Raw genomic sequence first — 72,089 nt, 5'->3', positions numbered from 1 at the left:
ATGTTGTGGGATGTGTTTACATTGTGTCTCCGTGCCCATGTTGGGGTTTAGCTTGCTGTCAGAGTTTCTGTGATTTTTATCACAGAAACAGAGAATTTATTGTGATTTCAGTTGTATTTTAAAATCCCTATTTTCCCGCAGTACAGTCTTATACGTTCATCCTCGAGATGGAGATTTTGACACCCGATCACTACGAAACAGGTCTCTGCTGTGATCGCTGTAATACAGACCAGGGGGCTCAGAAAGGTTGTGGTGCAACAGTGAGGCAACACATGAGGACATGCTGAGGCCAGAAGAGCAAGACTTTAAGTCATGGCAGAGACATATTTCTACGCTTCAGTTTGATATAACTTAGTACAGGGTGAAGAAAGAAAGACAATAAAGTATCAAACTAAATAAAGTGTTGGTTGTAATTCATTGAAACTAAGTGCTGCTTTTAGCAGTGGAGAGGTTCAGAAGTCAGCTTTGTCCTTAAAATTAAAAAAAAGTATAAAGAAAGGCAACATGCAATTTCACCGACAAAATAAACAACTTAAGTTGCGCAGTGGTGTTCTACTGTGATGCGAGAAACTGAAATACGTATTCAATCAGTTAAACTTTTTGATCAATGGTTAATTCACAAATCATGAGGCCTTCTCCGATCAAACAGTGGCGAGGACTCCCTGACAGGAGCCGCCCACTGGGGAGCTCTTCGACACTAACGTGCCTTCCAGGGCTCGGTTCTGCATTCACACACAGCCAATGGGAACGCTGCAGTGACGTACATCTCTCCAGGGAGAGAGAGTGTCACGGGATACTCGGAGGCCCAAATGCAGTAACGTAAGAAAGAAAATGAACAATTCCGTTACATGCCATACTCGTATCATAAGAACACAAGCACAATAGCCATCACGAAAGTACCTTTTGTGATTCCCAGTTTCCACGGCCTCGTCGGCTCAGCAGGGAGCTCTGTGCTCGGCAAGCATGAACAAGTTCACTTCTGGACTTCACTGTCTGTTCTTTTGTCAAAGAGGAAGACCTTCTCACAGGCAAATAGCACGGACTCTTCCAGCTGTAGCCGGGCCTGTAGGAATACCAGAAGACATCTTTCTGAGCGGTACATATACAATATTCATACTTTTTCACATTTATTAACTTTACAATTATTGATGTCATAGGACCAGAAATAAAACCTGTGCGTGTGCATCCGTGTTTTGATCATACAAAGGATGTTTCCACAGCCGAATGGGAGCAGGGATTGTGGCGGGCTGGGGCGCTATCTGGCTCATTTGAAGTGTTGATAGGCAAACAGCGACAAAAAAGCAGAGTTAATAAGCAATTTAGAGCTTTAGACCTAGCCCATGATGAAAGTTTAATGATATCAAAACAAATTTGCTGTCACATAATCTCCCCTTTTAATCATTTCCCACTGTCAGCACAGGGCTAACAGAAAAACAAGCCTAATCCACCTGATTGACATCTCCTACTAAATTGGCTGGGAGAACGACTGGAAAATATGTCAGGCAATTAATTAAGTGCTTTTTTTCTTCTTTTCAAGTTTTTGTGTGGAATGCAGAGTGGCGTACCCAGAACACACAGAGGCAGTGTTGGTGTGTTACTGAGGTCACTCACTGGTCACTTGCGTAATCGGCTTTAATATGCGCCTGTAAACTGGAGCCACACATCGCAATCAGAACTCACATCGACCCTGTGAGATGTAAAACCACAGAGCTGCCAGATAGGCAGACACACACACACACGCACACACACACACACACACACACACACACACACACACACACACACACACACACACACACACACACACACACACACACACACACACACTCACTCAATGCAGTCTATGATTCATGTTTTTTGCATGAATCATCACATATTTTTCTAGTGCATTCAACAAATTCAGTACTGTCTCTGAGGAGATTGTGACTATGTGTGAGCCTGGGTAAAGTAAAGAAATGGAGACCAAAACTATATATTGTTTCTTTCTTGATTCGACCCAAAAGGGATTGCATGCAAATGTCACTAATAGTCAATGTTCTAATAGACTAAACACCCTGTTCTTTTTACCAAGTTATCAGTTTGTAAAACCATATTGATAGTGCACCTTTTAACACAGGTTACAGTAACATCCTAACAGAAAACACAAAAACCAAGCACAAAAAACATCATCAAAAATACATACAAACACAACACACTGAAGAACACAGAGGGAATGCAGCAACCAGTCATTACACAGATCAATCCATGAACTTGGAAATGTCTAGACTTTTTTTTCCGTTCATTGTAGGAAAGGCTCATTTTAAGGTTTTTAGATGTTTTTTTTCGAAACAGACTCAGCAGATCTAACGTGAGGGAGTTTGTTTCTGCGAGCAAGGAGAGCACTGGCCTTTGGTTTTACTTTTGGCAAGAAGTGGATGACCTAAGTGACCGATCGGCGGTTTAAGAGATTTGTAGTTCAGGGATGTAGGCAGGAGCTCGGCCATGTAATAATAATAATAATACTTTAAATTGATATAGCGCTTTTCCAAATGCTCAAAGACGCTTAAATGTAGTCCCTTATAAGTGATTAAGAGTTGCTCAAGTGCTCGTTGGCGTAGTTATGTAATTACCACTGGGAAGTGGGAACTGGCTAATGGTGTTTTCTTTTGGATGGAATGGAACAAAGTGAACGACTGGTCGACGTTTCACTTTGTCTTTGTAGCGCTGAAAAGAGTTGAGACCGGCTCAACTTTGATTTGTAGCGCTCCGCGCCCATCATGCATCAAGACCATGTGTAGCTTCATGTCCCCGTTGCTTTGTCGCCCGCAGAGGGAACACAGCATGAGCCTAACAAGGCTGCTCATGCTTCTGAGCTAACTAGGCTGCCTTGTGAGTTTAGATTAGACTATTACTCACCAAAATGAAGGAGCAGCGTTTGCAGCGTTTGCAGCGTTAGCAGCGTTAACTAGCTCCTGTTGGCTCGAGTGACCAGAGACTTTCTGTCCTTCAGAGTGTTGTGTTTCTGAGGAACATCTTTAGAATCAAAACACAGCAGAGGTAGTAGGTCTGAATGAACAAGGCAAACAAGCTAGCACATGCTAGTTAGCCAGCAAGAGAGGTAATTCCTTAAAAAAATTATGAAATAACACTAATTTTACAAAGTATTGTTTCATTTATATGTCTTACAATTGAATTGTATGACTTGTATTATTTTATAAATAATACTAACTTTTATTTTTTTTATTATTGAACACTTTAGGGTTCCATCAATTGTTTGCAGACAAGTTTGATCTGGATGAAAAACAGTTTCAAGAAAGGTTGACTATTTAATAATTTAACAAAGCATTTTTTTGGGAATGCTTGCCGTCTCAGAAGAAGAAACTTGCACTTTATGATCTCATGTGGCATGAATCAAAAATGAGTAGTCCAGCGCCAGTGTATAGATATGCTAATATCAAGTTCAAGGCAGCCTTGTTCTGGCCCTTAGGTGAGCTGAGCTTTAGGCTACATGGAACTTCTTCATGGTCACATTACACAACAAGATTGCCAAGTTTGTCAAGGAGGGGGCAGTCATGTAAAACCTGCAGCAATAGTAAAATAACATCTTACATGGATGTGCAGTTAGTGTATGCTGTAATTGTGTAAATTACAATAATGATTGTAATAAAGTCACTGAGAGTAGTAGAATATTGTGCCGCCTGTTGAGCAGTATTTGGATTGTGTTTGACTCCTGCTCTATTTCTTGTGCTGAGTAAAGTAGGCTATGCTTGTTATTTGAAACACCATCAGCCAAAGATCAACACGACACAGAGGCTCATTCTGTGTTGCGTGTAGAGAGTACATCAGTGTAACACCTGACCTCAAAATCTGCTCACCTGCAGCTGCATTAAGAGTGAGATGGTCGTGAACAGGTGTAACAATTGTCTGGTTGAGTGTGCTGCAACACTTTGTGACATGGACACAGCTGCTAATGTTGGGTATTGTTGACAGTCTCTTTGGACCTGTAGTGCCTGAACTGATTTGATTAAAGCAACACTGCCATCCAGTGGTGTGTAGGAGAGAAACATGAGGTACCATGAGATTCCACAAGTACATATAGCCTTGGGGAGATTATCTCCAAAGTCCCTGGATGCACCATTGATGAGAAGCATACAGGTGTGTTGTGCTCTCTATCGTCTGTGTGATTACTGACTGCCAACAGCTTGAAGGGTGTTTGTTTCAGCTGCTTGCTTCATGTCTGAGACTCCATCCTCAGGCTGCATCTGTTAGGACAGTAGAGTCAAGAGAGGAGGCTAGAATGAGGGGGAAAGAGAGTCAAGTGAAACAATAAAGATAATGATACACTGACACTCTAAACACTTTTTTTTCCTTCAGTAGTCTGAAGTTTAGATGGGTAGGCAGCAGGAAGTAGCCTACTGCCCTCCCTCAAACCCTAACAAAGCCTAGCTGTTGTCACTATGTTCTATGTGGCTCTGATTTGATTAGAACAGACATATGTGAAAGTACAGTTGGAAAGGTCAGTGTAATTAAAGAAATGTAAAAACACATAATGAAAATAGTCATGTACGCATGAGATTTAACATCTGGAGTGAAAAAAAAAACTAACAGCACCTGATATTCCCAGGCGGTCTCCCATCCAAGTACTGACCAGGCACGACCCTTGTTTTTTACTTCATAACATACCCTGTCAATGTTACCGTATTAAAGGCTATGTTATACAACTCTTATTGGATTATTAGCACTGATCCACAGCTGTAAGCGCTTTGTCACTACTTGTGCTTACATCCATCCATCCATCCATCCATCCTCAGCATTAGGAGCTGCAGGCTGTTCAGTGTCTCGCTGAAGGACACTGGGATGTTACTTCAGTTTACCCTTCGGACTCCTTCATGCTTTCAAATCGTTGGGGGTTTCTCTTATGTACTGCTCAAAGTAAACTCCACTTAGTCACTTATCTCCCTACGTTTAGCACCCTGGTATACTCGGTTGAAAGTTCCTGTCATCCCAGAACGGTAGCTGGTCCCTTAGGTGTGTTCCTAAATAAACCTTCTGCCACATATGTAAGAAAAGGTGTTTTTATGTTGGCAATATTAGATTACTATGTTGGTTTGTTTATAAGTTTTATATTATATATATATATATATATATATATATATATATATATATATATATATATATATATATATATATATATATATATTCATAGGAGTTTATTCTTTCTGTTAGTTACTTCTTTTTTTTTGTAGTCTCCTCTGATGGCTACTATGGGGAGTTCTGTCAGGTACTTTATATTATACTTCCTCATAAAAAATAGAAAATACAATAGTAAATAATAAGAAAAAATATGATTGTCCTCATTATTTTGTACTGGGAACATTAACAGGACAAAATATGATTTGAGATTGTGGCTTGAAAGTAGACACATCAGATTTGTGACGCCTGAATGATGTAATGTTGTGTCCATCCGTGATGCAACCTGAAGTCCTCCTCAAAGTGAAGGTGTGATCTACGGCTGCTGATGAGATGAAGGATTTGAAGAGGATTCTGTGCTTGATTTATGGACCTGGAAGTTGCACGGCTCTATTTTGGTCAAAGAATGGGATCAGTGTGGGAATCAGGATTCACAAAGACCTGATTCCACGTCGCTACACGTGATGAAATGCTCCCCGAGACACTTTTGGTGTGAACGCAGCATGAGACTACTGGGGAACATTTTATGATACACTGAGCTCCTCTCTCCTCTTCTCTCTCCTTCTGGATGAATTAATGTCTCTTCAATGCACATTACTAACTCTACTTCTTCCCAGGAGCCTCTGTGCTTCCTCGCCTCAAGTTTCCATGGATCATGACTCTGTCTGGAGCCGGTCCTGCCTCCTGCCTCCTGCCTCCTGCCTCCTGCCTCCTGCCTCCTGCCTCCTGCCTCCTGCCTCCTGCCTCCTGCCTCCTGCCTCCTGCCTCCTGCCTCCTGCCTCCTGCCTCCTGCCTCCTGCCATGGCAGCCCTGCTGATGCCTCTCCTCTCTCCCTTCTTCTGCTTCATGGATCGTGGTTATCTGGATCGTGGATCAAGCATACTACTCATTATATCAATAATTTCTGTCATATTCATGTAATGTGCTGTAACTCTGTTACGTTGTTCATTCTGGTCACATGACATCTATTGCTTCTGTCCATCCGGGGAGAGGGATCCTCCTCCGTTGCTCTCCTGAAGGGTTTTCTCTATTTTCATCTTGGGGAGTTTGTCCTGATGTGAGGTCCCGGGACAGAGATGTTATGTGAACAGATTGTAAAGCTCTCTGAGGAGAATTTGTAATTTGCGATCTTGGGCTATATCAAATAAACTGAATTGAATTGAGGAAGCAAAATGTTGGTGGATGCATTGCACAAACAAGATGATAGCAAAACGACGAATAATGACACCTGAATGCAACGTGTCGTTGGTCACTTAGAAACATTAGGATGAGGAGTTCAGGAGGAAGACCGTGAACGCAGCGCGAGGCTCTCCGGTGTTCATGACGTAGCTCCGCCGCTGCTGACGTCAGCCGACACCGAACGTCCAAGCCGATCAAGTTTCCATCAGACCAAAAATAGTCCCTTTCGATTTCACAATAAGAGCTTGACTTCCGTTCTGGTGACTCATTTTAGAGATCAGGTTGCCTGGATTTAAATACAATATTTCAAGTACCCGATGCAGTGGAATTGTTACATAAAATATTAATTTTGTGATAAAATAAAAAAATAATAATAATAATAAATTTCATTTTTAAGCGCACTTTTCTTTCAAAAGAAACTCAGAGCGCCACAGAGCCAATATATAGTAAAACAAAGAAAAAACATAGTTAATACATAGTTAAAGCAACCCATAATAAAAAACAAAATAAATATCCTTAAATGTCCTTTTACAGCACAGACTTTATCAAGTTGTACACGATGGAAGATGTCTATTTAGTAACATGACAGTACTGTCATTAAAGTGAAAAGTACTTTTACAAAAATATAAATGAGTATACAGTCTGGAGCAAAGTGAGTCATTCAGTTGTTATGCAATGAAAGTGTCAGTTGAAATGGACCGTATAATGTAACGTGACGGACACACTGTAAATACTGATATCCAGTGTTTGGACAAGGCAGCACGGCCTGACTTGACCTTCCTTTACCAGCCATGAAGGTCATCTCTGAGTGTGTTCATACTTGAACTGTGTGCGGAGGTTCCTTCAGTCAGCTGCCAGACACTAGACAACTTTAAATGGTGAGGAATATTATTCATTGCTCGTTTGTATGTATATGTTTTACCGATGTGTTGCTGGACAGAGTTCATTACAGGGTTAGCTAACTGTATGATGTCATGCAGTACAGATATGTAGATATATATGTATGACATCTTGCAGGAGCCTACAACAAGGAAATCCATGAAACCGTGTGTACACTTAGTATTACATTTTCTCTCTAAAGCAGGGGTCTCAAACTCGCCAATTGCGGCCCGCGAGCCGATATTTTGTGGCCCCCTACTTGACATCAAAGTTTAGTGTTAGTGCGGCCCGCGCGTTTTTCTGAGGTCCGCGCGCGCTGCCCCGTAAGATAACTTTTACTGGACGTTTCTATTAATAACTCCGAAAAAACGGAGTAGAAAAAAGATTCAGATGCTGCTGGATGCGCCAAAGTCTGGAGGTTCCGCCCAACTTCTCTGTGTGATCATACGTGCCTCTCATAGGAGCTCACAGCCTGAGGCGTCTGTGTCCAGCTCCACCTTTCACCTGATTTGTTGATTCAGGTGTCAGTCGACATTTTGTGTGAAACTACCCAATGAACACTCAGGAAATCCCTAAGGACCCACCCACATACGCTGCAAAGATACACTGGTTTGTATTCAGACAGACAACACACTACCACCTGAGAAAAAAAAACTTGCAGTGTACTAAAAGATCAACACTGTCCAGAGAGACGGCAGCTCTGCTCCGCTCAGCTGTTCAGTTTTACTTTGTGTACGCTAGACACACGACCATGCGCTGGTTTAGAGTACACAGTACACACATACACACATACACACATACAGAGTACATAGTACACACATACCTACAGATTACATATGTTGTTCTTGTTCTGAAAACTGAAAAAACGAAACTGAAACATGCATATTGTGTAAACATTGTAAATAGTTTGTTTTTCTATAGAACATATTTTGACTCAAATATATAGTAAATATTTTGTTTGAAAACAAAAACTGTTGTAATATTAATGTTTCATGTGCACACAGCCCATGAAGCTTGATCTGTAGTATGAAGTCATTTCTCAGTCCCGAGTCTGTTGCAAATGGATCTTATTGACTTGCAGTGCAACAGAGATCTAAAAGCTAAATTCAGAGGCACAAGGAAAACCAGACATGACTGGACCATTTCTGAGAGAATTGCCTCCATCCTTCCCTGAGCTGACAAAAGTGATCAGTCGGGTCATGTACCTTTTTGGAAGCACACATCTGTGAGAAACCTTTCTCCACTATGAACTTTAATAAATGCAAGTACAGGTCCAGGCTTAGTGATGCCCATCTTGGAGCTGTACTCAGGGTTTCACTGTGACCTGGATGAGGGTTTCACTGTGACCTGGATGAGGGTTTCACTGTGACCTGGATGAGGGTTTCTATACTGTGACCTGGTTTAGGGTTTCACTGTGACCTGGATCAGTGTCTATGTGGCTCAGCTGTGTGAGCAGAAGCGCTGCCAGGTGTCTGGCAAGAAATAGAATAAAGTACAAATGTATTCAGGTTTTGCATTTGTTGGTTCGGTGCAGTTTCAATAAGTTATTTAAAAAAATTAAATATATTTGCACTGTTAAAAACTATTATAAAAATGTATAGAAACTGCTGGTTGCCTTTTTTTAATGACGAAAATATGTTATGAATGTAAAAAAAAAGAAGCGCTTTCTGTGTGGCCCTCCGGTGAGATCACAATACCAGCGGTGGCCCCAAGCCAAATTGAGTTTGAGACCCCTGCTCTAAAGGATCATACAAGTTTACGTGTGATGTATACTTTACATAACTGCTAACAATTCTGCAAATGCATCAGTGTTTCTTATGCTAGCCTACTTTGGATTATGCTCATTCTTCCCAATAAACAGGTTTTCATTAATTGTTGTTATGTCCTTGTTCTGTGGTGCAGTTGACCATGCCGACTACATGAAAAGCTGCAGTGCATTAGTGCCATGAAAGGACTACTGTCATCAATAAAAGCAGTCATGATAATAATTGGGATGAATAATTCATAGGTTACACGCCTACAAGTCGGAGCCAGCATATAAAGCATATAAGTCTAGCCTGCCTGATGTTCATCTAGAAAATATATATATATGTATTATTATATAATAATAATTATATCACTATTATATAATAGGTGAAGTGAAATTAGTCAAATGAAAAACTTGTTTAAAAAAGTCGAAATTACAAAAGAACCTGCAGTTGGGCCGTGCACATAGACATAGATATTCCTCACCTTCCTGTATGAGACGGTGGACCCGTCTGGGTGAGCTGCCGACATGGTAAAGTACCTGGTCTGGTCTAGAGAGTCGCCGTGAGGGGAATCGGACTTGTTCCACAGTTTCAATTACCTGGGGCAGTTTTACTGATTACTTCAAAGGTCACATTATTATGTAAAGTTCACCTGTGTGTAATCTACGTGTCACATTATTTAAAGGGCGAAACCATTTGATCCATTGTTACAACGTGGACAAAATATGGCACCACAACCGAGGACCACTACTCACGGAGCAAGCAGGCGAGGAGGACATTAATCAGAGGCAGCAGAGGGACCAAAGATATAACTCTGATGGGGCTGTGAAGCTGCACAGTTTCTGTCCGTAGGACGCTCCACAGGGCCAGAAGAAAAGCTATTGCTTCAAGAAAAAAAAATAGAAAACATGTTTGGAGTTCGCCAAAAAACACGTGGCACAATGTGTATAATTGTGACAGATCATGTGAGAAAGAGATGAATATGCACTCAGCACTTTTCATTGGACTTCACCAATTTTGACTATTTTGTGCAGGTCCATAACATAACATATATAAAACATAATAATGAAATACACATAGGAACATAGGGGGGGATTTAAATTGCATTGTCTGTAGCTACTGCCACTGTTTGATGTAATCACCATCAGATGTGTGATAAAGGCGTGGACCCTATAGCGTGTGTTTCTATGATTGTTGATCCTGCAGAAGGCCTGAGGGCCCAAACCTATATCTGAATAAAAGACACACGCATCCGGAGCCACAGTGTGTTTGACTTGTTTTTCCTTCAAGTCCACTTCCAGTTCCTCACCACAACCCTTGCTGTGCCTTACGTTTCTAGTATTTAAAATATGTTTCCATTGTGAGCATATTGGTTCGCTGACATTGCCTTTGCTGCCTCCCAGAGTCGGTAAAGTGTGGATGTAGACTCGTAACGTTTCACTAGATTGTTCATAAGTGCACTTTACAAAGTCGGATTTCACCTCTTTGTAACCCTACGAGCTTGTAGGAGTCTAATAAAGCATTAACAATCATTCGTTGTACTATATTATACCATTATATATACTAAAAAATCCCAATGCGGCCGGACTGTATTTTCCTACATTCTTGTTCCGTGGCTTCTGTGGGCAGGGGAGGTTTCTTAGACTGCGTCACATGTCTTAAGCAGAAATGCATGCAAATGTTAATACCCAGCATGCACCAAACCAATGGTGTTTAGACATAAAGGTTATAACTTTTACATTTTTGAACCGAACGACACAGTTTTTTGACTAAGACTCCATGGTAACTCCCCAATGCTTGTTTTATTGTGATTGTTCTGGTAGATCCTGATTCTTTAGGTCATTATCTTTACAAAGAGGGGTCTTACAACTCTGTAGGTTGTTGTTTAGGCCTTGAACCATGCATCTGGAAAAACTTTTGGCATTTGGCATTTTTGGGAAATCTTGCTCATATCATAGTTATGATCAAAATATTCTATAAAAGTGATTTAGTATTATTACTCATTTGGGGTTCATACGACTACTTGAAGAATGGGTACAGGGAACCCCAGAGCGCTAGAGTCCCTGAATTCGGGGCCTCTGGGGTGCAAAAGGATAAATGCCAAAGCATACAGTAAACCTTAAATGGCACAAATGAATGAGAGACAATATTTTGATTAAAATGATAAACATTTATAGAGATATACTCAGCGTATGTCTGCTTATATTCTGAGCGTCTTTCTTTTAAAAGCATATTAATTATTTCAAACTCAGCTTAAACGAACGACATGAACACATGAATACAACACACTTACACGACTTTTCCAAAACCTTTGGGTTTTGATTTTTTTCAAGGACTTTTTCAGGCCTGGAAATAACCATTTTAAAATTCCATTACTTTTCCAGGTTTTCCATGACCCTATCTCTCAGCAGTACCACGAAGCACAGCCTCCAGGTGGACCTGTGGGAACTGTGAACTATATGAAACACCGCAACGGCTTTTATTTTGAAACTCTTCAACGGAAATGCGTGTGAGCTCCGCTCGCCAGCTTGCCAGCTAAACGACTGCACGGAGTCTCCTTGCTGCCGCTGATAAACACGGTTTTGTGCGCGGCTTTCTTTCTCCTCCATCGCTTCCTTCCTTTTGAGCAATGCGTTGTCGGGACGGGAGCTGCGAGGAACCCGCGTCCCCACCCTGCCGCGCCGCTCGGGAGCCATGGCGGAGCGGACACTGAGCAGCGACCAGCGGCCGGAGCGCAGAGGGTCCACAGCGGCGGCTCAACCGAGGACAGGGGCTTCACCTGCGCCGCAATGGTGACGGCTTCTAAAGTTTTACACACCTCTCGAGCTTCTGTCACAGCCGGTCCGGTTCAACTTTTCACCCAAAAATGTCGTACTGGGTCGTAGCGTGACGCGCAACGAGTTAGTTCTGCTTTCCTCCCCCTCCCTCCCCTCCCGGTAGCGGCGCTACGTGTGTCCGGTAAATCTGGCGCACTGTCCCGCAGTGGCTCACACAGAGAGACTCTTTAATATTTCAAAAGCCGAGTCACTGGAGGTCAACATGGGGGCAAAGCAGAGCAGCCCGGCCGCTAATCCAGCTGCCAACGGGCGGACCAGAGCCTACTCCGGCTCGGACCTGCCCTCCAGCACGTCCGGCGGCGGCAGCGGGAGCCGGACCGCCGCCGTGGGAGTGCGGTACCACGCGTACGGCGCGCCCGGAGCCTCCCCCAGCACCAGCCAGCACCACGGAGCCGCCCGGGCCAGGTCCGTGGGGGGCTCCGGGACCAGACCCCAGTCCGGCATCAACATTCCCAACAGCAGCGGAGCCTACAGCTCGCAGGAGTCCGGCGGCAGCAGCCCAGAGGACGCGGAACGGGAGCGCGCCGTCGGAGGAGGGCACGAGGGTCCCCGGCTGCTGATCGGGTCTCTGCCGGCGCACCTCTCACCTCATCTGTTCGGAGGTAACAATACTAATAATAACAAAGTTTACAAAGTGCTCCACAGAGAAGCAAAGCATAGTCATACATAACTTAAATACCGGTAAACAAAAGGGACCATAAAGGCAAATTAATACAACAAAACCAAACTAATAGCCAAAAAGAGCAAATGGAATAGAAAACAAACAAACAAAAGAACTGCATAATAGATCATAAAAAGTTATTGATTCTGGGAGCCTTACCTCAAAATATAAGCAGGCATACATACAGGCATCTATATAAATGTTTATTCTTTTAATCAAACTATTGTCTCATTCATTTGTGTCATTTAAGGTTTACTGTATGCTTTGGATTCTCATTGTTTAAATACTACATTTACTCACTTTTTCATGTTTACACCAAGATTTCCCAAAATGTTTGGTCATGGAAGTCATGGAAAAGTCATGGAAACCCATTGGTCAAAATGTGTATGAACCCTGATAACAGACACCACAACTAAAATGTAGTTTAACTTATTTGGATTTGTGTCTTTGTTAGTTTTGTAAGCTGTGTAAGTAGTTGTTTTTGGTCTAATTTACTGTCTAAAGAAGACTTACATCCTTTATAGGCCTAAAACAGTGGAATCAGCCAACTAACTGTGTGTTAGCTTTATGAAATGGTCAAATTCCCCCAGGTTACTAAAACTGTGGAACAAATTGATTTCCAACCAAAGTGTGACTCCTCACTAAACCAGGTACTAGACCAGGTTAGACCAGGTACTTTCCCATCGGGCCACAGGAGTCCATCCTTCATTGGAAAAAGTCTGCCTCAAACCTCGGCGTTATAAAAAAGGCAGGCAGTTCATCCACGTCCACAAAGACAACAGCGAGGTGATCGTCTCTATTACAACACCATGTATTGACTACGTTGGGGATTTGTGCTGTTGAGGGGACAAAACATTCAACATCAAATACAGCCAACCGTTATAAAAGTGCTAGTTTAGGACTAGGGATGGGTATCGTTTGGGTTTTTTCCGATACCGGTGCTAAACTGAAACTTTTAAAACGATACCGGTGCCTAAACGATGCCTGAACCGATACTTTTTTTATTGCCAAGGCAATTTTTTTTCTTCAAATTGAACAATATTATGAACTGTTTAAAGTATACTATAGATATAAATAAATAAATAAGTACATACAAAACACTTGAGCACATTTCTTAAAGAAACTGATATAAGAAACTGATATAAAACAAATCAGATAAAAATCATTGTGACACACAAGTAACATTGGGAATTTAACCTAAAAATAAAAAATAGTGTGACATATATGCACGATATGAAAATGAATTAGGATCTGATCAGTTCATTTAGTTCAATGATATTTAGCTGACATATTTTATATTGTTCAACCCAAAGCATATTAAAACAAATGTAAACCCAACAAATCATGTTCTAATTATGTCATTATGAATCTTTTTTTTTTTTTTACCATTAACGCCCAATGTGACATATATGTAACATTTCAAATATTTAACACTATTTTGAAAACAATGTCAGAAATGTGTTCCGTGTGGTCTATTTAACCTGTATTATGTCCCCCATCATGTTCCTTGAAGGAGAAATGGGTTCTTATGGGTTAAAGCAGGAATACATCTATATTTCATTGTCTTGTATTCCACAATCCAGAGACTTTAAAGCCAATGCTACAGATCTGGCAGCATATGAATTAGGAGCATATGCATGCAGTGTGTACCTGAGCTCCGTCATGGGAAAGAGAGCCTGGCTCTTTATTGTTGGACAGCTTCTTCTGTTTCTGCTCGTATCAGAACACATGTGTTGCGTTTTCAAAGTAAGATGATGACAAATAGGTTTAAGTGACAGCTCTCTTTACTTAAGGGCTGGGCGTCAAGTCAATATGAGTATTCATCGTCTCTCAATGGGATCAGATATTAAGATATCGTGATACTCAATTACATTGATTATAACAAGCACGTACTCGCTCACGCTTCTCCCGAAACTCTGACAATTTTGCACTAAAGTTTTTCATTAAATGGTCAAATACTCCGTACTTTAATTAGTTAAGTATTCAATTCACAGAAGATTTAACAAAACCATGTGGTTATTTCATGCAGACTATTAATTAATTGAATCACAAAAAAACAGCTATATTTGCTCTGGAGGCGAGAGGAACTGACCGTTATCATGAACTCTGTCTGGAAGCTGCAGCGGTAAACTTTAGAAAACACAGAGCCTTCTTCTACCGGTACTTTGATTAACTGTCTAGAACCATCAGTTCGGTCTACGCGACAGTTTCAGAACGGGCTATTTGAAATCAGTCGGTGCAGCAGAGCCAAAGGTAAAACATTGTTTCGGCAACTATTTGGAGAATAATTGACACTCCTTCAATCAGCAGCCATTGAAAGCAGCAACATGGATGTATGTCTAGATGCAAAAAAACAAATGCACTGCTGTCAATTCCATTAATTATGTGACAAGTTTATGATTGTGACAGTAATGCTGCGTTCACACCAAAAGCGTTGCGAATTAGTCGCGCGAGTAGATTACATGCAAAGTCAAAGCTGTTGTGGGACTACGGATAATATTATGAACCCAGACACCATGGAGTTTGATGATCTGACGTTTGTGGGACTTACACAACAAGTATAAAGCAGAACTAGTGGTTATTTACATGGTGGATGGCGGAAATGGAAAATGTTTTTACGGAGATAAGCCATGGAAAAGCCGCGCACCCTAATAATAATATAATAATTCCATAATTCCACCTTGTCAACCGGATCTATACTCAAAAAGTACCGAGGTGCTCACTCGGAAGCAACGCTGTGCTGATGCATCTTCCACAGACTGATGGAGACGCTGGCCAGTGACGGAGTGGCTCCTGCTGGCTTTAATGGCGCTCATGTGTGAGGAGGATGAGTCACCGTGCGAGTTGAGCCCAGCATTGTGACGATAAACAGAGCGATGATCCTCGTGAACGTCGTCTTGAGTTCGTTGATCATCGCTGTGTACGGACGACTCGAGTAGATATTTCTCCTTCGACTGAATTCTGCTTCACAATGATAGGAAGAGCCGACATCGAAGAATCAACTATGGTTTCTTGTTGAACTCAAGTGGTGGAAAGTGTTTGCTCACAGAGGAAAAGCAAAAAGCGAAAAAAGCAAAAAGTCTGAATAAAACAATAGATTGATTTAGCGTTGCCCGGAAAGTGGATGAGAGCAGGTGGCTACAGCCGGAAGGAGTGACGAAACGCTGCAGGCACGTTGGACAGCTTCCAGCAGAATAAAGACCGTGCTCAGGGGATGAGTGGTCGTCCAGTAACCACAAAGTAGCCGGTTCGATCCCCAGTCCCCCCATAGCGCATGTGTTGAAGTGTCCCTGAGCAAGACACTGAACCCCTAGCTGCTCCTCGGGCGCCTCATAGGGCACACTGTCTGGAACATTTATCAGATCCTTAAAATCAAGAGTTATTTATGACACACATCTCTCTAGCCTTTACGGAGTCACCAATGAGTGTTGCTTAAATGATGTTCAGTCTATGGTAATAAAATGCCTGATGTCTGATATATTTCTGACGGCATTTATTGGTCAGCTTTCATACTGTATTTATTAAATAGTTGTCCAACTATCAAACTCTGACTCCACTAAGCCTGAACTCTGACTCTACTAACCCTCAACTCTGACTCCACTAAGCCTGAACTCTGACTATACTAACCCTGAACTCTGACTCCACTAAGCCTGAACTCTGACTCCACTAAGCCTGAACTCTGACTCTACTAACCCTCAACTCTGACTCCACTAAGCCTGAACTCTGACTATACTAACCCTGAACTCTGACTCCACTAACCCTGAACTCTGACTCCACTAAGCCTGAACTCTGACTTCACTAACCCTAAACTCTGACTCCACTAATCCTGAACTCTGACTCCACTAACCCTGAACTCTGACTCCACTAACCCTGAACTCTGACTCCACTAACCCTGAACTCTGACTCCACTAACCCTGAACTCTGACTCCACTAATCTTGAACTCTGACTCCACTAATCTTGAACTCTGACTCCACTAACCCTGAACTCTGACTCCACTAACCCTAAACTCTGACTCCACTAATCCTGAACTCTGACTCCACTAACCTTGAACTCTGACTCCACTAACCCTGAACTCTGACTCCACTCAACCTGAACTCTGACTCTACTAATCTTGAACTCTGACTCCATTAACCCTGAACTCTGACTCCACTAAGCCTGACCGCTGACTCCACTAAGCCTGACCTCTGACTCCACTAAGCCTGAACTCTAACTCCACTAAGCCTGAACTCTGACTTCACTAACCTTAAACTCTGACTCCACTAACCTTGAACTCGGACTACATTAATCCTGAACTCTGACTCCACTAAGCCTGAACTCTGACTCCACTAATCTTGAACTCTGACTCCACTAACCCTGAACTCTGACTCCACTAACCCTAAACTCTGACTCCACTAATCCTGAACTCTGACTCCACTAACCCTGAACTCTGACTCCACTAACCCTGAACTCTGACTCCACTAATCTTGAACTCTGACTCCATTAACCCTGAACTCTGACTCCACTAACCTTAAACTCTGACTCCACTAAGCCTGACCTCTGACTCCACTAAGCCTGAACTCTGACTCCACTAAGCCTGAACTCTGACTTCACTAACCTTAAACTCTGACTTCACTAACCTTAAACTCTGACTCCACTAACCTTAAACTCTGACTCCACTAACCCTGAACTCTGACTCCACTAAGTCTGAACTCTGACTCCACTAAGCCTGAAATGGGAAAACTTGAGTTGTCGGTTCCGGAACAGCTGATCTGAGTTTTTTCACCCCGAGTTAAACTCTTGTGTGGTGAAAGAAAAACGCCATCAATAGAGCTCTGATACCATGATTCACCATGGCAACAAGTAAATGAAAGGCAGAGAGTCTATTTTAATCACGTGCACCTAGAGATATTAATGTAAGATCATGTAATATATGGACTGTGCACATTTTCAGAGCCATAGTCCGAGAGGGGAGAAGTGTCAATGAGTGAAAACAAAGTTTCATTCAGTATTGTCCAATCATTTATTATTTACCAGACTTGCATTTTAAATGTATTTGTTCAGCTTTAATCGGACAAGAACAAAACACAGGACTGTTGACGAAAACATAGAATTAAAGAATATAGAGTTAGACATCCATTTGGATCTTGACTCCACCGCCTTCAGTGACTTTATTTCATCTAAATCAACACATGAAGTCAATGTAAACACCGCCACTGGAAAGCTGTTCAAACAAGTTCACAATAAGCTCCTTTAAAAAAAAAAACCTTGACCTAAAAACCCAGAGTTTCCCTCACCTCAGGGACAGTTTTCTCTCAATCCACTTTCTGAAACGGGACCCTGTTTGTGCCGTTTGCACCGTTGGCTTCTAGCCGCCAGCTCAGCCATGATCACCATGTTGAGAGCCATGTGGAGGCAATCCCTTAATCGTAGATTTGTTCTGAATGTAACCTTTTAACCTTGTGACCTGGAAAGAAATGCAGCCGCGAAAAGTGAAACCAAATCTATTTTTGGAGAAATGCAACCCGACATCATCGCGCTGCGGTGGCTAATCATGTGACCGGCGATCCAGAGCTGTCCAACCCGGCCGTGAGACAACAAAAGAGGCCCATCACTGTGCAGTAGTTTGGGGTTAACGGGCCATCAGCAGGTTACAACCAATACCGCTGCACAACCCTGTGCTAACCGCCACAGCACAGCATGCAGATTAAGACAGGCGTGTGGTCATTTTAGTTTTTTTAATAAATGCTCGGACAAGTACCGCGGCGCATATACATTTATCTCTTAACAGTATTTTGTTCTGGATTGTCTAGATATCGACTCAGGTGATATGTGATGTGTCCATCATCCCACAGTCCCTTTAGTCATGCTATTTATTTAAGCACATTTCATGGAGCGCTTCATATCATGCAAGGGAGTGTATGAACTAAAACAAGCACATGCAGCACACATCCAGCAGGTTGGGTACACAGGTTACACACTCTTTGGTTTGCTTCCTCCGTAATGGTGCATCAGGGATGAATCAATAGTGAGCACACACACACATACACACGCACGCATGTGTCTGCAGCTTGTGTTAGCAGGTGATGTGGTGTATCTGTTTATGGTGTTGGCTCAGAATTGAACAGCCTAAAAAATCTGAAAGAAATGCAGCAGAGCAGCTTCTTAACATCCAAGACGACAACTAACTGGATTGTCAGTTTGCTCAGTGGAGCGTGCTGAACGCTGATGATGCACGGACGCCTGAGAAATCCAGATTAAGGTTCACCTGCACCGATCAATTCTACACAACAATCTGATGAATAGCCAAGCAAGGCCTGTACATTTCTCTGTGTGTGTGTGTGTGTGTGTGTGTGTGTGTGTGTGTGTGTGTGTGTGTGTGTGTGTGTGTGTGTGTGTGTGTGTGTGTGTGAGTGAGTGAGTGAGTGAGTGAGTGAGTGAGTGAGTGAGTGAGTGAGTGAGTGAGTGAGTGAGTGAGGAGGGAGATATAGTGTGTGTGTGGGTAGTCTAGTTGATTTAAGGCAGTGGTTCTCAAACTTTTTCTGTCACGCCCCACTTTGGAAGAAGAAAAATGTTCGGGTCCCACTGCCCCAACAAAATTGTAACAAAATGGTCCAACGTTTTGTGACTCCTCCATTCGTGCTTTTTCAAATAATAGAATAAAGAAAATTGAAATCCCTTTCAAGTAAACCAGATTGCTCCATCAGACAAAAACTAATAACATGTGCAACCACTTTGTTAGAACAATGTAAATACAGTTCTATCTGTGCAAAAAATCACTAATATTTGTCAAACAAAATACTTATTGTGGCTGCAAATAATCTGTTTTACACTGAATATATTTTACAACAATAATGTTCAACCTGTGCAAAACAGAATGAGTGCAGATATGTGAGCTATCATGTTGTATCAGTATTAGTGGCTGCAGTGAGCTGCTTTCCTCTACACATATTTTTAAAACGGGGTTGTAGGTTTAGCATCTCAATTCATGGTCAATGTTGAACTTAGATCTGTTTTCTGTTTTGAGAGACGCAACAGCAGAAAAGACAACCTCACAGAGATCTCACGGAGGCTTTTAGCAAAACGCAGCGTAACCTGTTAACGGAGTAACGTAAGCATTTCCATGAAAGTACAGGCATTTCGCCATGTATTTATTAATGAGGTTTTATGTCCGTGTACTTTGTACTTTTGTACTATGTAAAGTTATCATGTTCATGGGGAGAGTGGTCGTCCTGAAACCACAAGGTAGCGGTTCATCCTTGTTCTCTCTATAGTTTCATGTTGAAGTGTCCTTGAGACACTGAAGCCCCAGTGCTTCACATCAGCACACTGCTCCTTAATTACTAAGGATGGTAAAATGCAGAGAATAATTTCCCCACTGTGGGATTAATAAAGGATTTTATATATATATATATATATATATATATATATATGTATATGTATAAAAAAACAAAAATCATCAGCACCACCTGTAATACCTCCGTGCCCCACTAGAGGGTCGCGCCCCATAGTTTGATAGGGGTGGGAATCACCAGAGGTCCCACGATTCGATTTTATCACGATACTTGGGTCCCGATTCGATACTATCACGATACTATCACGATTCTGCGATATATTGAGTATTGCGATTTTATTCCCTTTTTTTCACCGCATATTGTCCCCAAAGGAAAACTTTGTCAACATATTGTATCTAAGAAGATAACATTTTCAGTCTGTTCATCTCACTTCAATCATTTTTATTGCAGCAAAATGTGATTGTCAATCCGACAAACTGACCAACACTTTCATAAATGTTGCACCTGACAAACTGAACTGCTTGTGTTACAGTCTGCATAGTCGCGTCATTCAAGCTGGATGCGCCAGAGAGAGGGCGGGGCTTATCTCTGTGGTTTATCGCCGTGCAAAGAGTTTCCATTTCTGCCGTCCACCATGAAAATAACTACTATTTCTGCGTTATACTTGTTGTGGAAATCCCAAAGAGCATCAAACGGCGTCGTGTCTGAGTTCATAATATTACTTCTCCAGGAACTGCGTCGGGATAACGGTGTTACGGATTAGCAGGTGGCCATGTTAACTGGCGACTTTCGCCGGAAGTCACCAGTTAACACGGCCGCTTGTTAATCCGTACCACCGGCCGCTTCCAGCGCTACGAGAGCACCAGCAGCCAGTTTGATTCATGCTGAGTTAACGTCTTTGACCAGCGCCGTGTCGCGGACTTTGTCCTGTGCGCCGTGCAACAGCTGTGCAGCAGCGCCGCTACGAGTGACAGGAAGTCCAGACGTTTGATTTACACGCGGACGGCGCATTTCTCATTTCTTTCTCCGATGCCTCTCATAATTGATTACATAAAAAAAAGATTGATACTTGGCTTCCGTGTATCGATACAATATCACCACGCAAACTGTCGCAATACTATGCTGAATCGATTTATCTCTCTTAACTCTAGTGGCATCTATCAAGCTATAAGATTGAGATACGTTTGGTTTTTATCTGCCCAGTGTTTGAGATGTCTGTCTCTAATATGCATCCACACAAAGACTATAGAGGGGAACAGAATGTCATTTGTGGGTCTCTCGTCAGGATGAATATAATGTTTTTTTTTTTTTTGAGTAAACACATTCATTCAATGACGCCAAAAAGGACTGCCGCTGTCGTTGTCCACCGCTCGCTGGCCAACTCGCTCCAACTCGCTCCAACTGATCAGCGAGTGGTGAGCATCTGTTTGTACGTTGGTACATAGAGGGTGTTGGGAAGCCAGGGGAATGTAGGTGAAAAAAGAAAAAAGAGAGGAGGGTCTGTCTCTTCCTGTTTTTTTTTAATGTAGCGACGGAGTTTCTTCTTGTTGTGATAGTGGGCGAGCTGTAGCATGCAGTTTGGCGGTGTGATTTTATAAATGTACAATTATTAGTGTTACGAGTTGTTGATGTGTCACAAACTGTTGTGTCATGGTGTTTTACCTGTTAAAGAGCGTTAGTTGTGGGTTATTAATTGTTGTTATAACTATGAGTAAAGTTATAACCATGACACGTAAGTAGCTCAGACCGCTGCGCCCTCAGCGGTGAAAAATACATTTTGCTGCCTGCCAAAGAGCGACAACAGTTGTTACGGGTATATGAAAAATTCATACCGTATGGAAATTTGAAACCGGTATACCGCTTGAACCGTTATATCGCCCAGCCCTACCCTCAGCTTTGACATAATCACAGCCTGTCGTGAGCTACTGCTTTTATAAAACGGGCCATCAAGTATGGCACTGTGGACGCTATAGACACATTCTAATTAAAAAAATGTTGGAAATGGAGTTCAATCTGAAATAGTCCGTCCTGGGATGGTTGCCTGCACATAAGGGGGTTGCTATGGAACTTACACTAGTAACTATCATATTCATCTTTTCATCACAGGCTAGCGATATATTAATTTCATTATCTGCCTATTATCTGTCAACATTAATACGGCTGGATTTTTGCTGGTATTAATGCTGCGTTCACACCAAGTTCATCAGAATTCATCACCGCGAGTAGATTACATGCAAAGTCAATGCACAGACGCGAATGGTTGCGAAAAAGCACATTTTCAACAAGTATAAAGCAGAACTAGTGGTTATTTCCATGGCGGATGGCGGAAACAGTAACTCTTTTCACGGAAATAAGCCACATAGTTAAGCCACGCCCCCTTTCAGGCATGAGTAATATTCGCAACGTGTTTGGTGTGAACGCAGCATTATTGTCGAGCGAGTAAACTGATGCGAGTAAAGCGTTGAACGCAGCATTAGGAATGGTATAACAAAACTGAGTGTTAATTTAGATACACTGAGAAAATATCGTCTAAGTTGGTAATGTTGCACAGAGAGACAGTAGCATTTGCAGAGAACATTGAAACAGGCCCACGTCTCTTGTGTCATACACCCCCATCCTCAATACTAGCTAACTCACACTCACAATGAAGCCTATAAATTCATCAGTCTGTTGTGTGGGTCTGAACATTTTGGCTCTACAGTTCAGTCAGGAAATGGCAGCGAGACGACTGAAGACATTGCTCGCCTTAGAGTAGAGCTTTGCCTTCCAGATAACAGCAGCAACCATTTACATGCACAAAATAAATATCCTGGGAGTAAACAAGGGCCTGGGTTGAACTCTGGATGTCTTCAAATCTAATCATGCAATTTACAAACCCTAAGAAAAGCTTATAACAGCTATAGAGCAGACTGTGTTCCTGTTGTTAAAACAGAACACATTTAAAAGTGTACTGGGAGATAATGTCATAGTCCAAAGTCCGTAACCATTATGTGTGGGCTGGTTGTGAAATATCTGTCCCAGTTGGACCGGTTTTACCAAATGGATACAGATCTAAATGTGGCAAACCTTTGATTCCATGGATGTGCTCACAGTCGGCTGCGCTCTGACTGAGGAACAGGACTTAAGCACCTTTTGATGGACCTTTTACGAGTGCAATCAAATATTTTTCATCTGCAGTACATCTTGTCACTTCCTGTGTCCTCTTTTCCGTCAAAAAGTAATTATAGCTGGGTCAGAGGTTTGCTATAGATTCTCTGAATCCTGTTCTGTGCATTTCTCTCGATAACAAAAGCAATACCAGCGGTCCTCTATTTTCACAACAAACCGCCATCTATTCCCCACAGTACCTCCTATATGTATGACTGCCAGGAGCCCACGGAGGAAGCACAACGTGACAGTCGCATCTCTGCAGTGTTGCTATCCTGCTGTGATTATTATTTATCTGGCTGGCAACGCTACATATTAGTCCACTTTCCGATCATAACACGCCATCATCTATCTGCATTTTACTGAGCATATTCATGAGATATACCCTCTTTGAATTTTAAGACCTGATGCTTTTATTTTAATAACCTCAAAGCAATAAAACAACCACACGGTCAGTATAATGTAATAATCACGACAGGCCTTTATGTTACTGAGTGCTTTCTAAGATGCCACCGACGGATGCTGCTGCACACCAGGAGGTATCGTCTGAACTGGTCACTTTTTATAGGAATGTACCGACTCCTTGTTGGTAGCAGGCGCTCATGAACTCTAGATAATGATTGACAGGGGCCTGCTGTAGTTACCTATTAACCCTGTCAGCTAGCATTGCAGACATGGCCTTGAAGGACAAAATCATATATTTAGAATGTTTACATTTTGTGTACTCATATATTTAGTGGTCATGATGCAAAGAGAATAACATATTGTAAGCCATGTAAAGGAGCGCTGCAGTATCTTTCTAGAAGTGAGTCCTTAAAGGGACGGTTTACCAGTTTCTTATGTGTATGCTGTCTGGAATTTATTTCTCATGAGGACTACATTTACCATCAGAGTGCATGCTGTATTGAAGGAGAAAGTGGATCTCTCCTGCTGCGCCTACTTTTACCAGGATGCATTGCGCGTGAGCTTGCGGCATTACAATATGCTCGTTCTAAAGAGCTACTTCTCGCCTGGAATCCAGAGGAGAGCAGCGGCAGCAGTAGGAGGCGGTGACAAAAAACTGCGGTCAAGTCGGACAGTTTTCAGCTGCCTTCAAAGTAAACACAGGAAGTCACAGAAAAAAAGACTTCCTGTTAGTTCCGAACTTTAGGCTTCTTGTAGTTTACAGATCACGTTTGGATTTATTCATGTGTGTTTATAAATATATATTTATGTGGAAATGTGTGTGTAGCTGCATCCTTTGTTCTTTTTATGTCTGCCTGTGAAATACATTACTACTAGTTTTGATGTGTGTTGTATGAATATGCTTAATTATTATCAACCACACAAGATGTATTTTTAGATTAAACATGAGACTAATAGTCAACAATCGAGCGTTAAGTATTACAACTACACATAAAATAAGTATTTTCTCCAACACGTGGTGTTTGCTGTCAGATCTAAGAGCCAATCAGCTCTCTGATGTGGGACAGCAGGTGTTTCCCATCATGCACTGGGCCATGCAGTCAGTGGAGAGCTACTGCGGCGCCTGGCTCTAAAATCGGCGGCCGCCTTGCTCTCGTGAGAGTATCGTTAACCACGCGTGCATGACATCAGAGCAAGTCGGACACAAATCTACTCGGCATGCATTGCGCGCCGATCGATTCTGATCAGAACTGGCTCATCTCCAACTAACCTATTGTCTTAGCTTTTTTTGATGAACAAACAAAAATGTCAATACACAAAGACAAAATAACGCATATTCTTACACCTAAGCAGAAAATACAACATACTCCTTCTGACTTCAAGTTCCCTTCTTCCAGAAACGGGATAAAAACTAAATATAATAAAAAACAAAGTAAACAAAAAGCTCAGGTACGTGAGACCGCTACAAAAAGAAAGAAGTGTTTGTAGGAGAACTTGAGTATGGCTTTGATGCTCAACAGTCTGCAAAGATCTAAAGCCAGACTGGAGCTGCTTGAGAGGCCGTGTTCCATAACTGATCATTCACAAGGACGCAGTGATCAGAAGCCGGCGAGCGTCCTCATCCTGAGACCATGAATGTTGTGTCTTAAACGTCCAGCGGTCAGACCGAGGCTTTACAGCTGGTGTTCGTGGCTGAGCTGGTCCAGGTTAGCCAAGTCTATTTTGACGAATAAGCCGGCGGCCACCTAACCCGCTCTCCTAATCTCTTTGTCTGAATGCAGCAGATGTGTGCTGGTGTCTCCCTGCATAGCGTAGCAGCTGGGACTCCTGCAGCTTTCTGAAGACCTCTTTGAAGCTTCGCTCCCTCCTTCCTTAGTAGTTGGAGCATACGTCTGGATAGTAGTGGGCTGGATCATCGGTTCTGCTTAGTCTGAAGCATACTGCCGCTTCAACTGGTCTGTGAGACGCGTTGTCCAATCATAGTGGAAATAAAAAAAGGATTTTTAGCTTTTTCCCACCTGACGGTGTGGTGAAAGGCCCAGCCCCATATGAGGTTTCCAAAGCTGTGGGACCGGCTTCCTCTATTTTGGACTCTGGCTCTCTCTTCGTTTTCCTGACCGGCCGGTGCTGTTGAAGCTGTTTGCGATTGGCCAGCGACACACAATGTTTAACTCAACATGAGAGAGTACTTTGCCACTGATGCTGCTGTGACCGAGCATTTGGTCATGGACCTCAGCAGCTGCTACCTCCTGAGTATTGAAGGAACTATGACTCCTGCAGGTGGACCAAGAAGGAGCAGGTTCTTACTGCAGTGTACTTCTAACTAATGCAGCGACCACGTTTCCTAGGACTGTTTGGGTAGCGTAGCTACTTTCAGTATAGTGTCAAGTTTTTTTTAACTGAAGGAATTCGGGTGCAGGTCCTCGTTATGAGCGTCTGTTGTCGGCAATCAGACTCTCGCTGCCCCACCGAGAGCTGCAGGAAGGGGTCCTAAAACTCAGACGGGAGTCGGCATCTTTGCACTTCAGGTTCGCTCGTAATGAAGTCGATGTGTTTTTGGTTGGTACGAACGTACCGTGCTGCGAACAGATCAGATCCAATCTACATCCAGGACATGGTAAAACCTCAGTCGTGAGCTAAAAACACATCTTTTCCGACTTCACCTTGAATAAGGAAAGTAGCACCGTAGTAGCACTTTAGTGGCAGTTAAATGTTACTTACTGATAACACTTTGTAGTTTGACTTTATTGAAGAAATTGTACTTTCTTGATTCTTGATTTCTTGGTTCTGAGTTTGTACTCATGGGTGAATACACTTATTGTAATTCGCTTTGGATAAAAGCGTCAGCTAAATGAAATGTAATGTAATACAACAAAAACAACCACCTGTCAGTAATTACCTGGTGTAGTTTGAAGCGTTTGGCCAAAGCGGTTTCAACACACATCCTCACTGGAGCGCACGGACCGCACAGTCACCTTCTGGGAAATGAGTTCATATCGACGTTGAAAGGTTTGGCCTCCACAGAGAGAGAGACACCGTGGCAGCTCACACAGAGAACAAGTGAAAGTGATCATTATGAGCTATTACTAGCTCTCGGTGAAAGTAAGCTAGTTGTAGAGTGTTAAAGCGGTGGTGTTGTAATTATGATACAATCAGCTGCTTTGAGCTGTTTCATTGTGTTCCTGAACCGATACCGTCAGCACTGCACACACACACACACACACACACACACACACAGTGCAGTCTAGTAGTGTGTTTACCAGACCAGCCAGGCTAGATTCACTGTGTCCGGTGGGTTCAGGGCCTGTTGTGGAAACACTCACACAGCCATGCCCCGGCCACATGCACAACCTAAAGAGCCAGTCAGCGGCCACTTAAAGCCTTTGCTTTGTTTGCCAGCCGTCTGTTTCTCTTTTTCTTTTTACCCCGCCCGTTGCTATTTTTCTTAAGTGTTGTCCATCTGCCGAGTCTCAGATGGCAGATGATTAACAGCACACACCACCTGGTGGAACCTTCACTGTCACTTCTTCACACCGGCGTGGCGGAAGTAGAGATGGTGGAAACCTCCGTGGATACATTTGTTTTAGGTGAATGTCAACCTTTTCACAGTTTTCATTATTCCAAATGTGTCTCACTTTATTTCCTGTTGCAGTGTATTGCTATACTCAACATGACATACTAACATGCTGTTAGGTGGGGTGTGGTGTTGAGGACCCAAATGCACAGACGCAGCAGTTCAAGTTCCAAGGGCGGACTTTATTGCGACAAAACAAAACACAACGAATAGACAAACTAATACCAACGGTAATGTCCAGCGAACACAGGAGATCCACCTCTCCTGCGCCAGAGTCGGGAGGGCAACTCAACCGCTCTTGCGAAGGCTGCTCTTGAAGCACGCCGGACGGATTACGCTCCAGAGTCGGGAGGGCAACTCAACCGCTTTTGTAGTCAATGCTCTTGAAGCACGCCAGACTGATTCCGCTCAAGGGTCGGGAGGGCAACTCAACCGCTCTTGTGATCCACTCTCACCTGAAGAAGCAGACCAGACTGGAACTGGAACAACCCGACAAATGAGCCAGGTACGCAGTGGTCCCTAAATCACCTGCCGGTGATCAAGGCAATGCACAACAGCTGGGATGAAGGAGAGGGGCGTGGCAGTGGGCGGAAACCGGGGGTGGAGACTTACGAGCAGACAGGGAATCCAACACATGCTATTCAAATGCCTGGAAGTTTGCAAAGAATTTGCAGCGATGCTGGTGTTCAAAGTCCATGTGTTGCTTCTAGTAACTGTTTTGGTACCACAAGTTGGGGGGTGGGGGGCTGGAGTCAGACATACTATCATCATGTACACATGGTAGCTTTATTTACTTTTAAAAGAACAGTTCTTCTGATTCGCTTTGTTGCAGAGACTGATGGGACTTTCCCACTCTCATGTCTGTGTCAGATCAGATGTGCTAAGATGTGTTTCCCAGGGAACTTTATCTGTTCCACGCCGCTGCATCACACAATACACTTGCTAGCAACGTTTTCAACCTGCACATGCCGTGTTAGTGAGCTGTCGATGTGGACACCAAGATGTGTGTATGAAGAGACCTAATCCACAGGTACATTGTGAATGCTTAGTTCTCCAGCGCAGGTTTTTAAGAGGCAGGCTGGTCCTCCTACTAATCTGTCTGTAACGCTGCACTGATGGGACAGATGGGACCTTTGCTTGGTTCCATATTGGTACGTTTTGTAGAGGTCACAGTGCTAAACTGACATCAGTAATGTCCTATTGTCCTCTCCTGGCCTCATTCAACAACTGATTTAGTTCCTTTTGTACCGTTTTTAGCTCCACTCGGTCCTTATTTCTAACTGCTGCCTTTTTCCTATTAAAGCATTCCTTTAGTTATGAATGGTTTATTGTTTGAGGACACAATTATGTCCTTTTTAGTAAGTAAATTGTCCACACAGAAATGAATGTAGCCTGCTACCGTCTCTGTAGCCGCGTCGATATCTGCATCATCAAACGCGTCCCAATCTGTGCACAGGAAACCGCCTTTAAGTTTTCATATGTCACATTCTGACCACACAGTCACGGTTTTATCACGTGGACGGGGGGACACGTAAACGGCACAAACAACAACGCTACCAAACTCCCTCGTTCAGGTAAAACCGTTTCTCATTTCTGTCCACCGCCCCGTGACCACTCGTTCAGGTTGCAGCCTCACAGGGTCGGGTAGGTCCATGAGAATCGATCCCACGGAGAGAAGCACTCGGAGTGCGTCTCTGGTACAGGCGATGCGCAGCTGAGCCTCCATGCCCGCAGGTAATGTCTGGCATGGCGTACACAGTGCCCATGTGGACAGTGACAGACGGACGGATTGCGTAATTGTTGCCATGTAAACTTAGCTCGTTTATACAAAAGTAAAAATACGGAGGCGTAGTCGGACGATAGGCTATCGGACACAAACAAAGTGGTATTATGAGAGCGTTGATACTGCGTTCATGCAAGCAGAAGAGAGAGACAGGAAAACCTTTTGTTACCCCGACTTGGAAGTGTTTTTGATGCTCAATTCTGCTTTGGTTGACCCACCGCTAACCTTGTAATCCATGTAGAGTTCCACAATTAGCTACTTATGAGGGTATTAGCTCATTTTACATTAGCTGAATCGATCATTTTAGTGTAAATTTTATTCAGATGTAACTAACACGGTGTCATGTACATTCTTTCCCACGCTTTTAATTCAAATCTTTCTGGATTCTGTGAACCGACGAACGCCGTTTTGTTAAATCTGTACACGAAAAAATACTATTTGTGGTTTTAGCCGGCCGGGAGTTACGAGGTGTAACTATTTCTTGTTGCTGAAAAGCTGTTGTTTTCTGGATGGCCTTACTCGGACCTGAGTGGGATATTTGGGTCTTTTCCCCGCGGCCTCCTGGTGGTTTGTGTGTCATGCTAGTATTTACTGAGGGAGCGATGGAGAGACACACAGACTGACACCTCCTATTCTGATATCATTCCACTCTTACCCTCTCCTTGTCCCTTGTGGGCCAGGGGCCAGTACTCTGGATTAAACATGCACCAACAGGACAACCATTGAAGCATTATTGCATCATTGCTCTGCATTTGCTCCACATATTAAGTTTGCCTTTGTGGATAGAATCACCATAATACCAGCAGCTCTCTGCACTGACACATTTCAGTCAACCTCCCACCTGTTTGCACCTCTGCTCCCACATGAGCACCAAAATATCACAGACGGGCAAATTTCGAGGCCTGAAAAAGACAAAATCCGCTGCTTGTGCTGGTCGTTGCGCTGCCAGGCTCCACATGTTCACTACCTACAGCCGGCGTAACCCGCCACCGGTGATCAACGGTTCTTATTTCAACCAAACAAACTGAGTCCGCTTCGGCAAACATGAGAATGGTGCTACCTGAATGTCTCGTTCACGATCCAACCCAAACTGGTACAGAGCAAAGGCTTCATTTTCATGAACACCTTGTGTTTGTGGTGCAGAGAATACAATATACTTATAATTCATTCATAAATACACAAACTTCATTAATATTAGTATTCTTAATCACAGAAACATGTGTGCAATACTCCCTCATCAGTTGTGTGTGTGTGTGTGTGTGTGTGTGTGTGTGTGTGTGTGTGTGTGTGTGTGTGTGTGCGCGCGCAGCGCCATTGTTTTTTTTAAATAGATTCAATCATTTCCAAAACTGTTTTATCTAATGGAATGTTCAGCCTGAATCCGTATCCTATTAGACACACCTGTAAGAACAGGACTAACCACCATGAAGCACAGTGGAAACACTTTGTAATCTCCATATAGACATGAATAATCAGTAGTTATTTTACTGTTACTGTTCATTTAATTGTTAATAGTAGAAAAACTATTAAAATTTAATTTTTATGATGGTTATTATAAAGAGCCCATGCTCACTTAAGGTGGGCTGATCTTTAAGGTGATTTTATTTCTTTTAACTTTAGTCGGTTAAAATAGTTATTGTTAGTTAAATGCTGAGTTATTAATGTTATTATGTACTGGTTTTAGGAAAAAACAATGGCAGCAACTGCCTCAGGATATTTAATTTTCTACAGTCAGTGATGAAAATATATCCAGTTTTCAAACTAAGTTTTTCGAACTGCGACGGTTTTATCGAGTACTCGAATCAGTACTCTGTTTCAGCAAGTACCCAAATGTGAATACTTGTACTTTGTCTGAAAAAAAAAGTGGGATTGGTGCATCCCTAGTCTGCACACATGGTAGAGAGCAGACTGCAGACAGAGAGAGGAGGTGATGGGTGTCACCCTGCAACCATCCCAGGCAATTCTCAACTTAACAAGTTGCCTGCCTTTGTAAAACGCTGTGGGGTGCAGCCAGGCTTGTCCACGGTCAGCGAACTGATCGATAAAAGGGCGATTCATAAATCCCATTTAATATCATGGAGTGTGCTGATGAAGGGCAGAAGATAATGAACCGGGTACTCCGGGAAGCTCTCCAAACAGCAGCTCAGTGGAGGAGCGGCGATACGGTGCTAATACAGTCAGACCTGTGGAGAATGCTGCTTAACGGTGTGTTAAGATGTTGAGCTGCGGCGGTTGGCTCGCTTCCAACTCATTCAGGAGAACTTTGTCAGCACACTGAACACGAGGCAGGAGCACGGAATGGATTTTAGGACTGCTGCAGGGACGGAGTTTCCTTCAGCAAAAACTCATTCTTTGTGTGGATAAATTAGCGTTGACGTGCTCTCGGCTTTCGTTGCGTCCAGATTTGTGTTAACTGTTCTCTTTTAAGAGTTATGGAAATTAACACTTGGTGTGAGGACCGTGTTTGTCAAACCAGGGGGAAGAAATGCATCAAAAACAAAACCTCAGATAACTGAGTAAAGAGCTGTCGTGTGGCGTTGAGAATGGGACTCTCACTGAACCGGCTTCGTCAGCAGCCCAGCTATCAACCGGACCTTTCTGGAGTTGGGCTGAAAACAACCCTTCCTTTCACCAGATAGGGATGCCCAGGCCAGAGTGTCCTTGGTCGAACATCTGATCATCTCCTGGCTCAGATGGTGGCACACATAGATGGTGTTTATTCCACAACAGGCTGAATCTACGGCAGCTGGACCATCTTGGATGCTGTTGTTTCAGCCATGGTCGTGGCTAGGGCTGCAACAACGAATCGATAAAATCGATAAAAATCGATTATCAAAAGTGTTGGCAACGAATTTCATTATCGATACGTTGTGTCGCGCGATTATTACGCCGGGCAATAAGTATAAATAATAATAATAAAAAAAGAGCGGAGCAGAGCAACTGGCCGGCCAGCGTTTCTGAGATTGGAGTGAGACAAAAGCTGAGGTTGTGATGTTCTCAAAAATAGAAGATCTTTGACAAGTCGAGTCTTGGCCAATCTGCGTCTTCATGTTCCTCAAACTTGTTTTTAATGGAAGCTAGTCAGCTTGCTATCGCGTTAGCTAACGTGTTTGGGTTGTGTATTGTCGTTAAAGTTACGTTATGTTCCGTTACAGTTCAGTCTTGCTTGTAAAAAAACGTAACGTGATGAAACATGCCGTCACCCCCCGGTCTGGTTCAGTTCACGCTGTCACTCGTTAACGTTAAACCGGCACACCGGCGGATCTGGCTGCAGGTTTTTTTAATTTTTTTACTCAAAGTAGAATGAAGCAAATCACGTAGTTGGGCTTAGCCAACAACGTGACGTCGTGGTCATAAGAGACCCAGAATGAACGAGTTTAAGGAAGAGGACACTCTATATGGAGCAGTGCAGCTTCCCTCTGTCCCAGTATTTCATACATATTGATAAAGCAGGGTATGTGAATGCAGCCTCTGGAGGGATCAATTACAGTAAAAAGGGCTCACATTTGGCAGATGTAAAGCATAGATGTGTATGTGTTTAGTGTTAGTTCATTTTATTGTTTTAATTAACAGCTCAGGGATGTTCAAGGAGCAACCAGTTTGTGCACTTTCTGAAGATGTTTTGCACTGTCACTTCTGTTTTTGAATAAAGGGTTGGAAATGAACGCTTTTTTGATTAAAAACATTTTCTTATCCGATTCATCGATTAATCGAAAAAATAATCAACCGATTAATCGATTATTAAAATAATCCTTAGTTGCAGCCCTAGTCGTGGCACGGCTCCAACAACTGTTGGATGGATTGCCATGACAATTGCTCTTCAAGTTCCCGAGAGGATTAATCCTAAAGATTTTGATAATCCCTTGAGTTGTTCTCTTGCTCCACCCTGACGTTAACACTTTAGTTTTTCATCAAATAGTTTGAGAACTGTTGACTGGATTAGCGTTACATTTGGGATGGAAAGTCAGGATGAATTACAGACTCTAATCCCCTGACCATCATCAGGTCAAAATCTTTCTCTGTGCAACAGCTGTACCATGAGTTTAATGCTAATTAGCAAACATTAGCTTGTTAACACACTACATTAGATGTAAACATCGCTCCTGCTCAGGGTCTGCTGATGGTTGGTATACTGAAACTACCTACCGTCTAAACGTTTTTTCAACCGGCCATAAAAGTGCACGAGGTTTGATGTCATTAAGAACATTTTAGCTCATTGTGTTAGTGTTGCTGTCTCCACCTCCTGATCTGTGATTGATCTGTTATCTGATCTATTGATACAGTACATATCGATGGCCAATACGTCGCATGCCAACTCACGCAACTTAAACATTGTTAACATAAGTTTATGGTCTTTCAAGTCTTTCAAGTCTTCTTCAATACAGCATGATGTTCATTTAATACATTATGGTCCGAGTCAAACAGACCATAAAGCAGGGTATGCTTTAGGGCGGGCTTACTGTGATTGACAGGTCTCAACCACGGTGTTGCATGTTTTTTCTTTACTTTAACTCCTCTTTCAACCTTCTTTGCAGCCAAATGAAGAAGTACCTGAAATGAAACCATCAAAACAGTTTTTCTGAGCTCCTTACCGAAACCTAAAACTGTAGTAAGCAATGCACTGTTCTCTCCAAGCGAGTGGAAGGATCTTTTGGTCCATCAACATGTTTTGTCCCCATGCTGCTATCAGAGCAGGAAGTGAAGAGGAAGTGGGTTCTTTATTCTTCTTCTTGTTTACAGGCGTTTTGCTTTTGTTTGCGTGAAGAGAAAGAAAAAAATAATAATGTTCCATTGCCTCATCTTCCAAACATTTCCACCTTTCTTCAGTGTTTGTTTTTGAAATTTGCAACTTTTCTTGCATTTGTGCCTCAATGTAGCAGATGTTTCCGATCCTGCTTTGTTGTTTCCTTTCGGTATGTTTTCATCAAGAATGCGGATGTGAATCCCACCACAGCAGCACTCACTAAAAATAAGAGCTATTAACCAATTATTCCATCTGGTGATTGTTGTGATTTTAGGAGGAAGGTACCTTTTTAGCCCCGCAGTACCCCAAGCCCTGCAGCGCCCATTATCGGACAAGGAAATGAAAAATAAGTCAAGTGACGTTTCCTAAAGTATCTCCTGAACCACAACGCTGATTAACTTAATTTAAAATGCTGAAATACAGTAAAGCATTGTGGGAAGAGTTATAGCCGAAAAAGAAAAAAATTAACTTACCGTTAAGTTTACGTAATTACATAAACCCCGTAACATCGGCGTCATTTTCGGGCGGCGGCCGTAACGTTTACTAGATCGTTAATAAGTACACTTTACAAAGTCGGATTTCAATAAAATACACTTCTTCATAACTCTGCGAGCTTGTATGAATCGAACAAAGTATGATGGATCCTTGTGTGATATATATTAATACCTGAAAATTCGGCCGGACTGTTTTTTTTTCCTACTTTTTTTCCTACTCACTAAGACATTTTCGACGGTGCAGGCTTCCGTGATTGTGGGAGGTTTCTTCGAACGTGTCATACGTCTTAAGCAGTAATTTATGCAAAGAAAATTACCCAGCATGCCCCAATCTGAGAAATTTTAGGCATAAAGGTTATAACCTTTCCATTTTTGAATAAAACTCCTTGGTAACAGGCCAAGGCTTTGTTTTGTACAAAGCGACGGCCGATTTCACTTCCTGGAGAGAACCTCCAGTTCACTGGATGAGTCATCACGGCCTCACACTTGCCGAGCGGGAATTCATCCACGCCTCTCCTTCAAATGCATACACACCTAGACGACACACTCCTAACTGTCAGCAGATGGCGGGCAGATCGTGAGCGTGTACACGTTGTGATTCACTTAAATAGGTCAGGAGGGGGATCGCCTGCTTCTGCCCTCACTAATCTATTCATCCCATCAGTGTCGCCGCATGTGGATGGGTTGGTGTAAGCTCCACAGATGAGATGCACACGTCCGTCACCTGTCGGTGATGTGTGGCGTTCTGCACAGCTGTACGGTCAGTCGATGGCCGACGGCCGACAGTTTCTATGGAGGTGATCTTTGACAGAGGGCACGCTGGTGTCAGTGGAAACCCGCCGGATTTACCGTTGTGTGTGTGAGATTATGACAGCGTGCTTTTGATGGAAAGTGAAAGAAAAAGATAATTCCAGGCAGCGCTGTGACTGGAAGCATTGGGGGTGGGGGGGTGATGTGTGGTTCATCTGTTAAGTTATCGGTGACCTTTCATAGAAATGCATCTGCTTCTCACTGACCCGTCTGTCAGTTTGTACCCGTCTGTCAGTTTGTACCCGTCTGTCAGTTTGTACCCGTCTGTCGGCCTGTACCCGTCTGTCGGCCTGTACCCGTCTGTCGGTGTGTACCCGTCTGTCAGTTTGTACCCGTCTGTCGGCCTGTACCCGTCTGTCGGCCTGTACCCGTCTGTCGGTGTGTACCCGTCTGTCAGTTTGTACCCGTCTGTCGGCCTGTACCCGTCTGTCGGTGTGTACCCGTCTGTCAGTTTGTACCCGTCTGTCGGCCTGTACCCGTCTGTCGGCCTGTACCCGTCTGTCGGTGTGTACCCGTCTGTCAGTTTGTACCCGTCTGTCGGCCTGTACCCGTCTGTCGGCGTGTACCCGTCTGTCGGCCTGTACCCGTCTGTCAGTTTGTACCCGTCTGTCGGCCTGTACCCGTCTGTCGGCCTGTACCCGTCTGTCGGCCTGTACCCGTCTGTCAGTTTGTACCCGTCTGTCGGCCTGTACCCGTCTGTCGGCCTGTACCCGTCTGTCGGCCTGTACCCGTCTGTCGGTGTGTACCCGTCTGTCAGTTTGTACCCGTCTGTCGGCCTGTACCCATCTGTCGGCCTGTACCCGTCTGTCGGTGTGTACCCGTCTGTCAGTTTGTACCCGTCTGTCGGCCTGTACCCGTCTGTCGGCCTGTACCCGTCTGTCAGTTTGTACCCGTCTGTCGGCCTGTACCCGTCTGTCGGCCTGTACCCGTCTGTCGGCCTGTACCGTCTGTCGGCCTGTACCCGTCTGTCGGCCTGTACCTGTCTGTCGGCCTGTACCCGTCTGTCGGCGTGTACCCGTCTGTCGGCGTGTACCCGTCTGTCGGCGTGTACCCGTCTGTCGGCCTGTACCCGTCTGTCGGCCTGTACCCGTCTGTCGGCCTGTACCCGTCTGTCGGCCTGCTACAGAGTCCCCTACTGTCAAAACACAAAAGAGGTCTCATTGGACACTGCAAACTGCAATACGAGGACAACTGTTGTTTTGCATTATGTCTTCTTATTTGTTGTACAGAACAGTTAGATCTCTGCATGACTCGTGTAATATGTATTATTTGGTGTAAAGAACAGTGAGATCTCTGCATGACTCGTGTAATTTGTGACAGGCGGACTGATGAGTCTAAACACATTTGACACCAGTTGAACCCTGTGTGGTCTCGGCAGACATTAAAGGGCAGTACAGAAATGTCGTATTGTAAATCTAAAGGGCGATACCATAACCCTGATACTGAGTGCAGACCACTTGGTTGTTTGCATCAATAGCCACTAATAGCTCATTCTTCTGACGTTGTGTGTGTGCTTCTGTTCTTCCTCCCAGGCTTCAAGTGCCCCGTGTGCTCCAAGTACGTGTCCTCGGATGAGATGGATCTCCATCTGGTCTTGTGTTTAACCAAACCCAGAGTCACGTATAACGGTAGGAATCTGTTCCTGTTGAACTTCACTCATATCATATTAATAAGGGACGGAAGCAGAACAATCCGTGAGCAAATTCAGCTATCAGGATCAAAATCAAACAACACTGCAGTCAACACTTGAAACGAGGAAGGACCTTGCTTATGGCCTGGTAGTACAACATGTAAACATACTGGGGTCTTTCATTTGGACGTCTTCAGGTCTTTCTTTTTAATAGAATTAGCCAAAATCTCTCGTTTTTAAAAACGCAGCAAACTATTAACGCCGTTAATTATTTGATCATGTATTAACTCTTTTTTTTTTTGCATTGGGAGGGTCTTATAGCTGCACTTTAAATCTCTCCCAGACGGCGTAGTTCAGACCTGGGCATCTTACGGCTCTCCCAGTCCGGCCCGCGTGAGGTCAATCAAAAAAGAAAAAGAAATAAATACACGGCATAAATGCAATACAACGGCACTGCTTTTACTCTGAAGGTGATTTATATATGCGCGCACGCTTCCACAGCCTCAGCGACCAGCTTGTTGCCAACAGACTGAAGCACGTCTTGTTCTGTATTTTCTGTCCTCAGCGTCAAAGCACGTCTTGTTCTGTAGTTTCTGTTCTCAGCGTCAAAGCACGTCTTGTTCTGTAGTTTCTGTTCTCAGCGAGCACAGAGCTCTCACAGGAGCCTCGCGCTGCAGTCTCCAAATCCAGATTGAACATTAATCGCGCATGCGCAAAGCCTCCGCTGAGATACCAGTGGCGGCTGGTGAATTTTTTTTTTTGGGGGGGGGGGGCGCAGCAGTTGGGCAGCGCGGTTTAAATAGCACTCCACAATGAGAAGAAAAGAGGTTTTGAGTAGAACATTCTAAAAAACAAAGCTTTATTTCAAGACAACACAGTGCTCAACACTGTCCAATAACAACTGTCAACAAACTGTAACTTTGGGCATGAGAGGTTCAGAGCAGGTTTAAGAAACATTGGGTTGGGTTTCAGAGGTTTACAGAATAAAAGAGGTGCCCACACCCTCACATGAAAGAGGTTTAGAGCAGAATAGATTCAGAAAGAATCACATTTTACATTGGTTGTTTGACAGAGTAGGCCCCACTACTTGTAAAGACATTTAAACTGGGGGCCCTGCAGTAAGGTGGCACTGGTGAGGTGGTCTTTGAAGGCAACGCGTTCCCTGGTGTGTCCAAGTATGGTGTCACAAACCTACAGATAAATATATAGAGAGACAGACAGACAGATGAGTTGTGGGGAAATATCTACTACAAACAGGCTTCATACTACAGACAAAAGCCAACAATCAAAGTTGACAAAAAAAACTATGTTTTGTATGTCTTGATGGCTCATCAACAGACAAAAGGCCAGGAGCACCTTGATGCTCTAGCCTGGAGCTCACACACACACACACACGCACACGCACACACACACACACACACACACACACACACACACACACACACACACACACACACACACACTGGGGGTTGAATTGGTATTTTAGATAAAGATATGATATCCACCCAAATCTAACATGTGTTCTGCTGTGGGAAAGATAAAACATTAAACTCTAACACAGGCATCTGCTGATGTTGACACTCACCTCTGCAGCGATCCTTCAAGCTCATCTTCCTTCATAGCCTGGAGCTTCCTCGGCTGCTCAGAGCCACTGCTTTGCTCCACACTTAGCATCCAGCTAACCAGCTCCGGTTAGTGCTTTGCTGCTGAATTTTTAAATCCGGACGTTCGGGTCCCAACTCTTTCAGCCTCTTCTTGTCAACACCTGACCGTCGGTTGAAAGGTGTTTCGCGTAGAGATACCACAGAGTTTTCAGTCGCCATACTAACATAATCAAAGTCTCTGCTAGTGTTGCTCGCGTAGCTACGTGGGAGCTGTATGGGCTGTGAGGGAATGATAAAGGTCTCTGATTCGACGAATAGTCCAATCACGTTGCAATAACAAACGATGTCATTGGCTAGGGCGCACAGATTTGTGCGCCCGAAAATTCAAGTTTCATCCGCCAATGAGAAGCTGTCCTCGCCGTAGCGACCGTGAAATGTTTGCTCGCTGCCATAGACTCACATTTGGCCGGCGCCCCGACAGGGGGGAGGGGCTTTTCTCAGTGATGATGAACGGCGATGTATTATATTTGGTGACATTTAACTGGTTGTTTAAGTGGTTGTTGACAAGAGTTTACGGTCTCCCACACACATTTAGCGTGTCAACACGGTATATTTCTTATTTAAATTATTTGGTACATAATGTTTTTTGACAGTATATATTATTTATTTATTTTCTTCTCTTTTTTTTTTCATCGCAAATTTTAAGAGGGGTGGCGCCCTAGCGCCCTCTATTGACGCACCGCCACTGTGAGATACCTGTTAGCTGTCCTTCACTTCTCCACCTCATTCAACCAGACTTCAGTGCACTTGTTCAAGCCAACACAGACTGGACTTTTCTCACTGAGTAAGAAAAACTGAACTGAACAACATCAAAAGTACTGATTGCTTCTGTATAAATTTAATCAATTGCTGGTCTTTAACATACATCTTTAAGGTAAGCAACAAACTGAACATGACAAAAGAAGGAGTGGCTTGTCTCCTTCACAGGGACCCTTACTACTGAACAGACTGTTTATGTTGTTCCCTGAAGACAAATGTTTCTTCTTCGGCATAGTCATATAGAAGTATTCAAAAAATAAAATACATCATTTTTTTCTTCCCTGGCATATATTTTTGATTTATATACTGTTGTTAACTTGCTGTTGCTCCAGAGTGCCTGCTATATTGTTCTGATAACATTACTTTAAAATAAAAGCGCGCAATACACTAGTTTTTACTTCATTATTGAATTTGGTGCATAATGCGATTTATCGTGATCAATCCCAGAAACATCATGCGATTAATCAGTTACATTTTTTCAACTTTGCCCATCCCTAATATATATATACACTCACCTAAAGGATTATTAGGAACACCTGTTCAATTTCTCATTAATGCAATTATCTAATCAACCAATCACATGGCAGTTGCTTCAATGCATTTAGGGGTGTGGTCCTGGTCAAGACAATCTCTTGAACTCCAAACTGAATGTCAGAATGGGAAAGAAAGGTGATTTAAGCAATTTTGAGCGTGGCATGGTTGTTGGTGCCAGACGGGCAACCATTTCTATGGTTTACAAAGAATGGTGTGAAAAGGGAAAAACATCCAGTAGGCCACCATGTTCCCATCCTCTGATGGCTACTTCCAGCAGAATAATGCACCATGTCACAAATCTTGAATCATTTCTAATTGGTTTCTTGAACATGACAATGAGTTCACTGTACTAAAATGGCCCCCACAGTCACCAGATCTCAACCCAATAGAGCATCTTTGGGATGTGGTAGAACGGGAGCTTCGTGCCCTGGATGTGCATCCCACAAATCTCCATCAACTGCAAGATGCTATCCTATCAATATGGGCCAACATACTAACTTGTCAGATAATATATGTTATAAATGTCACAAAATGAATACATGCAGGATGCGTAATTCTGAGTCCTCATTATTCTTGATGATCATGGAGCTCTCTGGTTATGTAACTTCATCTTCTGCTTCTCTGGGAAATCTGTCCTCTTTCTGTCATGTTTCCCAAACTGCAGAGTGACACAGTGGCAGCTTTTTGTTTATTGATCAGTGATCTGTTGTGATCTGTCACAACCAGCGTTTATAATATGACACAGTGGGTTTTCTTTATGTCACATGAGAGCTAGCTCTACATCAGGACTGTCTTTACTCTTGTTTAGATTATTACTGCTATTTGTTTGTATCTTTTATCCAGTATTATTATTCTCAGTGATATATGCATGAGGAGTATTGGGCTAATAGCATCATGTACATGTACTCAGGCCAGGACCAGCATCATGCATGAGGAGTATGAGGCATATTGCATCATGTATCTAGGAGTTATAACAGGGTTCTCTCATATAGCGATTGGCACAAAGTAGGTGTGTCTTTGGGTCCCCCTCACGTCGCGGCCGTTGGATGAAAATGCAAAAAAAGCACAAGCCATACTCCTGAGAGTCTTGAGATCATCCTTGAACCGAATTGAAGTGGATTACATACATATTGTAGGAGGAGTAGTCTTTGGCAGAAATGCAAATATATAGGCTAAAATTAGCAAAAACGGGCCGAAAATGCCAAATGTGCACATATACCCCAAGTTTGGAGTCGTTTGTCCAAATAGTTTTAATGTTGTGAGTGTTAATATGAGAGGTATGAGAGGTTAATTGGTCGATATCTCCTCAACGCAATGAGATATCAAATACATTTCAATCCAGTATTGATGATGCACCTCCAATGATGATAACTACCAAGTTTGGAAAGGGAAGAAAAAGAATAATCCCGGCAATTTCAATAGGGTCCTACTCGGAGTGACTACGTCAGTCGCTTGGACTCTAATAATGATGATGATGATAATAACTACATCATTATGTATGTAGTCATCAAACTTACCTCCCATTTATTTCCACATTTCTATATTAGTTTCTCTCTCGTCCTCAGACATTGCAGCACACACACGCACACACACACACACACACACACGCACACACACACACACACACACACACACACACACACACACACACACACATACATTGAGAATACTCCCACTAACCCTGAACTGGGTGTTTTTAAGAGCTCGGCCTATATTAGTTTTTTTAGTATGACAGCATAATGTAAACATGTTTCATAGAGATCCTTAAATATGGTTCATGAAGTATTGCGAGTCTGTCCCGATAGGAAGGTTGACATGTGACCTCGTTGGTGCTCTCTGGTGAGCAACTAGAAATGCATGCATGTGATCAGAGTAGTTTTACGGTTTGTTGTAAGATGAAAAACAAACTACTGACACATCTTTCTATCTCTTTGATTGATGGGACAGACGCTAAGTTATTGCTCCAAACGAGCACTCCTTCCACAGCCTCGCTGTCGACTGAAAATGAAGTTGCCAGGACGGATAAGTGGCCTCTGCTACTGATTAAAGTGTTCAGACTGAATAATGAAGGGAAACAAAAATGGCAATTTTGTCTGATGAGCAGATTAATCTTTGACATCCGGGTACTGAAAATATCTTGTCAGCAATATCTTGAATTACAAACTTCAGAAATCTGCACTGTGCAAGATGCAAATAAGAAAAGGAACAGTGGAGGCAGCATCTGAGGACGGGAGGGAAGGACAAGAACAATGGAACGTTTGGTGGACACACTCCCAAGCAAATTATTTGAGATGTTTATATATATATAAATACATACATACATACATATCCCCAGCATCCAGTGCTACTCCGGTGCTGTTCTTAGTTTACGTCAGTAGTTCTCACGCCGGCGATCGCATCACCAGGACGGAGCCGCCGGCCATGGAGGACCTCTACACCCAGCGGTTTAGGAAGAGAGACAACGAGGTTTTTAAAGACCCCGCCCACCATCCGGTCCCGCAACATTTCCATCTGCAGATCCAAACGTTGACCAGAGAAGGAGGAATAAGCCATTTGAACCGTCACGGTGTGCAGACCTCCTTTGTGCCCTCCAATGTGTCTTTTGACTTAGCTATATAAACATGTCTCCTGAGGGGACGCAGTCCTTCAAACTCCCTTTTTAAATATGTGTGTGGTGTAAAGACCAGGGTTAACAAACAACACGGTTCATGTGAACTTGTTCAGCGTGTGTGTGTGTGTGTGTCCACATCACGGCCTCTTAGCCCGGAGATCACAGCTGCTCTGTGGTGTTTGTGGCCATTCTTATGCTGTGTTCACACCGGACGCGACGCGAATTTGCGGCGCCGCGTCCACCGCGGAAGTTTACTCGCGCGTCCAAAGGGGCGTGGCTTAGCTCTGTTGCTTGCCTCTGTGAGAGACAAGCGACGAAGCTTTCATTTCCACTATCGACCATGGAATAAATAACCACTAGTTCTGCTTTATACTTATTGTGGAAGTCCCAAACATGTCGGAACATGAAACGCCCTCGTATTTGGGTTCATAACATCATCCGTAGCCGCACACAGCTCGGTGAATTTCACCGACTCCTCCAGGAACGGCGTCTCGCGTATCTCTGTAAAGCGATACCGATTATGCCATCCACCATGGAAACAACCACCAGTTCTGCTTTATACTTTTTGTGTAAACTCCACATATGTGGGAACATCAAACTCCATGGCGTCTGGGTTCATACTATTATCCGTAGTCCCACAACAGCGTCTCAATGAAGCCGCTGTCAGCGCTGGTTCAGGCGGAGCAGCAGCAGTTTCATTCAGGAACGGGGAGACGGCGGTGGTGACGGGCGGAGCTTCTCAATGCTGATTCTCAACGCTGATTGGCTGCCGCAACTTTGCGTCACGCGATTTCTCCACCAGAGTTTGGATAATTCAACTCACGCGAATTCGCGCCGCGTCCTTCGCTTTGTTCGCCCCAGGTCAAACGTTCTGTTGGCGCCGCCTCCAACGCGTCTATCTCGCCGCACATTCGCAAATTCGCGCCGCAGCGCGTCTGTGGATTGACTTTACATGGAAACTGGTCGCGCCGCGTCCGGTGTGAACACGGCATAATACGATAATCAGCCTCTCAGGCCGTCCTGCTGTCTGCCTTCACACACGCACACACACACACACACACACATACACACACACAATACCTCACATGACCCTGATGGACTATAATCAGCATGTTTATGTTATGTTCCTCTCAGTCGTTTGCTTTTAGCCATGCAAGGACTGCGCACTATGACACACACACACACACACACACACACACACACACACACACTCTCGCTTCAACTTGTGCTTGTGCAACAGTCTAGTCTTTTTTATGCTATTGACATCGTTTGTTGATTATGGACACAGCCAGTCAGAAGGGCACAGCCGGAAACCTGCAGAGCAGAACCAGGAAGTGATTTGGCCTCGTCGAACTGTTTATTTACACACTGACCTGTGGCCCCTAAATATATCCCCAGCTGGTTCATCACACAGACACACACACAAACAGCAGCTGTCATGTGACATAACATCACAGCTCCCCCGTCTGCATGTGTTTCCATTGCATTTTTCACGACCCGTTTCAGATTTACAACCTTCTGTGAAACAGACTGATGACGCTTTTCATTCTAGTAAACACCGCAGACAGGAAACTACAGCTCCACCCCGCTGCAGTAAAAGCTGCTCTTTGCTGATCCCCGATCCTTCCTGCTGGGGGTCATTACCGAGGTCAAAGGTCAAAGAGATATTTTTTTATAACTGAAGTCTGGCTATTCATCTGGGTTGCCAAAGATCTTTTTCTTTTTTTACATATTTTTTCTGGCTGACTACAGAGATACATAACACTCTGTGTCAGTATTTATGAAGTAATTCCAAAAAAAACAGCTTAAAGAGTCTTCAAACCACAAAGGGGAGTGCAACTGAACGGGTTGGAACCTCTTTCAAAGCAGAATGAGTAAGATTTTCCTAATAAACATCAAGGTTCTTACAGTCATGGAAAACCTGGAAAAGTTATGGAATTTTAAAATGGTTATTTCCAGGCCTGGAAAAGTCCTTGAAAAAACTAAAATCCCAAAAGTTTTGGAAAGGTCATGTAAATGTGTTATATTCATGACGTTCATTTACTCAGATTCTGAAATAATGAATATGCTTTTAAAAGAAAGACTCAAAATATAAGCAGGCGTACATACAGGCATCTATATAAATGTTTATTCTTTTAATCAAACTATTGTCTCATTCATTTGTGTCATTTAAGGTTTACTGTATGCTTTGTATTCTCATTGTTAGTTTAAATACTACATTTACTCACTTTTTACTGTTTACACAAAATGTTTGATCATGGAAATATGGTTTAAAGTCATGGAAAACCGTTGGTCAAAATGTGTATGAACCCTGCAATTTGTAGACTCATAACAAATAATCCTCCTTAGTCCTGTCGTGTGAGGGTTGGTCTGGATCTGCCCTCTGACTGTTCTTCTTGGGCAATCTTTGGGACATTTCTTGGCACCGGTGATGTACAAAGCGGCCAGCTGTCAGATCGTGAGCACGCATCCGAGAGGAAGCTCAGAAAATGGTGGACGCAGCGCAGAAGGAAAACGATAAAATAGTTTGGTGAGACGCCGAGTGGACAAAGCTCGTTCCAAAACGAGAGTGAAGACACTCGGAGAGCGACTTATGGCGACAAGACCGTGTCCGCCACATCACAGCCTCTCTGACTGGTGTCCTTTACCAAGACGCCACTGTGTGAGATAATTACAGATCATATTTAGAGTCTCTTTCTTTCTGAGAGTGAAGAGGAAGGGTTAACAGTCAGTCAGTCAGGAAGGAAGCGATTAGCCTAGCTTAGCATAAAAGACTGGAAACAGACGGCGCACCTCAAAAAAACATCGACCATCAGCTCTCCTTGCTTTCAGACTTCATGCTAAGCTAACTCCTGGGCATCAAGATGGAAGTTGCTGACTGGGCAGAACAGGTGGATCACATGTGTGTTACAGACCTGCTGACTCACTGAACACCTCATATTAATGACACACGGCTCCTCTAGACTCCAACTTTATTGGACTCAACCAGCTGTTCCTTTTGTAATAATTGTAAATTATAAAAAGTAATTGTGTGTGTGTGTGTGAGAGAGAGAGAGTGTGTGTGGCGCTAAAGACGTTCCCCATCAGCTGAGCTGATGCCATGTGCTGCAGCCCATAATAACTAGCTTTTCTGGGCCTATGTGGGTTAATCCACTGTTACATAAAGCCGGTTCTAATGACTGTTTTTCTGCAGGTGATGGGTTTAATGCTGCACACTCAGACTTTCACTTCAGACCCAGAACAATGCTTTGCATATCAGGAAAAGATGAGAACTGCTGAGTGTTTACACACACACACACACTCAAACTCAGTCAACTCATTAATGCTGCCTTCAGGGATATTTTGGAAATAATAATTACAACTTGAGCATGCATAACAGATATGAAGGTAGTGGTGGAGACCAACTTGACTTTGTATGTTTTACAATTGCAACAGTACACCTGTGTGTGTGTGTGTGTGTGTGTGTGTGTGTGTGTGTGTGTGTGTGTGTGTGTGTGTGTGTGTGTGTGTGCTTTTAAAAGAAAGACGCTTAAAATATAAGCAGGCATACATACAGGCATCTATATAAATGTTTATTCTTTTAATCAAACTATTGTCTCATTCATTTGTGTCATTTAAGGTTTACTGTATGCTTTGTATTGTCATTGTTAGTTTAAATACTACATTTACTCACTTTTTACTGTTTACACCCAGATTTCACAAAATGTTTGGTCATGGAAATTTGGTTTAAAGTCATGGAAATGTGTATGAACCCTGTGTATGTATGTATGTATGTATGTATGTATGTATGTGTGTGTGTGTGTGTGTGTGTGTATATATTACAATATCAGTCGTGTTAATAAATAAAACCTCTGTAAACTGATATTGTGATCTCACATGCTCCAGGTCATGTTGTTGACAGCAGGAGTGTGTTATGAAGGGCCCGACAGTCTTGACTGACTCCTGTGGTGTGATGTCATCTTACAGAGGACGTCCTGACCAAGGATGCAGGAGAATGTGCAATTTGCCTGGAGGAGCTGGTGCAGGGAGACACCATCGCCCGCCTGCCCTGCCTCTGCATCTACCACAAAGGGTAAGAGGGAACACACAAAGGTATCCTCTGGATTGGACTGAGTTTACTCGCACATGTTTAGGTGGATCTGCTGACATCTAGTGGTGAAGGCTGGTCACCGCAGGATGTCAGCAGATCCAACGCGTTGGGCTTTTTGATGGCCTGTCATGCGTTTCTCTCTGCTCCTCGTCATCTCTTCTTCTTCCCCGCTCTCCTTCTCAGCTGCATCGATGAGTGGTTTGAAGTGAACCGGTCGTGTCCAGAGCATCCGTCAGATTAAAGCCGCTTTGCGCTGGTGAAGTGAACTTTTTTATTATTATTATCCCGATAGTAAATATAGGACTCTTCTCCATCTGTTTATTGGGTTTGTAATATTCTCTCTTGGTTTGTTTGGGGACAGGTATTCCACAATGTGAGGGATCTACAAACGGGAGTGTGGATCCAGGGAGACTGCTGGACACTGTGATCTGTTAAACCCAATAATGTAGTGCCACCGTGTGCCAAATCTCATTCAAGCAATCTTCAGGGATACAGACATTTTGTGTTTTATGTTTAAGTTGCACATCCACGCTCGGTCTCCTTCTGGGCGGACTGGCCCCCGCCTCACGTCGTCTCCGGTCCCGGCAGAGACTGGTAGACCCTGACGCGGCAGAGACTGGTAAACCCTGACGCTGAAGGAGGACCACGTCCACCTCCTCCTTCAGCGTCAGGGTCTACCGGTGCCTTGGTGTTCGGATGCCCCGCTCACAACGGGGGCGGGACAGAGGAGGACCGGACCGGCTGGACGGACTCGAGGGAGTGTCTCGCCTCAACGGCCAGAAACACGCCGGAGACGGAGAGCAGCGGGGAAGGACTGTCTGCTTTTAGCAGCTCGGACATTTTCAGAACTGAAGCTGCTGAAAACAATGGTGCCAAACAACTGAATATTGTCAAACACACACACACACACACACACACATACACTTTATCACCAGTGCTTTTTTAATCATGGAGTAGAGGTCTTCAGGTACCAAAAACCTGCCCCCAATGCTGGAAAGGATCCCCGACTTACCGACCTGAGCCAAAACTAGAGTCCTGCTGCCAACACGACACACACACGCACACACACACACACACACACACACACACGTTAGCTCAGTGTCTCGTTCTAACGACAGCATTGTCTTGTGTGAACGAGATCCTTTTCATGTCCTGACTTGTTATACCGACACGTAGCAATGTGAGGACGGTTCTGGTCGTACCAGCGTAATATGTAGGACAAACTCAAAGATCCATTGATTTTGTGTTATAACAAGAAGGATTTCTGATTAAACAGCTGTTGTTATGACAGGAAAGGTTTGTTGGTGTGAAGTGACTATAGCATGAACAATATCATTTCATAACATGAAGAAGATCTCGTGAGAAACATTTTCACTTCATTGAAAAAGTGATTTTTTTATTTGAACTTATTTTGCTCTGTCGGTTTAGTTGTAATGCTTCTCCGTGGAAATATGAGATTCTTTTTTTCTTCATAAAATGTGATGTAGTCTATAATCTAGGCTCTGTATTAATTATAACATTTGGTCATACACTCAGAGGAAAACAGAAACGTGTCCTGAAGTTCACATGTTCTCCTCCAACAGTGAGCGCTGTCAGCTCCAGGGAACCGAACCCACGGAGACAAACAGGGTTCACATAGAGGAATGAAGCACTTTTAAAGTAATGAAGCTTATGGAGTATATTTCAAATCCACATTTTTCAAAGAGATTTTTTTCTATAAAAACCTCAAGGTTCCGTCTGGAGTTTTTTGTCCCCATCTTATTGGTCGAGGTCACAGGTTGACGAGGTCCGCCGGCCGGCCAATGATGTCATCGTTCTCCAGGTGGCAGTAGAGAGCAGCAGAGGCGGTGAACGTGAACCACGTGGGCTGCGTTCATCAGAGAAGAACGTACCCGTCACGCGTGTTCAAGGTCAAACATCGCTTCGGTGAATGTCGACATGACTTTAATTACAAAACTCGACAGGGAACCTTTTGAGCGTAGTCCCACGTTCCCTAATGATCTGCTCTGCGTGTTCCGTTCCATGGCCGTGTTTGGTGAGGTCTACCGCTGCATATCTGACCCCGTTGACGGCCACTGAACCTGCATGCTGAGGAGGCATCAGCCGAAATATCTGCATCACATTCACACGGAGGAAGCCAACGTGAGCGTCCGGCCCTCTCTTGACGGGTGACGGGAGAGGGAGCTGGACCTGGGTGAGCACGTTCATAAGCAACATTCACATTTTGGTCCCCAAGCGACTTGTTGTTCCACCAAAGCTCCTGTTGGGAGCGGGATGCGGTCGAAGGTCATGCCGGCTGGTGATTGGTCGACTGAACTACAGCAGACTGGTGTCACCGTGGAGCTTCACACACACACGGCACCAAGTGGAGGTGTCCAGGATCTGAGGGGTCCACCAGAGGACGGGGACTCCTCAGTGGAATCACAGCGTGGATCCCAAAGCTCGATTTTCCTCCACAACCTCCTTTCCATCACACCGAACAAAGACTCTTTTATCTTTTACACTGGAAACACAAATGAGCTGCTTTGAAAAGCAATCTGTGGAGACATGATGACATTTGCATAAAACAATTCAAATGAAATAAAAGATGAAGTGGACTCCACTTCCACTCCCCAGTAGTTGCTTTGGGATGGTACTCCATGTGACGGACCCTCTACAACCAGTTTACCTTTCTTCACACAAGGTGCATACTGTGTGTTAAGTTATATAACATTATTATTATATTACTATTTAGACCACACTGTGAAAGGGATCACCAGCATGTGGTTATATGTCATGTTGGTGTCGTGATCTGCTTCTGGGTCCCTGGAGGAAGAGGTGCCTGAGCCTTGGGATCTACACTCTGACCCTCGGCTCAGAGGGATTCTGGGTAATAGAGTTGTCCCCTGCAGCGTGTGGAGAAGGTAGTGTTCTTCTGTAGGCCGAACACTCGCTTTAACCTGGCTGATGAATCACAGATATGATGATGACATCTTCTGTCCTCGTGGTTTGTGATCGTTTATTCTTCTTTACCAGTAGCTTGTGGTGGCACAGTTTAATGTGTTATTTCTATGGCCGAGCAACATTCATGTTTTGTCTGTGAACTCTCAATCCCAGCCCAAAAGGATTCCCTCAGTAGCGGCAAGCGAAGAGGGGCGGGGTGAGGCCGGTAACGGCCGGCCTCACCGGGAGCCGGTCTGAAGACCGCTTGCCTGCCGGTGTGAGGCCGGTAACGACATACCGTCCCAGTACGTTGTGTTTGACATATTACAACATTACTGTATGACCAATACAGTTAAGATGTGTGGATGTGGTCAGAAATGTTCTGAACACATTCATATCAGTTAGTATTTTGAAAACCGGCTGTTGTGTCCCGTGACTCTTTCCACCCGTTTGAATATTTTTTACATCAGATTCTGCTGCAGCTGATGTGACCACAGAGATCCGAGTGTCTGCTGATGGTTGCAGTGGTTTACTGCACTAGATGGAGTTTATCACACACTTTGGGCTGCATTCACAAACAACAGTTTTGGGATTTGGGGAAGAGATGCTCACGTCTGTAATCTTGTTGGACTGCCGTAGACCACGGGGATGACGTGGGGGGATATGTTTTAAATTCCCCTTTAAATGAAACCATGAGCAGAGAGGCGGAGTGCTCCAGAAGCTCAACAATGGTGCTTAAGAACGTGGGAGGAGTCCACTTCCTTGGTGTGTCAGCCGTGACCTTCCTACCTGGACGGAGGACAACTCCACCATCTCCATGATAACTGGACTCAGTCCAGTGAGGAAGCTGTGGAAACGCCACGTTTACCTTGTTATGAGGTGTGTTTTGAGTTGGTCGTGGAAGAAATGTAGAGACCCCGTCATTGGTTAAAAGCTCTTCTCCGAGATGTTCTCATGTGTGTTGACACAATTTCCTTTGGCAACAACCATCCCTCCGTCATGCCATGAGAAACCCCTTTATACAGTGTATGAAGGACCAGTCTGACTGTGGACTGGGAGCGCACGAGGGTACAGATTCAGGATCAGTCGCACTTTTTAGCGTTCTCATAATTTATCTCGTCAGTTCTGAGCCCCAACAATCATCACCTGATGAAATGTAACCCAGAACGTGTGCTGTTCAATATGTAACGTCAAATATGTTTAAATATTTATTTTCTGTAAAAGTACGTGCAAAAAGCAATGAAGAGTGGAGTCTTTGGATACCAATCATTCTCTTGTGTTTATTGCATTTTTATGCGGTCTAATCTGTTCCACTCTTTTTTCCAAATGAAAGTTTAAAGTTCAGTGAAGAAGTCGCCATCTTGTGAGGAACACACTCCGTCCTCACCTTTTTGATTGGTTGGGCTGAAACGAGGCGGGGCTCCTCCTCTAGATGAACTCATGAAGGTCAACTTGCTCAGGGCTGAAGTTATGGCCGAGCTCATATGATTCACAGATACAGTTATCATCACTGTGGTATAAGTAAACACTAGTGCAGCTCTACTGGAGTTTGCTCTGGTCTCCTGTTGAACACCACACAGTCTCGACATCGTAGGTTTGCACATGGGCAGTGACAACACGCGCTGACTCAGCAGAGACAACATGAGGGGAGTTAATCTCCAAGAGAAAGAATAGTTGAAAGCAACAGAGAACGCCTGACTATATTTGGAACTGTCATCAGCCGTCTGAACAGTGTTCTCCTCTCCGTACGTAGATACAGACAACCCACGGCTCTTTAGCCCGTCTGTTGCGGCTCCCTGAATCCTTGACAAAAAAAGACGCTGACGTTTTTATGTTTTTGCCACAAATGAAATATTTTTTAACTAAAATGTGCGTCACATCCTATTATGTTGCTGTCCAGCAGCTTCCCCTGCAGGTGGCTCATCAGGACTCGCAGAGCTCCGCCCTCGCTAAACTATTAACGGATAAATTAGTAGAGTTTAATTCTGCGTGGACGTATTAATTTGCTTTCACTGCCATCGATGCTGCTGACCTGTATGCTTGATGTGGCGAGAATTTAGCAAACAACAAAACATGTAATGTTGAAAGACTCTTCCAGAACAAACACACAGCATCTGCTGAAAAGTATCAAGCTGCAGAAGAGCCATTTCTCAACTGCTGCAGCAAACTGAGCAAAGTAAATATACTTTCAGGAAGTGGATCACGTCTCCAAACTCCACTACTGCTGCTGGTTCTTTGGCAGCTCGTGAGACACTGATGCCGTGTTCACACCAAGAGTTGCGAAATATTCACACGAGTAGATTGCATGTTAAGTCGCGAATAGTTGCGAAAAATTAGCTTTTTCGCCGGGCCGCGCGATAGAGGCGAAAAGGCGTTGCGATCAGTGTTCCCTCTAAGCCGTGCGCGGCCGCGCAGGCCAGTCGAAGGGACCGCGCAATACATTTTTCTGACCGCACAAACGATTTTTTTTCAGGGGTTAAAAATATTTTTTGAGCCAGTGTTTCTGAGATAGGAGTGAGCCATCTTCGCAATAATAAGATCTTTGATGTGATGTGTCGAGTCTTCTTGGCCAATCAGCGTCCCGTTTCTCGACATGCGCTCTCTGTACCTCTGCTAGCGCTCTGCCTCCGTTAGCACCCCCAACCCCCGCTGTCCTCCTCCGGGCACCAGGATTGAAGCTCGCCCAGAGCGCCACATGAGCTCGGGCCGGCGCTGTTTAGGCTCCTCTTGGCGGGCCCTGCTCCAGCAGCTATAGGCTACCATGGCGAAAAGAAAAGCAGAGCAGGCGCCCCAGAAAAAGGTCTGACTAACGTTCAAACATGAGGGGCTAGATGAAATAGTCCAAACTGACACAGGTAGGATGAAACTTTCAGACATATTTAAATATGAAGAATATGAAGTTATTAAATTGTTTATATAGGCTACCTTTATGAAAATGACACCATGTCAATTTAATAGGCCTATAGTTATTAAGCGCTGCATTAGGATTTTTCTTTCAATGAAGTTCCACTTAAATGTTTTACCTGCTGAGAAATGACTAAACACCTTTGATACTTTTATTTTTTATATATATATATATATATATATATATATATATATATATACATATATACATATATATATATATATATATATATATATATATATATATATATATATATATATATATATATATATATATATATAATCATTATCAGTCATAACCAGTGAACCAGTCATACCCTCCCGTCATTGAAGTTCAACAAAGATCCTTTAAGTTCAACTAAACTGACTGGTAAAACACCATCATTAAAATGTTCCCAAAGTCCAGCCATTATAAAGGACATTGAATAAATATCAACCTTGTATACATATTGATGCATTTGCTGTCATCTCTTTGAATCCCCTATGGCTAACGCAGGCTTGTGGTCATTTTCAGCAGGTCGCGTGGTGCGAATTGCTCACAGTGCTGAAATGTGCGCTCAGAAAAAAAAAATGTTGCTCAGTGCTGAAAAAAATTAGAGGGAACTTTGGTTGCGATTATTCGCTTTTCCGCTTTTTCGCCCGACGCAGAGTTGCGAAAGCCAATCAGAGTTGAGAAGCTCCGCCCGGCATCACCGCCGACCTTCCGTTACTGAATCAAACTGCTGCTGGTCCGCTGAAGGAGCGCTGGAAGCGGCTTCATTCAGAAACTCGTCCTGGAGGAGTCGGAGCTGTGTGCGACTACGGATAATGTTTTGAACCCAGACATGGGGGCGTTTGATGTTTCGACGTTTGTGGGACTTCCTCAACAAGTATAAAGTAGAACTAGTGGTTATTTAAATGTTTTCACAGAGTAGCCACGGAGATAAGCGAATGTTTGCGAAAAAGCGAATTAACCACATTGTAGAGTTGAGAAACAGCGAGACAGTAGGCGTAGTTGCAGTCGAGATAGTTTACTCTTTCTCCACATCAAATGTACAATACTTGTGTACTATACTACAATACAGTACTAGAGCGGCAGCGCAAAACCCCACGCTTCCCGGAAACCAAAAACAACAACACCAACTCCGACCCCGGAAACCCCACCCGCTCTTAAAGGCACAGTAGCCCTTAGGTGAATGTCTCTCACAGTCCGTATGTGGGTCACCACAACATAATAATTCTTTGATATAGCACTTTTCTGAATACTCAAAGACGCTTTACATAGGAATCATTCACCCACTGATGAGAGGAGCTACCATGCAAGGTGCCACATCAGGACTATCTAACATTCATACACCGTAGACGCAACTACGGGAGCAATTTAGGGTTAAGCTCAAGGACACATTGACACAGCCTGGCTCAGTGTAAACGTAGCAAAAGATATGCGTTTTAAATGGAAAACGCAATTGAGGAAGACAGGGATCAAACCTACTACCTTATGGTTACAGGACGAACCCTTTACCACATGAGCCACAAATATAGATAGTCAAGGTTTTTAATTGACCTCAATGATATTGTTATAACATGTAAAATAGCAATATAATGTCAAGAATTGTCATTATTCTTGTTCTATAATTTCATAAATACAATAAACTATAGTTTTTGTATATATAATATGTACTATATATAACACTTTAAAAGCTGTGATCTCAAATAGCTTTAGCGGCTACGGACACATTTATTTTGGTGGAAAAAAGGTAAACATGTCTCTTTGGAATGAAAGGCTGTGACCCCTGTTCTGACCTGACTGCTACATCATGTGTGGTTGGAAAAAAGATGTAAAACACAGCGCTGTGCCATCAGAATATATACAACTATCTTCATGAATTTACACTTATATTTGATTGAATATTTATTAAATAACTTGTTTTTCATTAAACTTTAATACAACTACCCCTATTGAGAACCACAAACAGTGTAACGTGTATCTCCCCCGCTCTTTCTCATCTCTCTCTCCCCCTCCCCCTGCCTGTGTAAATGCCATGAAGAAGAGGTCTAATAGATCCCTGCAGTTCATCACACCACAGCTCTGCTAAGTCTTTACGAGCACATGGACCTTTATTTTGAAGTCGGAGAACCCTCGTCCTTTTAATCCTGTTAGCAGATTAGCCTATCAAAATAAAAACCCTCCAGCTGCTCCGATGAAAGTCCGAGGCGCACTTCATTACCCTGTGATACCGGGAGGTACAATGTCAGCGTCCGTCCGCCATGTCTCACGAGAGCCGCAGATACTCGGAGGAGGATAGTGACAGTGACAGTGACAGAGGACAAAGGCGCTCCTCTTTCGCCACTGTGTTCAATACTTTGCTTTCAGGTGGGTTATTGGCATTTCAAGTCCGTCAGCTTCAATTCATGTCTAAATATCTGCAAAAAGAGAATCCTAAAATAACGCATTTCTTCTCCAGTATGTGCTATAAAGCACTACTGCAGTATCCTAGGATAACAAGGATTATTGAGAGAATATGAGCCCTGGGTTTATTTATTTTAGTTTGTTTGTATTGTTGCTTAGTTATGGTTTGGAAGAACCGTAAATGCCTCTGGCTGCGCCTGTAATGCTTGGCGCGAACAGCAGAGGGCCGTCGCGGCTCGATGACGCTGTTTGTTTACGGCGTCATCGAATTGTGCGACAATTAGCTAGTGTAGTCTTTATATAGTGGAAGGAATTGTCACTAGATAGCTATCAACTCGCGCATTTGCTTAATAATTAATTGATTAACACGGCACATATGTACTTTAATTTAAATGTATGTGACGATGTATAGGTAACTGTATTTAGCTCGCGAGGCACTCACGAGCGTAATGTCTTCTTAGCCTAGCTCAGCTCAGCTCAGCCTTTTAGCTAAGCTGCGTTACTCAACACAGTTAGTTTCAACAGAGATGTGTCACAACAGGGGGGGAACTTGTCCCTGTGGCGTTGACGTCTAGCCGCCAGTGTGACTGCGTTACAAACCCGGCCGTTCATGTGCCGTTGTGCTGAACTGCCGTTGGTCGAATAGGTTTTCTTCGGAGCTGGAGCTGCCTCCGGAGCGGCCCCGACATGTTGAACATCCCGACGCAGGCGTTCCCCGCACCGCGCTCCCAGCAGCGGGTCGCTTCTTCCGGCCAGTCCGGGAGGAACAAGGTAACGTCACCCTCAAACCCGACATGAAGCCGTCTCTGCTCTGAAACCTGATGGGTAGAAGTTGTCTTGGAAGCTAACTAGCTCACCTGAACCCTCCAGAGACCGTCTTAAGTTGGACACAACGGGGTCACCTGCGTTGAGTTAACCCGTTGAAACCTGTGGAGCCCATATGGGCTGTATGGCAGATATTGCTCTAACAACTGTATAATTCACTTCTTCATTTACTCATAACTAGGGATGGGTATCGTTTGGGTTTTTCCGATACCGGTGCTAAACCGATACTTTTAAAACGATACCGGTGCCTGAACCGATACTTTTTTATTGCCAAGGCAATTTTTTTTTGAACCCCGCTCTTCATGCAGGCGGACAACAGAGAGTGGAGGAGTGTGCTCTGATCCGCGCTATTTTAATAGTATCGATACATCACAATCCTATCGTTTTTAACGTGCGGGTACCGCGCTACCTTTTTAGTATCTATATATAGTGCAACATTACAGAGTAGTGTAAAAAAAAAAAAGTATTTAAATCGGGTCAGGCACCGGAAGAAAGCACCGAAATCTGCGTTGCTTTTCGGTCCGGAGGTACCGGAAGTGTTGGTTCTCGGTACCCTACTCATAACCAGTAACATGTAGACTGATATTTACACATCTGAACACACAACTCACATTATACAATTTTTTTATAACACCAACATTATTCAAATAGCCCTAGTGGTTGCAGAGATATACTTTTTTGGGGTTGGGTATGCAGTTTCCGAGCAGAGGCCTAAAAATAGGTGGGTTTTCATTAAAGGGTCAATGTTAATATTCTGTCCTCCCCGCGTCTTGGACAGAATACGTGACTCTGCTCTTGTCTAAATTAGGTGGCCTTGAAGCCGGGCCACAGTCTGATGGACTGGATTCGGTTTTCCAAGAGCGGAAAAGACCTGACGGGGCTCAGGGGGCGCCTGATCGACGTCACCAAGGAAGAGCTGCAGAAACACAACAGCAGAGAGGACTGCTGGACCTGCATCCGAGGTGAGCCGCGTGGCGGTCTGACGCGGGACCGGGGGAATAAGTCAACTTTAGCAGGCTGGGGAGTACTTGCAGGGTTCTTACGGTCATGGAAAACCTGGAAAAGTCATGGAATTTTATAATGGTTATTTCCAGGCCTGGAAAGGTCCTTGAAAAGAAAAGAAAAAATTCCCCAAAGTTTGGTGAAAGTCATGGAAATGTGTTATATTCATGTGTTCATGACGTTCATTAGGGTCCGAGCGACTGACGTAGTCAGTCCGAGTAGGACCCTATTGAAATTGCTGTGTTTCTTTTTCTTCCGTTTTTTTATTTTTCTCGGTTGGACTGCTTTTTGGGGGACTTGTCATATTCGAAAACTCCCCAAACCTGTCAACACCAGGAATGAAAAACGAGATGTATCAAAGCTGGGAAAAAAAGTTCCAAAAAATGACTCGAGTGCCCCCTACAAGTTGGACCGGCAACGCCCCTCGCCCAGAATGTTTTTTTGACTTGAAAAAATTCACACATGTCCATCTCCACCTGCTCTACAAAAAAGCCTCTCAAACCCATAAAGTCCGCCTATGAATATTTTCCGCCATCTTGGATTTTGTGAAAAACACATTATTGTAGTTTATTCCTAAACTCTTGCTCCGTTTCATACCAAACTTGGTACTTATCATCATTGGAGCTGGATCATCAATACTGCATTGAAATTTGCGTTGAGGAGATATCGACCAATCAACCTCTTAGGGGCGTTTCTTGTTTTTAAACACTCATAACATTAAAACTATTTGGACAAACGACTCCAAACTTGTGGTATATGTGCACATCGCATCCCCTAACTTGCAATAAACCAGGCGTCCGATTTGAACACTAGGGGGCGCTACAGTACTTCGGCCATTTTCGGCCCATTTATGCTAATTTTAGCATATATTTGCATTTCTGCCAAATACTACTCCTCTTGCAAATTTGATACAATCCACTTCAATTCTGTTCGAAGATGTTCTCAAGACTCTCAGGAGTATGGGGTGTGCTGTCGCAACGTTTTCACTGGTAGGAATTGACGTGACGTGGACCCAAAGACAAGCCTACTTTGAGCTAACCGCTATATGAGAGAAAGCTGTTGTAACTCCTCCATACATTTAAGCAATAAGGTACGAGAGGCAATACTGTGTCGTGCAATAATGTACTGTTCAAGGGAGTTGTTAGGCCCAACGCGCAGTGGAGGGCCGGCAAACCCTTGAACTGTACATTATTGTAGACACAGTACTGCCTCGAGTACCTTATTGCTTTTATAATACGGGTACCTGCGACTTTATTAATAGTAATAGTTAGCTCCCTTTCAGCACAAAATGTTGGAAGCGGGGTGGAGGATGACACGCAGCCACCGATGTAAAGAAGTGCTCTCGCTGCTTCTGTCAGTCTTTTCTCCTCCATGATGTTTAGAGAACTTGCCTTCCGTCGGGAAATTACCGACGTAATTATCTCTCACTAGAAATTATCATGATTTTGTGGTCAAACCCTTTTCATTCCTCATCTCATTTTAGGGAGGAAGTGACGTGTGTGTTGTCGTTCGTTATGGTAGTGTGGGGGATGCTACGTGAGCTTGTTAGCTGTTCCGTTTGAGCTAACGTTACTGTCCCGTAGAGCCCCGTTGCAATACTGTGAACACTCAAGCAATACACCGGCAAGTTAAGGAAACCAACGTCTGCGAGTCGTTACTGCGGACGTTACAATATCAAAGTTTACACGAACATGTTTGTTAACTGTCAAGCTGGAAATGACAACTAACGGTTGCTCAATTTAAATCTACCTGTTATTTTTAAGTGCGCACTGATATGGAACGCTCTAAATGTAAACAGGCTGTACAGTACTTTATGGCTGAATAAACTACACCTCTGTATTATAAGATGCAATTTGCCTCATACTCCTCATGCATGATGCTGGTCCTGGCCTGAGTACATGCACATGAGCAATGTTCTGGTTGTCATAGCGCCACCTACTAGCCAAAGTAATTCAGCCAAACTGCATCCGATTTACATGCAATTTAAATGCCTGGTCTATCTATCTATCTCTCACTCACTCACTCACTCACTCACTCACTCACTCACTCACTCACTCACTCACTCACTCACTCACACTCTCTCTCTCTCTCTCTCAATTAAAGCTGCTATCAGCTGTGAGCGGGTCCTCGCTCGCCCGGCACGTCGGGGGAAGCCGAAGGGTCGCCGGCTCGTCCGGCCGAGAGCGTTCGCCTTGGCCGGGAGAGTCGGCGACCCGCAGGCGTCCCCGACGTGCCGGGCGAGCGAGGACCTGCTAGCAGCTTTAATTTACGCTGAGTTTGAAATAATGAATGTGCTTTTAAAAGAAAGACGCTTAAAAGGCATCTATATAAATGTTTATTCTTTTAACCAAACTATTGTCTCATTCATTTGTGTCATTTAAGGTTTACTGTATGCTTTGTTTTCTCATTGTTTGTTTAAATACTACATTTTCGCACTTTTTCATGTTTACACTAAGATTTCACACAATGTCAGGAGTTGTAATACTTATGTCCACCGGATCGGTCATTCCCAATGATCGGGTCACAAGAGATTTTATTCAGCAGAATTTCCTCAACTATATATATTTTTTGTCTTTATTGAATCTAATATGAAAGGCTTGGGTACATTCTGTGTGTTTAACTGATGCGAAACAACCCAGAGCCTGTTAACGCCACCTATGGATCTATTTGGTCTCATTTGTGTGTTTATGTTTTCAATAGAACGTGCATGAAACAAAGTTGTGTTTTATCTCGCGTATATCTCCTCAAAAAGGCCGGTTTAACTATTCAATCTGACATAATGCGATAAGGCTATTGCAGTAAAAAGGGTCAGGAATGCTCACTCACTCGTATTTCCACATACTCATGAGATCAGTCGTTCTCAAAGACTGGGTCGGGACCCACAGCTTGGTCGCTGGAGAACGTATTAGATTAAATACATTAGCAGAAGCTCTTTCATCTGCAGCACACCTTTAGGCCACATGAAGGAGCCTGAATGTGTGTGTGCTTCTGATAACTCTTTAATTTAGGAAGCAAGGATACCTTCTTGTCATTATGCAACACAGGGTTACACAATGCAGTTGTTGCCCGTTTGTTACACAAGTGAAGACGTGACAAACAAAACAAAAACAGTAGTACATTCTTGCCGTTTTCTTTTTAACTTGCATCAGGAGGAATGTAAACGGCAGCAACAAAACCATTCTCTGGGCAAAATGACCAACATCTTCACATTAACAATTCCACATGAGGGAACTGTCCATTAAACATCTTGTTTGCTTTACTTATGAGTATTGTACATGTGAATATGTTTTCAATATTAAATTATTATAAATTATGTTTGATTTATTGAATGAATATACCTGAGAAGCAGTTGGTTTATATAATCTAAAGTGAATTAAAAATAGTCAGGAACGAACATTTACGCACAAATTCAATCTTCTCATGATTAAGATTGTAACAAAACAATGTATTATGTTTTATTGTTGAAAACAAATGATATCATTAGTAGTTTTATGAATGTATTATAAGCTGCTAGAGCTACTGTAAACAGATCATTATTCCCTCTCTAATATCTATTTATGTTCAAACTACTGTGTATTCAAGTTTATCACCAACATTTTACGTGATCACATGAACACACCGTGATGATGTTATATTTTACTTCCGTCCCAATTTTAATTTATACTGAACGGAGCCTGAATGCATCGAAATGAAACCGAATGGAACCTCACCATCCCTACTAGCTCTCCTCATGTCAAGTCAAACACAGACTGTGTTTTTATTTTACAATGTAACATTACCAGAGATCCGAGTCTAACAAAACCACACGGATGTGGTCTCTTCCTGGATGGTCCAGGAAGAGAACGTCACGATGTGGTCGTTCTGAGTTCTTTGCTACGGTAAAATAGGCAAATCAAAAATGATTTCCCCAGTAACATTTTTTTATGTTTATAATTTGTCTCTCAGCAGACGGCACTGGGAAGGAAAACATAAATCTCTCTCTCTCTCTCTCTCTCTCTCTCTCTCTCTCTCTCTCTCTCTCTCTCTCTCTGCTCTCAGGTATGGTTTACAATGTGACCCCTTACATGGACTACCACCCAGGTGGGGAAGAGGAGCTGATGAAGGCAGCTGGGATGGACGGCACGGACCTGTTTGACCAGGTATGGAAGCTGATGGAGTACTTTTGAAACATAAAGGTGCAGGGCTGCATTCCTAGCTATTAACAGGGTTCTTACGGTCATGGAAAAACTGGAAGAGTCATGGCATTTTAAAATGGTTATTTCCAGGCCTGGAAAAGTCGTTGAAAAAAATTAAATCCCAAAAGTTTGGAAAAAATTAATGGAAATGTGTTATATTCATGTGTTCATGACGTACATTTACGCTAAGTTTGAAATAATTAATTTGCTTTTAAAAGAAAGACGCTCAAAATATAAGCAGGCATACATACAGACTTCTACAGTGGCAAAAGTATTCATACCCCTTGAACGTTTCCACATTTTGTCACATTACACGCCACAAACATAAATATATTTTATTGGAATTTTATGTGAAAGACCAACACAAAGTGTACAAAGACAATTATACATGTTTTTAAATTTTTATCACAAATAAAAAACTGAAAAGTGCAATAACTTTGCACACTGCAGTTTTCAGTTTTTTATTTGTGAAAAAAATGTAAATACTACATTTACTCACTTTTTCATGTTTACACCGAGATTTCACAAAATGTTTGGTCATGGAAATCCACTTGTCAGAATTTGTATGAACCCTGTATTAATGTCACACATCAGATACTTGTTTTAACTTGATGGTTAAAACGTTTCAAGAGGTGATCTTTTTTTGAAGAAACATCTGAAATGTATCTAAAGTTTATTTGGTATAAAGTCCACATGAACGATCACATTCACAGCGGTCGAGGTGAAGAGACTGTCGTGTCGTTTCATACTGGCAGCTGCTCTCCTAATGAGCCTCACTGAAGGCATCGGGTGCACCAGATGTTGGCAGCCATCCATTGTCCAATATTTTTATTGTTATATGCACATATAACAGACAGTTACTCTGTACAATGAAAAGCTTATTTTGCTGGGTCTGCCTAACACACAGAATTACAATAAACTTGAGGTGAAAAATAAATAAAAATAAGGCACAAAATATAGTAACAGTATTCCACTAAAATAAGGCACACAAATATGATAACGGTATTGCTCAGTGTATAAAGTGCACTGTGCATTGCTACAACTATCCAAGTATCCAAGTATGGTCGTAACATGAAGTCCCAGCAGCAGCCGTTCACAGTTCAGTGGTGTGTGTGTGTGTGTGTGTGTGTGTGTGTGTGTGTGTGTGTGTGTGTGTGTGTGTGTGTGTTAGGGCTAGGCAGTATACCGGTTTCAAATTTCCATAAGTTATGAATTTTTCATATACCGTCATACCTGTGGTGCATAGCCGTAACAACTGTTGTCCCTCTTCGGCAGTCCTCAACATTTATTGTTCACAGCTCACCGCTGAGGGCGCAGTGGTCCAAGCTACTACGTAGCATCGGTTATAACCATGATACTACGTGTCATGGTTATAACTTTATAACAACAATTAATAACCCACAACTAAGGCTCTTTAACAGGGTAAAACACCACGACACAACAGTTTGTGAAACATAAACAATTTGTAACACTAATAATTGTACATTTATAATGACACCGTCGAACTGCATGCTGGGTACAGCTCGCCCACTATCACTGTGTTGTGTCCCTGATGGTGTGATGTGTCTTGTCCCTGATTGTGTGTTGTGTTGTATCCCTGATGATGTGGTGTGTTGTGTCCCTGATGGTGTGGTGTGTTGTGTCCCTGATGATGTGGTGTGTTATGTCCCTGATGATGTGGTGTGTTGTGTCCCTGATGATGTGGTGTGTTGTGTCCCTGATTGTGTGTTGTGTTGTGTCCCTGATTGTGTGTTGTGTTGTGTCCCTGATGATGTGGTGTGTTGTGTCCCTGATGATGTGGTGTGTTGTGTCCCTGATTGTGTGTTGTGTCCCTGATGATGTGGTGTGTTGTGTCCCTGATGATGTGGTGTGTTGTGTCCCTGATTGTGTGTTGTTGTGTCCCTGATGATGTGGTGTGCTCTCCTGGTTACCCTGGTGGAGTAAATGTCCTGAAGTGAAGGGAAGGCTGCTCCTGATATGTACTGCCAGTTCTGTTATTATGTTGATCTGTTTTAAAATCCATATTCCATATATCATACATTTTAGTGTCAAGCTGGTGCTGAATTTGCTGTTAAATATATTATTCTAAGCTGATAAATATTGGTCCCCTGCTTGCTCTCTGTTAGTCATTGGGGCCAAGCTAAATGATGTGAATATGAGTCGCTTTAAACCAAGATCACCAGCAGTTAAAACAAGCCCCAAGAGCTTAGAGGGACTGGCACATATTTAATGTGGGCTGTCTTGTGAGCGCTGCAAGGTTTTTGTTGTGGTTCTTCTGTCAGCTCTTCAACGTGGGTGTGGGTGACTTGATGGGTTTTCATGTGCTGCTATGGTAACGCGTGTGTTTGTGCACAGGTCCATCGCTGGGTGAACTATGAGTCCATGTTAAAAGAGTGCCTGGTGGGTCGGATGGCCACGACAGTAATTAAAGGTACACACACACACACACACACACACACACACACACACACACACACACACACACACACACACACAAAGTATCTCTACATCAGTGTGTTCACATACCGCCGTTGATCTGCAGCCTTACCTCAGTGTTCAGCAGACACGATCCAGAGCATCAGTGTCCCATTCCCACGAAGGCTATAGGTTCTCTTTCTTGAACCAAACCAATGCACACATGTATTTGTAAAGTGTATCAGAATCCCTCTGATAGATGAACTAGGTCTCAAACACACACACTGTTTCCGAGGGCTTTAACTGCTATCTCACAGATTGTTTCTACAAAAGTGTTGCTAATGTAACCAGATAGATAATTTGAGTCCCCAATATTTTTATTTTCTAATTGTGATGTAACCAGACTGACACTTTGTTTGACAACCAGAATTACATTAAATTAGAATGACATTAAATTATTAATCACAGCAGTTTTACCTAGATGTGTATGTGCTTCTCATTGGTTATTTCGGGTAATGCAGACTCCAGATTGGGTAAAGGAAAATAAGGCATTAATTTCTGTTTTCCTCCTCAGCTAAGTCTTCACCTCAGACCAGCCTCGCCCCGCCCACGTCCATGGCTGCTCCGACAGATAAAGACTCCCGGCCACGGTACGACACAAACATCGGAAAAAAACTCAAACTTGTCGAAATTTAACAAACATGTCCATGCTCAATGATATTATTATCATTGTTGTTTGTGCAGGTACGACTGGTTCCAAACGGATGCAACTGTTCATCTGGTCGTTTATGCTAAAAGAAAGGTAACCACTCACCGAGCATCCACACACCACGATGCACCCAATCAGTTGCTTAGCTCTCACGGCATGCAGTGAGCTGAGGCGTAGAATGAGTCACGCTCTGGCTCAAGGCTAGACAAAGGAAAGGAGAACAATGAAAATAAGTTTATTAAACATAACTAAAAGGTAAACGACCGTAAAGCAGGCCTCCATACCAACTCTTCCACTCAGAGCCCTGCTGCTCCCTACCAAAAGTGATACGAGCACCGGATAGACATTCAACGACTCACATTTCTAAAAATGCTTTGGTCACACAGGGTTCTTACGGTCATGGAAAACCTGGAAAATCATGGAATTTTAAAATGGTTATTACCAGGCCTGGAAAAGTCCTTGAAAAAAATGAAATCCCAAAAGTTTTGGAAAAGTCATGGAAATGTGTTATGTTGATGTGTTGCTACAACCAGGACATGGTAAAACCGTACGGCCCAGCCGCTCGGCTTCAGCCAATCGGCTTGTAGCTCCATCACTGCTTCAGCCAATCGGCTTGTAGCTCCATCACTGAGAGCTAAACACTCTACAAAGTCACGACTGTTTGCTGTCCTGGCTCCTCAATGGTGGAATGAGCTCCCCATTGACATGAGGACAGCAGAAAGTCTCTACATTTTCCGTCGTGAACTAAAAACACATATTTTTCGACTACACCTTGAATAAGGAAGTAGCGACGTAGTAGCACTTTAGTAGCACTTAAATGTTACTTACTGATAGCACTTTGTAGTTTAACTTTATTGAAGAAATTGTACTTTCTTGATCCCTGTTGTTCTGAGTTTGTACTCCTATTGAAAGCACTTATTGTAAGTCTCTTTGGATAAAAGCGTCAGCTAAATGTAATGTAATGGCGTGTCTTCTCTCTCAGATCCCCAGCTCCGGCTGCACCATTGTTGACCTGGAGGCGGGTGTTCTCCGCCTGGAGGTGCTGCTGGGGAAGATGTCCTACATGATACATTTACGTGAGTAGGGTACGGCCTTCTGCATTTGAACACGCTGTGAAGTGAGAAGTTCAGTCCTCCTTTCTCTTTTTTTTTTTTACTGCTGCAAAAGCCCTTTGTAACTTCCTGTAAAATGCAGTAATAGGGGTGGGTAATAAAACCTGGTATGACACGGCCCAGGGGTATTGATGATTCTGTCTCCTCTTCATCGACCCTCTTGTTGTCCTGGTTCCACCTCTAAACATGTGCTGCAACGCTCACTTGTTCTCTCCACGTCGTTTTAGACGGATCTTCACATTTTTCATTGTAACAGAAAACTAAACAATGTTAAAAAAAAGAAATATGTTATATTCATGTATTCATGACGTTGTCTCTCATTAATTTGTGTCATTTAAGGTTTACTGTATGCTTTATATTCTCATTGTTTACACCCAGATTTCACTAAATGTTTGGTCACGGAAATTTGGTTAAAAGTCATGAAATCCACTGGTCAGAATGTGTATGAACCCTGTATTTGTGTGTTTGTTTTGTTCGGCATGTGCTACAAACGGGCATTCCTGTGTTGCAGGATGACAATAAAGCAAACCAAATAATATAAATGACCATGAGCCGTGATTTGTGTGCCATCGTATGATTAGACATTGGACACAGTGACTGTACACAGTATTTATATCTCTTGATTTGGGTTGTGACATCAGTGTTATTTTCATGCTTTTTCAGGTCTGGCTGATGACGTTGAGGGAAACATTTCTGGTGAGACGACATCTTGATTTGATGAAAAAGAAGATGAAGATAATATCGGCAAAATCTGTATAACAGTCATCATCTTCTTCTTCTTCTTCTTCTTCTTCTTCTTCTTCTTCTTCTTCTTCTTCTTCTTCTTCTTCTTCTTCTTCTTCTTCTTAAACCGGCATGTCTTCAACAGTCCACCCTGCCTTCCTCGTGGGAAAGATCCAGGTCAGCTTGCGCAAACAGGCGAAAGGAAAATGGAGCAGTCTCGGTCAGCCTCTGGAATCTCACAATACATTTCTACGCAAAGAGGACAGAGGTGAGATCCTTTAAACCTTTGCACTTCTTTGTAGCCTTTTCTTTGAATGTTAACGACGGACAAGGTAGTCGCTTCAAGCTGCAGGTTTCCTCAATGTTGGGGCAGCAGGCTAGTGTAGCAGATTAATATAGGTACATCACCAAAGGAAAATGCACAGAAATCAGCCACGTAAACTAAAAACAATAAGTATTTCATGAATGTAATCCTAAACACACACTCGGCGTAATACAGTTCCTTCAGCTGACGAGGGCAAAAGGCTGCTCTGAAGTACCAAACACGGGACACGTTCACAGTGAGAGAGAAATTCCAAACAGATTACAGAGTGGGTTTGTTGTTTTTTATCCTTTACTTTGTACAAAATGAGAATAAAGTCATTAAGCTTGATCGTGACATCCCTTAAGGGCACGTCTTTCTGTTGAAAGGTGGCACGATATATTGTCGACTCGTCTGAACCAGAGCTCCTCGTGCCTCCGCGCTCGGCGTCGTTTGTTTAAGCTCTCATCGCCCAAGACAAAGGGATGAACATGTTAAACTTGAGTCTACATCGATGATCTCCTCCTCACAGCTCTCCACTATCGGGATTGCGTGTTGGTGTCTAAGACTGAGGTGAACCACGACACCCATGTGTTCAGATTGCAACTTCCTCGTGGGACTGTCATGCACGTGCCTGTTGGAAAACATGTCTACCTCAAAGCCCTCATGCAAGGTAAGGAACCGAGGACCGCACCGTGCTGAAAACAAAGGCTGTTGTCTCTTTAAATTAGACTTCTACCTATAAACTAGTAGGTAAACGTGTATGCTGCAGCACACAGAGCCTCAGTGAGGCATACGGAGTCGGTAGAAAAGGGGAATTCGTCTATGTAGGCTCGGTGAGAATGCTTCCTCATCACCCACAACCACTGAGTACAGTAGGTGTGCTTTAAGGTCCACATAGAGGTGTGAGGATCCTGTCTCTGTGGATCTACCTTTTTAAACCCAAGGCACGTAGCTTCTCAGGCTGGCTGCTTACTACAGAATATGTCACTGGAAATCTGTTACTCAAGTTAAAGGATTCTCATATGATACGATATGTCTGAATGTCTCTGATGCTTATATTTAGGAGAAAGTCTCTTTGCTTAAAGATGTTTTTTAGTTCAGTAGATGGAGAACTGAACCCCGTACGACGGTTCAACCGGACTGACTGCTGAAAGGGACAATAAGAGGTTTTACTTCATCGCCGTTTGTGTCCCTACCCAGACACGGAGGTCGTAAGGCCGTACACTCCAGTGGATCCGGACCTGGCAGCTGCCTCCCACCCCTCCTCACAGGAGTCAGACCTCTACCTCATGATCAAGGTCTACCCCGACGGAGCGCTCACCCCTCATCTCAACAGCCTGCGCGTCGGTTAGTCGACCGTGTGAGGGGAGAGGGTCATGTGGGAGAGACTGAAGCGTAGGTTAGCGGTCTGTAAGGCAGCACTATGTAGTCCGTGTGTGAGACACCCCTCCAGATGCATTCTGGGAGCTGCCAGTGTGCTTCTTGGCTTGTCGGATAGCTTCACCTTTCCACCTTGGGATTAGGGGATGCTGTGTTTATTATAGCTTTCAGGAACCGACAGTCACAACGCCTCACGCTAGGGCTGGGCGTTATACAGTTCGTGACACATGAACAATTTATAAAATGACACTGCCAAACTGCATTTCTCAAAAGAAATATTGAATGTCCAACATGAAGAGGCTAATGACTTCACCAGAGGAAAGCAGCTGCAGGATGATTTATTTGTGTTTAAAGTTCAAGTTGACTGATCCCGACATCTTGTCTGGAGCGATCCTTTAGTATTCGTCCTGTGTCTCATTCAGAGTGAGTGAACTATCTGACTACTTCCATGACTTTGGTCACTTCTCTGTCTCTAGGGGGCTGTGTCTCCGTCAGCGGTCCAGAGGGTACCTTCAGTCTCCGCCCCCTTCGTGATGTCACACACCTCTACCTATTAGCAGCGGGCACAGGGTTCACGCCCATGGCTCGCCTCATCCAGCTGGCCCTCCAGGACGTGGAGACCATCAGGTGGGGACTTACCACGCGACTCAGACCAGCAGACACAGCGCTTTACTTCTGAACTAATAGTTTTTTTTTTTTTCTCTTTCACTCTCTGTCACACTTCAGCCCCTTTCCTAGAATGCAGAGAGAGAGAACTGTGCCAAAAGAGGTTCAGAAAACCTTTGTACAACCACAGCAATAATCTGAGTCTCTCCCATATTTTTATTAACATTTTAATAATAATGAAAATCGAGCAAAGCTCTTAACTTCAAGTGACGCCCAACTTTTAACGTCCTGTCACTAAGGCATGGTCCTCATATTCAGTTTTATTATTACTACTCTGGTCTGAACGAGACGTTTTAACATTGAAATACAGAGATGTTTAATAATAGCGGTAATAACACAAACCGGCACAGTGGGCTCCGTGTTGTTTCATCTGCCTTCAAGCCCTCTGACCCCCGACGTGTTGTGTGTCCTCAGGGAAACCAAGCTGCTCTTTCTGAACCGCCGGGAGGAGGACATCCTGTGGCGCCGGGAACTGGATGAACTGGCTGCTCGTAGTGAGAGGTAAAGTGTGTGTGTGTGTGTGTGTGTCCCCTCAAACCGTCTGAAAAAAGATCGGTCATAATCTTTTTCCCCTTCACGGACCGGTTCTTTATGTCCAGTCTACTCCATAATGTAAACCTTTAGTCCAGTCTACTCCATAACTTAAACCTTTAGTCCAGTCTACTTCGTAACTTAAACCTTTAGTCCAGTCTACTCCGTAACTTAAACCTTTAGTCCAGTCTACTCCGTAACTTAAACCTTTAGTCCAGTCTATTCCGTAACTTAAACCTTTAGTCCAGTCTACTCCATAACTTAAACCTTTAGTCCAGTCTACTCCATAACTTAAACCTTTAGTCCAGTCTATTCCGTAACTTAAACCTTTAGTCCAGTCTATTCCGTAACTTAAACCTTTAGTCCAGTCTACTGCGTATCTTAAACCTTTAGTCCAGTCTACTGACCCTCGGGGTCAGTAGACCCCGCCTCACAAAGACAGGATGTTGAAATGGAAGCAGGTTTTCGTGCTTTTTTTTGTGCGATCTAAGGATATTCTGCTTTGATTTTAATCGGCAGAGTTGAAATAGACTTTTAAGTTTAATTTTTGGGTAACGTATCCTCTTGACATGTGTCAAGAGGTTCAGTCTGAGGTTCCGCACAGACGGATGTCTCTGGTCATTTTTCAAAATAAAACAGCTTTTTTATTTACAGCATGTACTTTTACTTTCAATACTTAAGAACATTTAATATCAGGAAATTACTTTTGATACTTAAGTACAGTAAATATCAGATACTAATTGGTGATTTTTACTTTTACCCGAGTCATTTTCCAGTAAGGTATCTTTACTTTTACTCAAGTATAGCTTTTGGGTACTTTATCATACCTGCAAACTTGTCGCCTTAACAGTATTACATAATATGGTCAAATAAAATAAAAAGGCTAGTACATTATACATATTATGGCATATAAGTGTAATATTATGAAGTGAAATGTAGTAGTAGCAAAACAATATTCAGTATAGCACAGCAGTATTGCATATTATAAGTATCAAGTGTACAAAATACATATTTTACATGTCGAAAAACAACACAAGATGTCGCTGCCCTCTAACCTAACAAGCATTGGGGCATCGTCATCAACCACAGTCAAACTCTTAAAGGGACCGCGATCCCGGAACAGTAATACCTACGTGTATAACACATTACTTGAATAACTGCATGAAACAACAGTGTATAGAACCACACTCAGAACAAGGGTGAATTATGAAGTCACAGTCACTACACGCGTCCCCCCAGAATTCACCCTATAAGTAAACAATCATCGGAGAGGCGGCCGTATTAACCGGCCGGAACGACTGTGTTTTACCGGGGGTCGAGGAGAGACCACCGTGGCAGGCATACCACCACGACACGGGTGTGGGGCCCGGAGTGTGGAAGTCCCGGGAGGAAGAGAAACGGGGTGGTTGCAGAGCTGGAGGACGCCCGCGTCGTGGGGCCTGGGCCAATTCAATGGGCCTATCAATGTCCAAGTGAGCTGGTTTGAGGCGATCAATGGAGAGTCGCTCTGGTTTACCACCCATGTCCACCACAAAATGTTTGTCTCCCGTCTCCAAAACACGGAATGGGCCCTCGCAGGGCGGGCGTAGCGGCCCTCTGTGAGCGTCGTGGCGAATAAAGACGTATTCAGCCGTCTGAAGCCCAGCAGGGATGTGCGACTCAGGGAGGCCGTGACGGGAAGTAGGGACGGGAGCAAAAAATCTTGCATTGTCCAGCAGTGCGGCCCGCTGGAGAGTCGCAGACCAGGGAACTGTAGAGGTAGGGACAAAATTCCCTGGAACCCGCAGTGGCTGGCCATAAACAAGCTCCGCAGATGAGGACTGCAGGTCCTCCTTCGGTGCAGTCCTGATGCCAAGCATCACTCACGGGAGCTTGTCGACCCAGTTGCTGTCCTTGAGGCCGGCACAAAAAGAAGCCTTCATTGACCTATGAAATCGCTCACAGGGCCCGTTAGCCTGCGGGTGGTATGCAGTTGACTACAACTCTAACGGGGCTTTAGTGTGGCGGTGTACTTTAGCCCGTTGGCACTCAAGCGAGTGGTAGCCCAGTGTCTTACGTCTTTTTTGAGGCCATGCCAAACAAACTTTGCCGTCACCAGCCTCTGTGACGCTTTCGAACCAGGGTGGGAGAGACCATGGATGGCATCAAAGACGCGTCGTCTCCACCCCGTGGGAACGATCGGCCGAGGACTGCCTGTGGAGACGTCACACATGATCGTGGTGCCCGCTTCACCAAAAACCACATGCTCTATTTTCAAACCCGTAGTTGAGGTCCTCAAGGTGTGCATGTCTGGGTCTGCGGTCTGGTCCGCTGCCATGCGGCTGTAATCCAGACCAAGCTGGACTGCCCCTGCCACAGCCCGTGACAGGCAGTCCGCCACCTGATTGTCCTTACCGGCCACGTGCTGTAAATCCGTGGTGAACTCAGAAATATAGGACAGATGACGTTGCTGGCGGGCAGACCACGGCTCGGCCACCTTGGCCATGGCGAAAACCAGTGGCTTGTGGTCGACAAAGGCAGTGAAGTGTCGACCCTCCAGCAGGAAACGAAAGTGTCTGATGGCGAGGTAGAGACCCAGCAGCTCCCGGTCGAAAGTGCTGTACTTACGCTCGTTAGCGCGCAGCTGGCGGCTGAAGAAAGCAAGCGGCTGCCAGGCCCCGCCTACCCACTGTTCGTAGACGGCACCGACAACCGAGGCGTCGGAGGTGATGGCGATGGAGGCTGTGGCTGCAGGATGAGCCAGCATGGTGGCCTGCGCCAGGGCTGCCTTAGTGTCAGTAAAAGCCTTGTCCCTGCCCTCAGTCCAGTCCACAGCGTGCGTGGGCTTACCTTTCAAGGCCTCGTGCAAGGGCTGCATGAGCTGAGCGGCTCGAGGAATGAAACGGTGGTAAAAGTTCACCATGCCGAGGAACTCCTGCAGGGCTTTCACGGTGACCGCCTCCACCTTCGATGGGAGCGGCACTGCACCATGCTTGGTGACTCTGTGTCCCAGGAAGTCAATGGTGGAGAGACCAAACTGGCACTTGGCAGGGTTAACAATCAGGTAATGTTGGTTGAGCCGCTCGAAAAGCGTTCAGAGATGCGACAGGCGCTGAGATTTGGACGTGCTCGCCACCAGAATGTCGTCCAAATACACAAAAAGAAAAGGCAGGTCACGTAAAACAGAGTCCATAAGGCGTTGAAAAGATTGGGCTGAGTTTTTAAGGCCGAACAGCATCCTTAAGAACTCAAGACCAAACGGCGTAATCACCGCCGTTTTCGGAATGTCCAGTGAATGCATGGGCACCTGATGATAGCCCCGCACGAGGTCTACCTTTAGAAAAAAATCACCATACCGGCCAGGTGTGCTGAAAAATCCTGTATGTTCGGGACCGGGTATCGGTCAGGTGTCGTTGCCTCATTAAGCCGCCGGTAGTCGCCACATGGGCGCCAGCCGCCACCAGGTTTGGGGACGATGTGAAGGGGTGACGCCCACGGGCTGTCGGATCGGCGGACTATTCCAAGGCGTTCCATGTTAGAAAACTCACCTTAGCACCTTAGCAACGGCAAGCTTGGTCGGGTCGAGGCGCCGAGCACGGGCGTAGACGGGATGGACCGGTAGTGGCGATATGGTGCTCAACACCTTGCTTCACGGCTGACGCAGAGAAAGTGGGCTGAGTGAGTGCTGGAAAACCAGCCAGCAAACGGTGGAAGTCATCCGATGTGGAGAGCATGCCGGACAGTCGTATGGGGTCAGCCCCGCTGAGCGTGCACGTATAAGAGCAGAACGTGACAGCGTCGATCAAATGGCGGTTCTTAACATCCACCAACAGTCCATGCGCACACAAAAAATCAGCAAATTTTGAATTTTGATTTTGGAAATGTTTCATATTTGTTGTGAAAACATAACTTTACTCATGTGGTATATCGGTTTTGGTGATGGAAATTGGTTTACCAAAGGTCTTAGGCTCACAAAAGCAGTGGAATATTTGAATAAAAATGGTAGACACATGTAAATAATTGTCAAAAAACAAATTTATTAATATATGGTGGGGATGATGAG

General features: G+C 43.8%; 2 protein-coding genes across 2 annotated transcripts in view; both read left to right on the top strand.

The window, feature by feature from the left end:
* Positions 1-12,008: 12,008 nt before the first annotated feature.
* Positions 12,009-46,629, top strand: znrf2b (zinc and ring finger 2b). Its single transcript, XM_079226978.1, has 5 exons — positions 12,009-12,414; positions 36,235-36,330; positions 45,867-45,972; positions 46,174-46,246; positions 46,352-46,629. The coding sequence occupies exons 1-4, from the start codon at positions 12,015-12,017 to the stop codon at positions 46,229-46,231; spliced, it is 660 nt and encodes a 219-aa protein (XP_079083104.1). The 5' UTR covers positions 12,009-12,014; the 3' UTR covers positions 46,232-46,246; positions 46,352-46,629.
* Positions 46,630-54,636: 8,007 nt separating this feature from the next.
* Positions 54,637-72,089, top strand: part of cyb5r4 (cytochrome b5 reductase 4) — a 20,565-nt gene continuing 3,112 nt past the window's right edge. Inside the window, exons 1-13 of the mRNA XM_079227673.1 lie at positions 54,637-54,976; positions 55,839-55,992; positions 60,071-60,171; positions 62,563-62,638; positions 63,197-63,272; positions 63,367-63,424; positions 64,314-64,407; positions 65,107-65,139; positions 65,312-65,434; positions 66,000-66,140; positions 66,671-66,817; positions 67,327-67,477; positions 67,931-68,017. Of these exons, the coding sequence (XP_079083799.1) occupies positions 54,893-54,976; positions 55,839-55,992; positions 60,071-60,171; positions 62,563-62,638; positions 63,197-63,272; positions 63,367-63,424; positions 64,314-64,407; positions 65,107-65,139; positions 65,312-65,434; positions 66,000-66,140; positions 66,671-66,817; positions 67,327-67,477; positions 67,931-68,017 (1,325 nt within the window). The 5' untranslated portion in view covers positions 54,637-54,892. The remainder of the gene's footprint in view (positions 54,977-55,838; positions 55,993-60,070; positions 60,172-62,562; positions 62,639-63,196; positions 63,273-63,366; positions 63,425-64,313; positions 64,408-65,106; positions 65,140-65,311; positions 65,435-65,999; positions 66,141-66,670; positions 66,818-67,326; positions 67,478-67,930; positions 68,018-72,089) is intronic.

The sequence above is a fragment of the Taurulus bubalis genome (assembly GCF_910589615.1).
Source record: "Taurulus bubalis genome assembly, chromosome: 12".
In the NCBI taxonomy this organism is placed as follows: Eukaryota; Metazoa; Chordata; class Actinopteri; order Perciformes; family Cottidae; genus Taurulus; species Taurulus bubalis.
This window is presented reverse-complemented; position numbering and strand designations above follow the sequence as displayed.

What these genes read in the sequence shown, in the direction of transcription:
- znrf2b (XM_079226978.1), top strand. Translation starts at nt 12,015, where the DNA reads ATGGGGGCAAAGCAGAGCAGCCCGGCCGCTAATCCAGCTGCCAACGGG. An exon ending in CTCACCTCATCTGTTCGGAG is followed by an intron (nt 12,415 to 36,234) that starts GTAACAATACTA and finishes TCTTCCTCCCAG; the next exon opens with GCTTCAAGTGCCCCGTGTGC. An exon ending in ACCCAGAGTCACGTATAACG is followed by an intron (nt 36,331 to 45,866) that starts GTAGGAATCTGT and finishes GTCATCTTACAG; the next exon opens with AGGACGTCCTGACCAAGGAT.